This window comes from Dendrobates tinctorius, unplaced genomic scaffold (genome assembly GCF_039654945.1).
Source record: "Dendrobates tinctorius isolate UK_male_01 unplaced genomic scaffold, ASM3965494v1 ptg000301l, whole genome shotgun sequence".
Taxonomy (NCBI): Eukaryota; Metazoa; Chordata; class Amphibia; order Anura; family Dendrobatidae; genus Dendrobates; species Dendrobates tinctorius.
In genome coordinates this window covers 1,214,000-1,286,088 of record NW_027361968.1, presented here as the reverse complement: position 1 = coordinate 1,286,088, position 72,089 = coordinate 1,214,000, and the positions used below count along the sequence as shown (strand labels likewise).

At 46.7% G+C, this 72,089-nt stretch overlaps 2 protein-coding genes and 1 long non-coding RNA gene across 3 annotated transcripts; 1 reads left to right on the top strand and 2 right to left on the bottom strand.

Moving 5' to 3' along the window:
• The first annotated feature begins 19,299 nt into the window (after positions 1 to 19,299).
• LOC141073464 (uncharacterized) lies at positions 19,300 to 50,294 on the top strand. Its single transcript, XR_012226964.1, has 2 exons — positions 19,300 to 19,603; positions 49,244 to 50,294. It is a non-coding gene; the product is annotated as an uncharacterized lncRNA (long non-coding RNA).
• Positions 45,087 to 46,096, bottom strand: LOC141073463 (taste receptor type 2 member 40-like). Its single transcript, XM_073560695.1, has one exon. It carries the CDS (start codon positions 46,034 to 46,036, stop codon positions 45,110 to 45,112), a length of 927 nt encoding a protein of 308 aa, XP_073416796.1. The 5' UTR covers positions 46,037 to 46,096; the 3' UTR covers positions 45,087 to 45,109.
• A 2,244-nt stretch (positions 50,295 to 52,538) lies between the features above and the next one.
• Positions 52,539 to 54,052, bottom strand: LOC141073462 (taste receptor type 2 member 40-like). The gene has a single exon (XM_073560694.1). The coding sequence runs from the start codon at positions 53,568 to 53,570 to the stop codon at positions 52,650 to 52,652; it is 921 nt and encodes a 306-aa protein (XP_073416795.1). The 5' UTR covers positions 53,571 to 54,052; the 3' UTR covers positions 52,539 to 52,649.
• Between the last annotated feature and the right edge of the window lie 18,037 nt (positions 54,053 to 72,089).

Sequence of the window (72,089 nt, the reverse complement as noted above, 5' to 3'; positions counted from 1 at the left end):
CCCTCAGTAGATTCTCCTCTCTCCTCAGTGATGTTACCCCACTCCCCTCTCATCATGGCTGACATATCTCTCTCTTCAGTAGATTCTCCTCTCTCCTCAGTGATGTTACCCCACTCCCCTCTCATCATGGCTGACATATCTCTCTCTTCAGTAGATTCTCCTCTCTCCTCAGTGATGTTACCCCACTCCCCTCTCATCATGGCTGACATATCTCTTCCTCAGTAGATTCTCCTCTCTCCTCAGTAATGTTACCCCACTCCCCTCTCATCATGGCTGACATATCTCTTCCTCAGTAGATTCTCCCCTCTCCTCAGTAATGTTACCCCACTCCCCTCTCATCATGGCTGACATATCTCTTCCTCAGTAGATTCTCCTCTCTCCTCAGTGATGTTACCCCACTCCCCTCTCATCATGGCTGACATATTTCTTTCTTCAGTAGATTCTCCCCTCTCCTCAGTGATGTTACCCCACTCCCCTCTCATCATGGCTGACATATCTCTCTCTTCAGTAGATTCTCCCCTCTCCTCAGTGATGTTACCCCACTCCCCTCTCATCATGGCTGACATATCTCACTCCTCAGTAGATTCTCCCCTCTCCTCAGTAATGTTACCCCACTCCCCTCTCATCATGGCTGACATATCTCTCTCTTCAGTAGATTCTCCTCTCTCCTCAGTGATGTTACCCCACTCCCCTCTCATCATGGCTGACATATCTCTCTCTTCAGTAGATTCTCCCCTCTCCTCAGTGATGTTACCCCACTCCCCTCTCATCATGGCTGACATATCTCTCCCCTCAGTAGATTCTCCTCTCTCCTCAGTGATGTTACCCCACTCCCCTCTCATCTTGGCTGACATATCTCACTCCTCAGTAGATTCTCCTCTCTCCTCAGTGATGTTACCCCACTCCCCTCTCATCATGGCTGACATATCTCTCTCTTCAGTAGATTCTCCTCTCTCCTCAGTGATGTTACCCCACTCCCCTCTCATCATGGCTGACATATCTCTCTCTTCAGTAGATTCTCCTCTCTCCTCAGTGATGTTACCCCACTCCCCTCTCATCATGGCTGACATATCTCTTCCTCAGTAGATTCTCCTCTCTCCTCAGTAATGTTACCCCACTCCCCTCTCATCATGGCTGACATATCTCTTCCTCAGTAGATTCTCCCCTCTCCTCAGTAATGTTACCCCACTCCCCTCTCATCATGGCTGACATATCTCTTCCTCAGTAGATTCTCCTCTCTCCTCAGTGATGTTACCCCACTCCCCTCTCATCATGGCTGACATATTTCTTTCTTCAGTAGATTCTCCCCTCTCCTCAGTGATGTTACCCCACTCCCCTCTCATCATGGCTGACATATCTCTCTCTTCAGTAGATTCTCCCCTCTCCTCAGTGATGTTACCCCACTCCCCTCTCATCATGGCTGACATATCTCACTCCTCAGTAGATTCTCCCCTCTCCTCAGTAATGTTACCCCACTCCCCTCTCATCATGGCTGACATATCTCTTCCTCAGTAGATTCTCCTCTCTCCTCAGTGATGTTACCCCACTCCCCTCTCATCATGGCTGACATATTTCTTTCTTCAGTAGATTCTCCCCTCTCCTCAGTGATGTTACCCCACTCCCCTCTCATCATGGCTGACATATCTCTCTCTTCAGTAGATTCTCCCCTCTCCTCAGTAATGTTACCCCACTCCCCTCTCATCATGGCTGACATATCTCTTCCTCAGTAGATTCTCCCCTCTCCTCAGTGATGTTACCCCACTCCCCTCTCATCATGGCTGACATATTTCTTTCTTCAGTAGATTCTCCCCTCTCCTCAGTGATGTTACCCCACTCCCCTCTCATCATGGCTGACATATCTCTCCCCTCAGTAGATTCTCCCCTCTCCTCAGTGATGTTACCCCACTCCCCTCTCTTCATGGCTGACATATCTCTCTCTTCAGTAGATTCTCCTCTCTCCTCAGTAATGTTACCCCACTCCCCTCTCATCATGGCTGACATATCTCTCCCCTCAGTAGATTCTCCTCTCTCCTCAGTGATGTTACCCCACTCCCCTCTCATCATGGCTGACATATCTCTCCCCTCAGTAGATTCTCCCCTCTCCTCAGTAATGTTCACCCACTCCCCTCTCATCATGGCTGACATATCTCTCCCCTCAGTAGATTCTCCCCTCTCCTCAGTAATGTTACCCCACTCCCCTCTCATCATGGCTGACATATCTCTTTCCTCAGTAGATTCTCCTCTCTCCTCAGTGATGTTACCCCACTCCCCTCTCTTCATGGCTGACATATCTCTCTCTTCAGTAGATTCTCCTCTCTCCTCAGTGATGTTACCCCACTCCCCTCTCATCATGGCTGACATATCTCTCTCTTCAGTAGATTCTCCCCTCTCCTCAGTGATGTTACCCCACTCCCCTCTCATCATGGCTGACATATCTCTTTCCTCAGTAGATTCTCCTCTCTCCTCAGTGATGTTACCCCACTCCCCTCTCTTCATGGCTGACATATCTCTCTCTTCAGTAGATTCTCCTCTCTCCTCAGTGATGTTACCCCACTCCCCTCTCATCATGGCTGACATATCTCTCTCTTCAGTAGATTCTCCCCTCTCCTCAGTGATGTTACCCCACTCCCCTCTCTTCATGGCTGACATATCTCTCTCTTCAGTAGATTCTCCTCTCTCCTCAGTGATGTTACCCCACTCCCCTCTCTTCATGGCTGACATATCTCTCCCCTCAGTAGATTCTCCTCTCTCCTCAGTGATGTTACCCCACTCCCCTCTCATCATGGCTGACATATCTCTCTCTTCAGTAGATTCTCCTCTCTCCTCAGTGATGTTACCCCACTCCCCTCTCTTCATGGCTGACATATCTCTCACCTCAGTAGATTCTCCTCTCTCCTCAGTGATGTTACCCCACTCCCCTCTCATCATGGCTGACATATCTCTCTCTTCAGTAGATTCTCCTCTCTCCTCAGTGATGTTACCCCACTCCCCTCTCATCATGGCTGACATATCTCTCTCTTCAGTAGATTCTCCTCTCTCCTCAGTAATGTTACCCCACTCCCCTCTCATCATGGCTGACATATCTCTCCCCTCAGTAGATTCTCCTCTCTCCTCAATGATGTTACCCCACTCCCCTCTCATCATGGCTGACATATCTCTCCCCTCAGTAGATTCTCCCCTCTCCTCAGTAATGTTCACCCACTCCCCTCTCATCATGGCTGACATATCTCTCCCCTCAGTAGATTCTCCCCTCTCCTCAGTAATGTTACCCCACTCCCCTCTCATCATGGCTGACATATCTCTCTCTTCAGTAGATTCTCCTCTCTCCTCAGTGATGTTACCCCACTCCCCTCTCATCATGGCTGACATATCTCTCTCTTCAGTAGATTCTCCTCTCTCCTCAGTGATGTTACCCCACTCCCCTCTCATCATGGCTGACATATCTCTCTCTTCAGTAGATTCTCCCCTCTCCTCAGTGATGTTACCCCACTCCCCTCTCATCATGGCTGACATATCTCTCTCTTCAGTAGATTCTCCCCTCTCCTCAGTGATGTTACCCCACTCCCCTCTCTTCATGGCTGACATATCTCTCTCTTCAGTAGATTCTCCTCTCTCCTCAGTGATGTTACCCCACTCCCCTCTCTTCATGGCTGACATATCTCTCTCTTCAGTAGATTCTCCTCTCTCCTCAGTGATGTTACCCCACTCCCCTCTCATCATGGCTGACATATCTCTCCCCTCAGTAGATTCTCCCCTCTCCTCAGTGATGCTACCCCACTTCTCTCTCATCATATGGAAAAGGAGAAAAAGGAGCACATATGTAAAATGCAAAATTGTATTAATGTCATATCAAAAAAAGGGTCATAACAATCTTAATAGAGTGCATATAAAGATAGTACAAGATACAAAAAAGGACAGACTGAAGGAAAAGGCCGCAATGTCCCCTGCCAGCTAAACATTGAAATGCCCAGACAGAGAGCTGCTACCATAAGGTGTCAAAGTGCACATCACAGTGATGAATCAGCATAAAAAACATATAGGTAAAGTGGGGCAGCACTTACCAGTAAGGGGAACAGGCACGGGACACCGGGTTTGGATCCGACAGAGACCCCCTCTCATCATGGCTGACATATTTCTCTCTTCAGTAGTTTGTTCCCCCTTCTTGGCCCTGGCTCTCGTTCTCCCTCCATTCTTGGCCTCACCCACCTTTTTCCTTTCTTGTTGACTTGGACGCTGTGTAGTGACCCGGCACATGGATGGAAACTGGCGCCGATGAGGAGGACCAGAGAGCGAAGAAGAGGAGGATGATGGAGAGAAGATGAGGAGGATGATGGAGTGAAGATGAGGAGGACCAGGGAGTGAAGAAGAGGATGATGATGAAGCGAAGAAGAGGAGGACCAGGGAGTGAAGAAGTGGAGGATGATGGAGCGAAGAAGAGGAGGACCAGGGAGCGAAGAAGAGGAGGATGATGGATCGAAGATGAGGAGGATGATGAAGCGACTTAGATGAGGAGCTTCACAGGTATGTAGGGTTGTAAAGCTTAGGTGACCTTCAGGCAGCACCCAGGCCCGGGATCTTAATTCCCAGCGAGGTCCCTGGTGAGAGCGGTAAATACTGTGAGCACATTGTGAGCCAAAGTTTTATAGTCATGGAGATTATAACCCACCATTGAAAACAGTCTGTATATCATAGAAAATTACAGCGGGTGTATGTAGGGTTATACACATGTGGATCATTGTACATAGGTAGCACTATATGTCCATTGTATGTTACGTGTAAAGAACATATTAAGTCCATATACACAAAAAAGGTTCTCAAAGATAAATAGAACATGTTCACACCTGTCATGAAGCTAACACTAAAGTTGTATGGTTTACAGAATTAGATCAAGCACCTTCATCAGCAGAGGATAGACATCACTTGTTACAACAGAAGGCCAAATAGCTCATTCCCATACATGCCATGGCAGCCTTAGGGTTAAATCTAAAACAAAAATTTGTCAGGAGAGAACAAAACACCTTGTGCCTCAGTTGTTCGCTAGGACTCGGAAAATGTTGAAGATCTGAATATGAGTCTGTTCTTGCACCCCATAACTTTTTTATTTTTCCACCTACAGAGCCTTATGAGGACTTGTTTTTTGAGGGACCAGCTGTAATTTTGAGGGACACCATTGGTTTAACACATAGTGGTGATTGGATTCTCTGGGTCAGTCCGAGTGCGCAGATACCAAACATGTATAGCTTATTTTTTTTCAGTGGTGAAACAAATTTGGAAATTTGCCTACTCCCAAAATATTTATCTTTTGCCACCATTTTCCAAGAGTCATTTTGTATTCATTTTTCAGGATCTGGGGCTGGGTGAGGACTTATGACGTGACAAAATGGGCAGTGCTTTGACCCAGTGTTTAGCACTATTGCTGTGCAGCGCTGAGGTCCTGGGTTTGAAATCACACAAGGAATTTGTTCTCTCCGTGTTTGGGCGGGTTCCTTCAAGTGCATGTGTTTTCTCCCACACTCCAAAGACATATTGATAGGGAACAGTGATGATAGTGGCTGTAAAACCCTGCAGAATATGATGGCGCTATATAAGCTATGTATAAAAAATATTTACAGGAGTGAAGTCTCAAGCAGTGAGAACCTTAGGCCCGATGAGTGTAATCCATATCATCTCAGTCATGCAGAGCTCGTTTAATTACGTAACCTAGATATGTAAATGGGTAAGTGAAGCTCACTAAATTAGAATATCATAAAAAAATGAATTAATTTCAGTTCTTCAATTGAAAAAGTGTCTCTCCTGTATTCTATAGAGTCATTACACACAGAGTGATCTATCTCATGGGTTTATTTCTGGTAATGTTGATGATTATGGCTTACAGCCAATGAAAACCCAAAAGTCGTTATCTCAGTAAATTAGAATAATTAACAATAAACACCTGTAAAGGCTCCTAAGCATTTATAAAGGTCTCTTAGTCTTTTTCAGTAGCCCCACAATCATGGGGAAGACTGCTGACATGACAGATGTCCAGAAGGCCGTCAATGACACACTCCACAAGGAGGGGAAGCCACAGAAGGTCATTGCTAAAGAAGCCGGCTGTTCACAGAGTGCTATATCCAAGCAGATTAGTGGAAAGTGGAGTGGAAGGAAAAAGTGTGGTAGTAAAAGGTGCACAAGTCACCGGAATAGCCACAGCCTTTAAAGGATTGTTAAGAAAAGGCCATTCAAAAATTTGGGGGAGATTCACAAGGAGTGGACTGCTGCTGGAGCCATTGCTTCACACCACACACAGACGTCTCCAGGACATGGGCTACAAGTGTCACATTCCTTGTGTCAGCCACTCATGACCAATAGACAACGCCAGAAGTGTCTTACCTGGGCCAAGGAGAAAAAGAACTGGACTGTTGTCAGTGGTCCCAGAGTCTGGAGGAAGAGTGGAGAGGCCACAATCCAAGCTGCTGGAGGTCTAGTGTGAAGTCTCCACAATCAGTGATGGTTTGGGGAGCCATGTCATCTGCTGGTGTAGGTCCACTGTGTTTTATCAAGACCAAAGTCAGCGCAGCCATCTACCATGACATGTTAGAGCTCTTCATGCTTCTCTCTGCCGACAAGCTTTATGGAGATGTGATGTGAGTTCATTTTCCCCTTTTCCACTGAGGCCCGATGAACTCCCTCTTCTAGTAAAGAAAGATAGTGAGCCTGATTATCAGGCATCTGGGTCTAATGATGATGATTGGCTGAGTGGAGTTTCTGACTGGATATAAGGCTGTCCACGCCCGTCTGCTCTGCGGGTGATTTCTCTGTGGATCCTTGGATACCAGTCTGAATTCCTGCTCTCCAAAAAGCTAAGTTTTCTGCTCTGCCGTTTGCATTTGTACGTTGTTTTTGTTTTGCTGGATTTCTGTCATTCCCTGCTGGGGTGATCTGAATTCCTTTAGCTCTGTCTTCAGGAAATACCTGAGTGCTGATATAGTTTATGAAGCCTAGTTGCTTCAGGGACTTTTTCCATATCAGCCTGTTGGCTTTTGTCTTTTCAGGGTTTTTGCAGATTGCAGACAGCAGCTGTCCTATCCTGTCCTATTTTAGTGAGTTTGGGCCCCATTGTTTGCTCAGCCTATAGTGTGTGTGTTTTTTCATCTTGCTTCACCGTCATTATTTGTTGGGGGCTGCCTTTTACTTTGGGGTCTGCTCTGGGGCAGTTTAGTCTTCCTTTTCTGTCTTTAGGCTATTTAGTTTCTCCGGCTGTGATCGAGGGGTCTAGGGCACTGTAGGAACCCCCCACGGCTACTGCTAGTTGTGTTGTTAGGTTCAGGGGTCTGCAATCTGATAGTTGCCAACTTCTCCGGTTTTCTGGACTTAGCTGCTATTTTTGTGTCTGCATCCTACGGTGACTCATTCATAACAGAATCACCCGCCGAACCGCAGATCCTAGGGTACTCAATAGCAGGAAAGAATTGTAAAAAAAAAAAAAAAGTGTGTATATTTTTTCCTCTATATCTCTGAGGTCGTAGGGGGATTTTTTTTTCTCTCAATGGAGATAAAGCAATTGTCTGATCGTGTGGAGCAGCTCGCTGCGGAAGTGCGGGGAATTTCCGCCTACCTTGCTCATTCTCATACTGCTGAACCAAAGATTCCCACACCTGATGTATTTTTTGGGGATCGGTCTAAATTTTTGAATTTCAAAAATAATTGTAAATTATTTTTTGCCTTGAAGCCTAACTCGTCAGGGAGCTCCGCGCAGCAGGTTAAAATTGTCATCTCTTTGCTGCGTGGCGATCCCCAGGATTGGGCGTTTTCTATGAAACCTGATGATCCTATTCTGACTAATGTGAATGCATTTTTTCAAGCCTTGGGGTTGTTGTATGACGAACCTAATGCCATTGATCAGGCTGAAAAGACCCTGCTGGCATTGAACCAGGGTCAAGATTCTGCAGAATCGTACTGTCAATAATTCTGAAAGTGGGCGGTACTTACTACTTGGAATGATAATGCCTTGGCTGCTCTCTTTCGGAAGGGTATGTCAGAAGCCGTAAAAGATACTATGGTGGGATTTCCTGTTCCCTCTGGTCTTGACGATTCTATGTCATTAGCCATTCACATTGATCGGCGTTTGCGCGAACGCAAAACTGCACGAGTAGTGTTGCCACTTGTTGAACAAATGTCTGAACCTATGCAATGTGATAGAGTTTTGTCCAGAGAGCAGCGTCAGGAGTTCAGAAGGTGCAATAAGTTGTGTTTTTTCTGTGGAGATGCCTCGCATATTATTTCTGTCTGTCCTAAACGAGAGAAACGCTTTGCACACACGTTTTCTGTTGGTGGTGTTCAACCTAAGTTTCTTCTGGCTATTACTCTGATCTGCTCCCTGTCCACATTTTACACCAAGGCTTTTGTGGATTCGGGAGCAGCTCTAAACCTAATGGACTTGGATTTTGCTAAACGTTGTGGATTTCCGATGACACCTCTGCAGATGCCTATTCCTTTGAGGGGGATTGATGCTACTCCTTTGGCAAAAAATAAACCTCAGTTTTGGACCCAGGTGGTAATGCGGGTCGCCCCAGACCATCAAGAAAATTGCAGATTTTTGGTGTTGCATAATCTGCATGATACCATTGTTCTGGGGTTTCCCTGGTTGCAAATTCATAATCCAGTTTTGGATTGGAAATCTGTGTCTGTGGTGAGTTGGGGTTGTAGGTGTGCCTTTAGTAAAGCTCCGGTGTTTTCCACCTCTCCTCAGTCACATGATGTTCCTGATTATTTGGCGGACTTTTATGATGTATTTAGTGAGAATGAGTCTGCGTCTCTGCCTCCTCATAGAAGTTATGACTGTGCAATTGAACTGAGCCCGGGGTGTAAATTCCCCAAGGGTCGGCTCTTCAATTTATCTGTACCCGAGCACGAGGCTATGCGATCCTATATTAAGGAGGCGTTGGAGAAGGGTCATATTAGACCATCCTCGTCACCCTTAGGTGCCGGGTTTTTTTTTGTAGCCAAAAAAGATGGATCATTCAGACATTGTATTGATTATCGTGCCCTCAACAAAATTACTGTTAAATATCAGTATCCGTTACCCCTGATTTCGGATCTATTCTCTAGAGTTAAAGGTGCTTGTTGGTTTACCAAGCTTGACCTCAGGGGGCGTATAATCTTATTCGCATTAAGCATGGGGATGAATGGAAGACGGCGTTTAATACTCCGGAGGGACATTTTGAGTACCTGGTGATGCCTTTCGGGCTCACTAATGCCCCTTCTGTCTTCCAGTGCTTCATGAACGATATTTTCCGAGATTTTGTCGATAAATTTTTGATTATCTATCTGGATGATATTTTGATCTTCTCCAAGGATTGGGATTCTCATGTGGAACATATTCGGACTGTGTTCCGGATCTTGAGGGAGAATTCCCTGTATGTCAAAGGATCTAAATGCCTTTTTGGAGTACAGAGGATTTCTTTTTTGGGATTTATTTTGTCTCCGTCAACTATTGAAATGGACCCGGCCAAGGTACAGGCCATTCACGATTGGGTTCAGCCCACTTCTTTGAAGGCCCTTCAGAAGTTTTTGGGTTTGCTAACTTTTATCGGAAATTTATAGCAAAATTTTCTAGTATTGCCAAGCCATTGACTGATTTGACTAAGAAGGGTGCTGATGTGTTAAATTGGTCTCCAGAGGCTGTTTCTTCCTTTCAGGAGCTGAAGCGAAGATTCACCTCTGCCCCGGTTTTGCGGCAACCTGATGTCTCACTTCCGTTCCAGGTAGAGGTGGATGCTTCTAAGATTGGTGCAGGAGCTGTTTTGTCCCAAAAGGATCCTGTAACATCTAAAATGAATCCCTGTGCTTTCTTTTCCCGAAAGTTTTCTCCATCTGAACGTAACTATGATGTGGGGAATCGGGAACTGTTGGCCATGAAATGGGCATTTGAGGAGTGGAGACATTGGTTGGAGGGAGCTAAGCATCAAGTCGTGGTCCTCACTGACCACAAGAATTTGATTTACCTAGAGTCGGCTAAGCGCTTGAACCCTAGACAGGCTAGGTGGGCCTTGTTTTTTACACGTTTTGATTTTGTGGTTTCTTTTCTTCCTGGAACTAAGAATGTCAAGGCAGACGCCCTCTCTAGGAGCTTCTTTGCTGATTCTCCTGTGGTGACCAAACCTGCTACCATCTTAGGCGAAGGGGTAGTTCTTTCTGCCATCTCGCCCGATTTGAGACATGCTCTGGAAGAGTTCCAGGAGGACAAACCTGAGCGTTGTCCCAGTGGAAAGTTGTATGTTCCTGACCAGTGGAAGAGGAGAGTGATGTCTGAAGTTCATTGCTCTGCTTTGGCTGGTCATCCAGGTATTCTTGGTACTAGAGATTTGGTGAGTCAGTCTTTTTGGTGGCCCTCCTTGTCTCGTGATGTCAGGAATTTTGTGCAGTCCTGTGGGACTTGCTCCCGGTCTAAATCGTGTTCTCGCTCTAGTGGGTTGTTGATGCCTTTGCCTGTCCCCAAGAGGCCATGGACCCATATTTCAATGGATTTTATCTCTGATATGCCTGTCTCTCAGAGAATGACTGTTATTTGGGTGATTTGTGATAGATTCTCTAAGATGGTCCATCTTGTACCACTCCCTAAGTTGCCGTCTTCATCTGAGTTGGTACCCCTGTTTTTGCAACAGGTGGTTCGCTTGCACGGGATTCCTCAGAACATTGTATCTGACAGAGGAGTTCAGTTTGTGTCTAGATTTTGGAGAACTTTCTGTTCCAAGCTGGGAATTCAGTTGTCCTTCTCCTCTGCTTTTCACCCTCAAACCAATGGGCAGACAGAGAGAACAAACCAGACCTTGGAGTCATATTTGAGATAATTTTTTTCCGCTGATCAGGATGATTGGGTTTCATTTTTGCCCTTGGCCGAATTTGCTTTAAATAATAGAGCTAGTTCTGCCACTTTGATGTCACCTTTTTTTTGTAACTTTGGGTTTCATCCTCGATTTTCTTCAGGGCAGGTGGAGCCCTCTGCCTGCCCAGGTGTTGACACCGTGGTGGAGAGAATGCACCAGATCTGGGACCAAGTGGTGGATAAGTTATCTCTCTCCCAGGAAAAGGCCCAGCGGTTTTCCAACCGACATAGGACCATTGGTCCCCAGTTTAAGGTTGGTGATATGGTGTGGTTATGATCAAAAAATATTGCTATGAAGGTGGCTTCTCCTAAGTTTAAGCCTAGATTTATTGGACCTTACAAGATTTTGGAGATTATTAATCCGGTCTCTTTTCGTTTGGCTCTTCCTGTCACATTTAAAATCCATAATGTGTTCCATAAGTCTTTGTTGAAGAGGTTTGTTGAACCTGTTGTTCCTGGGGTGGCACCTCCAGACCCTGTATTGTTTGAAGGTAACATGGAATATGAGGTAGAGAAGGTACTGGATTCCCGTCTGGCTAGACGGAGACTCCAGTATTTGGTTAAGTGGAAGGGTTATGGTCAGGAGGATAATTCCTGGGTCTCTGCCTCTGATATTCATGCCAAAAGATTGGTGCGTGCCTTTCATCGGGCTCACCCTGATCGCCCTGGTTGCGTGGTTGAGGGTTCGGTGACCCCTCCTCAAGGGGGAGGTACTGTTGTGAGTTCATTTTCCCCTTTTCCACTGAGGCCCGATGAACTCCCTCTTCTAGTAAAGAAAGATAGTGAGCCTGATTATCAGGCATCTGGGTCTAATGATGATGATTGGCTGAGTGGAGTTTCTGACTGGATATAAGGCTGTCCACGCCCGTCTGCTCTGCGGGTGATTTCTCTGTGGATCCTTGGATACCAGTCTGAATTCCTGCTCTCCAAAAGCTAAGTTTTCTGCTCTGCCGTTTGCATTTGTATGTTGTCTTTGTTTTTCTGGATTTCTGTCATTCCCTGCTGGGGTGATCTGAATTCCTTTAGCTCTGTCTTCAGGAAATACCTGAGTGCTGATATAGTTTTTGAAGCCTAGCTGCTTCAGGGCCTTTTTCCATATCAGCCTGTTGGCTTATGTCTTTTTAGGGTTTTTTGCAGATTGCAGACAGCAGCTGTTCTATCCTGTCCTATTTTTAGTTAGCTTGGGCCCCATTGTTTGCTCAGCCTATCTTTCTATCTGTGTGTGTGTTTTTTCATCTTGCTTCACCGTCATTATATGTTGGGGGCTGCCTTTTACTTTGGGGTCTGCTCTGGGGCAGTTTAGTTTTCCTTTTCTGTCTTTAGGCTATTTAGTTTCTCCGGCTGTGATCGAGGGGTCTAGGGCACCGTAGGAACCCCCCACGGCTACTGCTAGTTGTGTTGTTAGGTTCAGGGGTCTGCAATCTGATAGTTGCCAACTTCTCCGGTTTTCTGGACTTAGCTGCTATTTTTGTGTCTGCCTCCTACGGTGACTCATTCATAACAGAGATGGAAATGTCATTCTCCAGCAGGACTTGGCCCATGTCCACACTGCCAAAAGTACCAATACCTGTTGTACACACAACAGTATCACTGTGCTTGATTGGCAGAAAAACTCGCCTGACCTTAACCCCATAGAGAATCTATGGAGTATTGTCAAGAGGAAGATGAGAGACACCAGACCCAACAATGCAGACGAGCTGAAGGCTGCTATCAAAGCAACCTGGGCTTCCATAACCCCTCAGCAGTGCCACAGGCTGATCACCTCCATGCCACGCCGCATTGATGCAGTAATTGATGCAGAGGAGCCTGACCAAGTATTGAGGGCATTTACTGAAGATACATTTCAGGAGGACAACATTTCAGATTTTACAATCATTTTTCAAGCTGGTGTTATAAAGTATTCTAATTTCCTGAGATAATGACTTTTGAGTTTTCATTGGCTGTAAGCCATAATCATCAACATTACCAGAAATAAACCCGTGACATAGATCACTCTGTGTGTAATGACTCTATAGAATAGAGGAGAGGCACTGTCTGTATTGAAGAACTGAAATAAATTCACTTTTTGATGATATTCTGATTTTGTGAGAAGCTCCTGTATACTAACGTTAGATAAAATTGAAAATCCCATATTTGATGTATGAATTATACAAAATGTGTGGTGTGTGTTTGTTTTTATTCAACTTTTCAAATCAGAAATAACAGAAACTAAATCATGTAGCAGAGTGTAATGTATGCTACTAAAACAATGTTTAATCGTGTCTTGAAATATTCCAGTTTTTACACTGATCATCACTAGAGTAGACACTAGACTGACTCTTCCTTCTATTTAATTTCTTACATCTTATTCTTCACCTTTCAGAAAAATAAATCATGTAGAAGAGTTTAATGTACGGCACTAGAGTACTAGAACAAGATTAAAACAATTGAAATATTCCAGTTTTTACGCTAATAATCACTAGAGTAGACACTAGACTGAATCTTCCTAATGTTTAATTTCTTACATCTTCACCTTTCGGTAAAACCACAGGATCTTCACCATGATTTGCCTCTTTAGCTTCGGTTTGGCAAAAATAATAACAAGAGACTCTGCTGTTGGAAAAGACATAAATATCAACCAGTTGACAATTGTAACAGGATTCTCAGGGTTGGGGATTAGTAAAAAAAAAAAAAATTCATTTATGCAGAATATGATGGAAATTGTAAGGAACAACCACATGGTTCTTAGGGCATTAATGTGAGCCTGGTATTTGGTTTGGGACAATCCAGATTCCTTTTGCCTCATCTTCCATAGATGTCTTATAAGTGAAGAATTGATTACCATGATAGAAACCAAGATAAGTAGAAATGGCGCATAGCATCCTATAGGTAAAGCAGTTTGTATGTAAATGGGCTGAAGATGGCAAGTTCCATTAATAAATATGGGGTCAATGGTGCTATTCTCAGGGTTTTGTAGAGTGACTTGCAGATTGATAGCCCAGGTGCTGGGAAGACTAATGAAGAAACAGCCGGCTGCTGACAGAAGAAGAAGACGTGGTAGATACATTGAGATGTTCCTCTTGGACCAGAGAAAGAATGGATGACTGAAGTTAGAGATGGTGACGCAGTAATAGATACAGAGCCAGGCAGTGAGCCAGTAGGTGAAGAATGTAAGAGTCAGCGTGCCCACAATGATCGGGACAATGATCTCCCTAACAAACGCTAAAGACATGAAGAACTTGAAGAATAGACCCTGGATGCTGAACAGACATGGGAGAGCGATGTTCACCACTCCGAAGACAAGGTGGATAAGATCTGGAGGATTCAGCTTCTGTCCAGTCTTCAGGCTCTTGGAACTAACCACCAAGATGCACACGTTCAAAATATACCCAACCCCACTCTCCAAGATGCCAAAGATTATCACAAGGATCCCTCCTATAAACTGCATCTTTAGCCTCCTGGGGATGTCTATGTTTCAACAAGTAATGTTTTGGGTGAACTTAATAAAATACCTTATGTTTGATGTACGAGTTATGCAAAGTGTCTAGCCTGAGGTTGTTTTTATCGGTTTTGCAAATCAGTTGTTTATACTTCGGTTACAACCAAATGATGTTGCAGAGTGTAACCGGGAGGCGCAGTGGGAGGGTGACGTCTCGTTCCATACAATGTTACTTGCTTGCTTGTTTAATAGACCAGATATTATAATAAATAATAATAAATAATACATTTTATTTCTCTAGCGCCGACATATTCCGCAGCACTTTACATTTCAGAGGGGACTTGTACAGACAATAGACATTACAGCATAACAATAATCACATAGATCATAACAGATACCAAGAGGAATGAGGGCCCTGCTCGCAAGCTTACAGTCTATGAGGGAAAAAGGGAGACACGAAAGGTGGGTGGTAACAGTTGCCCTGGTTGTATGGACCAGCCATAATGTTAAGTGTGTAACAGTACAGACACAGAGGGCTAATGGATGCATAAAGCATGTGGGAACATGATACGGGGAACCTGGTTATGGTAAAAACTTTAGACTGTGCCACACAGGGATAGATTAGGTTAATGTGTTGAGGCAATAGGCCAGTCTGAATAAATGCGTTTTCAGGGCACGCTTAAAATTGTGGGGATTGGGGACTAATTGTATTGACCTAGGAAGTGCATTCCAAAGAATTGGCGCAGCACGTTTATAGTCTTGGAGACAGGAGTGGGAGGTTCTTATTATTGTGGATGCTAACCTCAGGTCATCAGCAGAATGGAGGGCGCGGGTAGGGTGGTATACTGAAACAAGGGAGGAGATGTAGGGTGGTGCTGAGCCATGAAGAGCTTTGTGGATGAGGGTAATAAGTTTGTACTGGATTCTGGAGTGGATGGGTAGCCAGTGTAATGACTGGCATAAGGTAGAGGCATCGGTGTAACGATTGGCGAGGAATATGATCCTGGCAGCAGTATTCAAGACAGATTGGAGTGGGGAGAGTTTGGTAAGAGGGAGACCGATTAGAAGAGAGTTACAATAGTTGAGGCGAGAATGAATAAGAGAAGCAGTAAGAGTTTTTGCGGAGTCAAAAGTAAGAAAAGGTCAAATTCTAGAAATGTTTTTGAGGTGCAGATAACAAGAGCGAGCCAGTGATCGTATGTGGGGGACAAAGGAAAGATCGGAGTCAAGTATGACCCCAAGACAGCGGGCATGTTGCTGGGGAGTAATCGTGGAACCACACACGGAAATGGCAATGTCGGGTATAGGTACATTAGTAGCGGGAGAAAACACCAGGAGTTCAGTCTTTGACAGGTTCAGTTTCAGATATAGTGAGGACATGATATTAGACATGATATTAGACACAGCATTTAGACAATCGCTGGTGTTTTCTAGAAAGGCTGGCGTGATGTCAGGAGAAGAAGCGTATAATTGGGTGTCATCAGCATAGAGATGGTACTGGAAACAAAATCTGCTGATTGTTTTGTGGGAGAGAGGGTCCCTGTCGAGTGTCCGGGTCAGAACCAAGGGGACCGTCACCTGGGTTCCGGGGAAACCTGTTTCTGGGGGACAGAGTTCGGGGACGGACCGTTGTGACAGACAGATGGGCTGGGGGAGGGACCAGTATAAAGGAGGAGGGGAATTCCCGGGACAATGAGTCAACAGAACGACACAGAAGGAGCAGGAGATCATGGGAGCGACTGAGAGCCAGAGCGACTCACCAGAGCCACAAAGGAGGCCAGAGACAGAAGGGATACTTCCCCTGGACATTAGTGGGATGGCGCCAAGACGACCGTCTGAGAACCACTGCCCCGCGTCAACCAGCGGTCGCCGCCTTCTTCCAGCCCGCGGCTGCGGCCTGCCTGCGGTCGTTCGCGGCCTTTGCCGCCCCGCTCCAGCCCGCAGCTGCGGCCTGCCTGCGGTCATTCGCGGCCATTTCCGCCCCACTCCAGCCCGCGGCCACTGTGGCCCCAATTCAACCCGCTGCCGCCTCCCTTCAGTCCGCGGCTGCGGCCTACCCATGGTCACCCGCGGCTGCTGCGGTCTCGCTCCAGCTCGCGGCTGCGGCCTGTTCCCCGCCACCTGCAGCCGCCCTGTTCTCACCAGTGGCCGCGGCAAGTACAGTACCACCGGCGGCCACCACTGTCTCGCTCCGGTCCGCAGCAGGTGGCCTGTCATTTAGAATCATAGAATCGTAGAGTTGGAAGGGACCTCCTGGGCCATCTGGTCCGACCCCCTGCTCAAAGCAGGATTTTGCCACCATACATCGCTGCCGCTTGCCCCAGGCCAGGGGCTGCGGCCCAACAGTCCAAGGACTACGCCGGAGCCTGTGGGGCTCAAGTGTCATCAGCGCGCCAGAGTGCGCAAAGTCTTCATCATCGCCTCAGCAACTGGGCCCAGCAACTACTACGCCGAAAGACCACCAACCCGAACAGCGAGGGACATCTGGACGGCTAAGTTGACTTTATAATTAAGGACCCGTAGTCGGCCATACCGCGGCCCTATAGTGACCGGCTGTTGCCGGAAGTAGTCGTGTTCTACCCGTTTGTGTGTGCTTGTATAGAACCCCCTGCGAGGGCAACCCGTGTTACCCCTTTTGGTGATCAGGCCGGGACTGAGGAGAGTTCCCTCTGGTCTTATAAACGTTCATATAGAAAGCATCTAACTGTCTCGCGACTCGTCGCTGCATCCTGCGTACCTGCAATCACCACATTTTGACCAATAGGGGCAGTGTACAAAGAGAAGAGGAGGGGGCCTAGGACTGATCCTTGAGGAATCCCAACAGTACGGGGAAGATGAGAGGAGGAGGAGCCAGCAAAAGATACAGTAAAGGAGAGGTCAGAGAGATAGGAGAACCAGGAGAGAACGGTGTCCTTGAGGCCAATGGAACAGAGCATAGTGAGGAGGAGCTGATGATCCACAGTGTCGAATGCTGCAGAGAGATCCAAGAGAATTAGCATGGAGTAATGACCATTTGATTTAGCTGTTAGTAGATCATTAGAGACTTTAGTGAGGGCAGTTTCAGTAGAGTGTAAAGAGCGGAAACCGGATTGGAGAGGGTCGAGAAGAGAGTTATCAAAGAGATAAGCGGATAAGATGGGAGTGGACCAGGTGTTCCAGGAGTTTAGAGCTGAAGGGAAGACTAGAGACAGGTCTATAGTTAGCGGACCATGTTTTGGTCGAGGGATGGTTTTTTAAGTAGTGGATGTATGATGACATGCTTAAATGAGGAGGGAAAGACACCAGAAGAGAGAGAGGTTAAATATTTTAGTTAGGTGAGGAGTGACAGAAGGGGAAAGGGACTGGAGGAGATGTGACGGAAATGGGTCACTGGTGCAAGTGGTTGGGCGAGAAGATGCAAGGAGCCTGCTTACTTCTTCTGTGACTGGTTCAAAATCAGAGAGTGAGCAAGATGCAGTGGGGGAGGGAGGACAGTGCATGGTATGAGGTGATTGGGAGATAATTTCCTGTCGGATCTGGTCAATTTTTTCTTTGAAGTAATTGGCCAGATCGTCAGCTCGGAGCTCCGTGGTTGGGACCTGTGCTCTTGGGTTGAGTAGAGAATGAAAAGTGTCAAAGAGACGTTTCGGGTTATTGGACAGTGAGGTGATGAGGGTGTTGAAATAGGTTTGTTTGGAGAGGTGAAGGGCAGTGTTGTATGTTTGAAGCATAAACTTATAATGGATGAAATCTTCGTGTAGGTTGGATTTTCTCCACAGACGTTCGGCGCACCTGGAGCACCGCTGCAGGAAACGTGTTTGCAGGGTGTGCCAGGGTTGTCGCCGTCTGTGTTGTGGTGTTCTATGTATAGGAGGAGCAATTTCATCCAGGGCACTTTGAAGTGTTTCATTGTAATGCTTCGATGCAGAATCAGGACATGAGAGGGAGGAGATAGGGGCCAATGAAGACTGCAAGTTCTTCATAAGTTTCTGGGTGTTAATGGCCAGTATGTTTCTATAAATATGGACAGTGGGGGTGACCTGAGCGGCCTGGCAGTTCTTGATAGAGAATGAAAGAAGATTGTGGTCAGAGAGCGGGAGAGGGGAGTTTGCAAAATCATCCACTGCACAAAGCCGAGAGAAGACCAAGTCGAGGGAGTTTCCGTCTTCATGCGTTGGAGAATTAGTAAGCTGCGAAAGGCCAAACGAGGAGGTTAGAGATAAAAGGTGAGTAACAGATGGGGAGAGGGGAAGAGCAATTCTGTGTTCTCAAGTTTCTTCTTTTTCTACATTCTGGAGTGTATAAATGTATACCATCCTGGAAGTACGTACAGTCACGCAGAACAGGTTTTTATTATTCAAGGACATGCAGACATCTTCAAATTTACCAAATGCAAATCTTGCACTTTATAGTGAGTGATCCCAATGTGTGCAGCATGGGTTCCATTGTGTTTTGGAAATCACGGTGGCTAAGGGTGAGCGGATTTTTCAAGTTTCGAATTTGGCAAATCATACAAATTTTTCAGTGAAATTAAAGTTGCATCCAATTAATTTGAGGATTATTGACTGTTCCTTATTCCGTAGCATAATAAACATAGCATTTAAAAAAAAAATAATACTGTCCTCATCACTCACCTATGACTCTGTCCCTGCAGACTGTAATCTGGACGCATCTTTTTTTTCACCTGCTTTGCTTTGGACTGTGGCTACCAGCATACCAGGCCTGATGACCCTGTGTCACCACCGAACCATGAGTAAGACCCTCTAGGTCGAAACGCGTTGGTTGGAGACCACCAGAGACCCCATCTGCCTGTATGTCCTTATCCATACTTTTTTCTGTTCGATTTTAAGAATTTACAATAAATGATGTATTTTTAACTGAAGTCCAGCGCTGGAGATTCCATCCTTTATTTTGTGTCACATGATGTTACGGTACACGTTGTGACTTCACACCTTTATGATAAGCATTACCATAGGATTAGTCAGCGCCGTAATGACGCTATATGATGTCACAATATACGTCTTGATAGTACCCAGGGTGTCAGGATTCAAACCCAGGACCTCCTGTCCACGACCCAGCAGCTCTACCTCCTGAACTATTCAAGTCAGCTGGACATCTCCTTTCTAAAACCCAGATACCAGTGACTGTTGTTCCTGATTGGCTCCACCCTGTGTTCTCTAATTGGCCCTCTGATTGCAATTTACACGCCCTATATAAACCTGGCCTTGTGATTGCTGCCGTGCGAGATTATTGTGCTTCCAGCCTCTAGTCAAGCGCTTCCTTCTGCTGATCCTCTGCTACCGAACTGCCTCTCCAGTGTACCGACCCCCGGATGTCATCTGGTACGTTATCTGCCTCTGTGCCCCCTAGTGGTTGCAATAATATAGACTCCAATTCAGTACAGACCGTGACACAGGGATTTTAGAGGCCTATTGGGCAGAGTCCATAACTGATCAGTTGGAAGCAAGTGGAAGATGTGCAAAATGTAGACAGAAGGGTGGCAGTCAGGGTTGGCTGCGGGAGTAGCATGTTAGTATTTTTTCAACCTTTTGCCAGCCCTTTGAAGTTCAGCCAACATGTGGCCAGCTGGATGCTATTTTGCTGAATTCATGAAGGGTCAAATGCAAAAAAAAATAATTCCAAACAATACAAGGCATGAGAATTCAGTTTCACTTAAAGAAATTTGCTCATCTCTAATGGTGACTCTGGTGACAGAGAGGTTCCCTGCTCTTTACTTCACTCATAGGACAGCAACAAGTTTTATAATTATAGGATATATCATAGAAAAATGTGTGTGGTGGCTACAGAAACTCACCGGATTCAAAACCATGATATCAACATCGTGGAGATGAAAGCTATAGAGAAGGGTTAGATAGAGCCTTGGATGTAAGTTATTACTCCGTATATTGTATGTAGCAAGAACGTTCCTTGGACATCCGAGCATCGTTCCTGGAAGGTTCAGGGCTCCAAAGCCAAATTATCAGAAAATGTATGACTAGTGAGCCAAGTCCTGATACAAGAAAGATGTAGAGCAGGTTAGATGAGAGGGTCCTCTTCAGCCATGAAGAACCTGGTTGGTCATAATGGCGCAGTAGTAGACACAGAACAAGGCCCTCAGCCAAGAACTATACATAACTATCAACAAGTCTTTACACATAATAAAAGGAGAAAACCTTAATTTCTTAAAAATAAAAGGGGTCAAAATGTATAATGTTCTTAAAAATCATCAGATCTTAAAAATAACTAGGACAGGCCAATTTTCAGGTTTCTCATATAAACAAGCAGTATGCGCATGTATAAGGCGATTCTGACCATATGTTCATGGCCCACAGTTTTGAGACTGACATAAATATTGATTTGATGAACTCTCTATTAGGACCCTTTTTATCCAGAGTATGCAGGTTGTGGATCCATAACGGCTCTCTCCTTTTGTACAGCCCCACTTAGGCTGTGTGCACACGCTGCGGATTAGGTGCGGATTCATCCGCGCGGATTTTGTAAAATCCGCAGGTGAAACCGCAGGTCAAAAGACCTGCGGTTTTACCTGCGGATTGCTCTGTGGTTTTGCCCTGCGGTTTTTCATCTCCTCAATGGAGGAGATGGCAAACCGCAGCAGAATCCGCAGAAAGAATTGACATGTCAATTCTTTCTGCGGATTGAAAACCGCAGATAATCCGCGCGGAAAATTCCGCACCGTCTGCACTGCGGTTTTTGATTCCCATAGGGAATCATGGTACTGTACACCGCAGCAGAAACTGCTGCGGGTCCGCAGCGGCCAAAACCGCTGAGGAACCGCAGCAAAATCCGCAGCGTGTGCACACAGCCTTAATATTCTTGTCTTTGGATGGGGACTTGCTTAAGAACCGGGATCATAGTTGTGTGATGGTAAGATTCATATTGTGAAAATAATAGCGAATAGGCAAATGTAGTCTATTGCATCTGACATTGGACTTGTGTTGTGAAATTCTATCACAAATCGATTGTGTTGTTTCTCCAGCATACACCAGGCGTAGACCACGTAGGTGGAATCACGCGTAAAGTAACCTCAAATTGTGATTTCTGTGTGTATGTGATGACTATTATTGTCTGAAACATGGAAGAAGGGTTTTTCTCACTCTCTAAGATCGACCACTGCCGACTGATGACTTTGTGGAATTTATATGAAAACGGATGAATGTATGTAAAAATGGGATTTTGTCTTGTGAATTGTTAGTTCTTCTATGTGGTGATCCACTCTTAAGGCCCTTTTACATTTAGCGATGCACCCAGGGGTGGATTAAGGGTAGCCAGGGCCCGGGGCAGTTCAGACTCTGTGGGCCCCCCTCGTCACGTGACGGGGGTCACGAATCGTAGAGCCGCACTCTACATAGAGAATAATGGGGCCTCCAGCACCGACCTCCACCCGCAGAGCCGCACTCCACATAGAGAATAATGGGGCCTCCAGCACCTACCTCCACCCGCAGAGCCGCACTCCTCATAGAGAATAATGGAGCCTCCAGCACCGACCTCCACCCGCAGAGCCGCACTCCACATAGAGAATAATGGAGCCTCCAGCACCGACCTCCACCCGCAGAGCCGCACTCCACATAGAGAATAATGGAGCCTCCAGCACCGACCTCCACCCGCAGAGCCGCACTCCACATAGAGAATAATGGAGCCTCCAGCACCGACCTCCACCCGCAGAGCCGCACTCCACATAGAGAATAATGGAGCCTCCAGCACCGACCTCCACCCGCAGAGCCGCACTCCACATAGAGAATAATGGAGCCTCCAGCACTGACCTCCACCCGCAGAGCCGCACTCCACATAGAGAATAATGGAGCCTCCAGCACCGACCTCCACCCGCAGAGCCGCACTCCACATAGAGAATAATGGAGCCTCCAGCACCGACCTCCACCCGCAGAGCCGCACTCCACATAGAGAATAATGGGGCCTCCAGCACCGACCTCCACCCGCAGAGTCACACTCCACATAGAGAATAATGGAGCCTCCAGCACCGACCTCCACCCGCAGAGCCACACTCCACATAGAGAATAATGGAGCCTCCAGCACCGACCTCCACCCGCAGAGCCGCACTCCACATAGAGAATAATGGAGCCTCCAGCACCGACCTCCACCCGCAGAGCCGCACTCCACATAGAGAATAATGGAGCCTCCAGCACCGACCTCCACCCGCAGAACCGCACTCCACATTGAGAATAATGGAGCCTCCAGCACCGACCTCCACCCGCAGAGCCACACTCCACATAGAGAATAATGGAGCCTCCAGCACTGACCTCCACCCGCAGAGCCGCACTCCACATAGAGAATAAAGGAGCCTCCAGCACAGACCTCCACCCGCAGAGTCACACTCCACATAGAGAATAATGGAGCCTCCAGCACCGACCTCCACCCGCAGAGCCCCACTCCACATAGAGAATAATGGAGCCTCCAGCACTGACCTCCACCCGCAGAGCCGCACTCCACATAGAGAATAATGGGGCCTCCAGCACTGACCTCCACCCGCAGAGCCTCACTCCACATAGAGAATAATGGAGCCTCCAGCACTGACCTCCACCCGCAGAGCCGCACTCCACATAGAGAATAATGGAGCCTCCAGCACCGACCTCCACCCGCAGAGCCGCACTCCACATAGAGAATAATGGAGCCTCCAGCACTGACCTCCACCCGCAGAGCCGCACTCCACATAGAGAATAATGGAGCCTCCAGCACTGACCTCCACCCGCAGAGCCGCACTCCACATAGAGAATAATGGAGCCTCCGGCACCGACCTCCACCCGCAGAGCCGCACTCCACATAGAGAATAATGGGGCCTCCGGCACCGACCTCCACCCGCAGAGCCGCACTCCACATAGAGAATAATGGAGCCCCCAGCACCGACCTCCACCCGCAGAGCCGCACTCCACATAGAGAATAATGGAGCCTCCAGCACCGACCTCCACCCGCAGAGCCCCACTCCACATAGAGAATAATGGAGCCTCCAGCACTGACCTCCACCCGCAGAGCCCCACTCCACATAGAGAATAATGGAGCCTCCAGCACCGACCTCCACCCGCAGAGCCGCACTCCACATAGAGAATAATGGAGCCTCCAGCACCGACCTCCACCCGCAGAGCCGCACTCCACATAGAGAATAATGGAGCCTCCAGCACCGACCTCCACCCGCAGAGCCGCACTCCACATAAAGAATAATGGAGCCTCCGGCACCGACCTCCACCCGCAGAGCCGCACTCCACATAGAGAATAATGGGGCCTCCAGCACCGACCTCCACCCGCAGAGCCGCACTCTACATAGAGAATAATGGAGCCTCCAGCACCTACCTCCACCCGCAGAGCCGCACTCTACATAGAGAATAATGGAGCCTCCAGCACCTACCTCCACCCGCAGAGCCGCACTCCACATAGAGAATAATGGAGCCTCCAGCACGGACCTCCACCCGCAGAGCCGCACTCCTCATAGAGAATAATGGAGCCTCCGGCACCGACCTCCACCCGCAGAGCCGCACTCCACATAAAGAATAATGGAGCCTCCGGCACCGACCTCCACCCGCAGAGCCGCACTCCACATAGAGAATAATGGGGCCTCCAGCACCGACCTCCACCCGCAGAGCCGCACTCTACATAGAGAATAATGGAGCCTCCAGCACCTACCTCCACCCGCAGAGCCGCACTCCACATAGAGAATAATGGAGCCTCCAGCACGGACCTCCACCCGCAGAGCCGCACTCCTCATAGAGAATAATGGAGCCTCCAGCACCGACCTCCACCCGCAGAGCCGCACTCCACATATAGAATAATGGGGCCTCCAGCACCGACCTCCACCCGCAGAGCCGCACTCTACATAGAGAATAATGGGGCCTCCAGCACCGACCCCCACCCGCAGAGCCGCACTCCACATAGAGAATAATGGAGCCTCCAGCACCGACCTCCACCCGCACTCCACACTACACATACAGAATAATGGGGCCTCCAGCACCGACCTCCACCCGCAGAGCCGCACTCCACATAGAGAATAATGGGGCCTCCAGCACCGACCTCCACCCGCAGAGCCGCACTCCACATAGAGAATAATGGAGCCTCCAGCACCGACCTCCACCCGCAGAGCCACACTCCACATAGAGAATAATGGGGCCTCCAGCACCGACCTCCACCCGCAGAGCCGCACTCCACATAGAGAATAATGGAGCCTCCAGCACCGACCTCCACCCGCAGAGCCACACTCCACATAGAGAATAATGGAGCCTCCAGCACCGACCTCCACCCGCAGAGCCACACTCCACATAGAGAATAATGGGGCCTCCAGCACCGACCTCCACCCGCAGAGCCGCACTCCACATAGAGAATAATGGAGCCTCCAGCACCGACCTCCACCCGCAGAGCCACACTCCACATAGAGAATAATGGGGCCTCCAGCACCGACCTCCACCCGCAGAGCCACACTCCACATAGAGAATAATGGAGCCTCCAGCACCGACCTCCACCCGCAGAGCCACACTCCACATAGAGAATAATGGAGCCTCCAGCACCGACCTCCACCCGCAGAGCCGCACTCCACATAGAGAATAATGGAGCCTCCAGCACTGACCTCCACCCGCAGAGCCACACTCCACATACATGGCTGCTCTCAGTGCTGTGTGCTGTGCGCACAGGACCTGTGATGAGGTCACAGGAGGGGAGGAGACAGGGGTCACATGATCGGGGGTCCTGACACCTTCCCTCCTGTGATCTCATCACAAGCCTTTGCTCGCTACCAGCAGCACCAGCGTTCACGCTACTTGTAGATGCTGCTGGTAGCAGAGCACATAATGCCGCCCCCACGGTCACTCACTTTTAGGTGGGGAGAAGATGGAGTGCCATTGCAGCAGCCAGCAGGAATGTGGTGGGGGCCCCCTTAGAAGCTCTTGTGGTGGGGGCCCCCTTAGAAGCTCTTGTGGTGGGGGCCCCGGGGCTGAAGCCCCGCCTGCCCTGCCTATAATCCGGCCCTGCGCGGTGGCGGATTATAATGGGGCAATTTACTGGCCTGGGCTGTGGGCCCCTTAACCCCACTGGGCCCGGGGCAACTGCCCAAATTGACCTCATTATAATCCGCCACTGGATGCACCAGCGATCCGACGAGCGATCCGACCCGGTCAGGATCACTGGTGCATCGCTAAATGATCGCTAGTGAGCTTTCATACAGAAAGATCTCACAGCGATGCAGCAGAGACGCAGCGCACGATACTTACCATTCACACACAGCGATCCTGACGTCATCCCGCCCGCCTCCACGCGTCGCTCGTCGTCACAGCAGGAAACTGACGACGAGAAATGGAGCGGGGGAGCCGGTCGTTGGTAAGTATCACACATAGCGATATCGCTTAGTGTAAAACCCCCTTTAGGAAACTTTTCTATCATCGATTATAAATGCGTTTTTCTAGTTTGATCATCTGATACAATTCCATTGACTCAAGTGTGAGATCAGGATAGATTATTTAGTTGCTGTTAGGTGGCGGCTTGTGAAGCGTAATACATTTTTGTGGCATGAAAATCAATGGAAAGGCCCTCTCCCCGGTCTGAAATGATTACTGTATCTGAGAAACTAAATATTGAAGATACAAATGGTGATAGATCTAAGAGAATGGTAATTGTATGGTTAACTAAACACATAAAAGTATGAAAATGGTTCATGTATATGCACCTCTGTAATAGAGAACATAAACTGATAAATGCATACATAAATGAATGATAGAAATGACTAGCTGAAGAGCCCGGCGCTGCCCGGGCATAGTAACTAACTACGGTTAGTTATAGCAAATTATAATTATCCTCCATCCCATAGTCCCGTGCCCATATACCCATCACACATCCTCCATCCCATAGTCTCATGCCCATATACCCATCATACATCCTTCATCTCATAGTCCCAAGCCCATATACCCATCATACAAATCCGGCATCCCATAGTCCCGTGTCTATATACCCATCATACATATCCTCCATTCCATAGTCCAGTGCCCATATACCCATCATACATATTCTCCATCCCATAGTCCCGTACCCATATGCTCATCATACATCCTCCATCCCATAGTCCCGTGCCCATATGCCCATCATGCATATCCGCCTTCCCATAGTCCCGTGCCCATATACCCATCATACATATCCTCCATCCCATAGTCCAGTGCCCATATGCCCATCATACATATCCGCCATCCCATAGTCCCGTGCCCATATACCCATCACACATATCCTCCATCCCATAGTCCAGTGCCCATATGCCCATCATACATATCCGCCATCCCATAGTCCCGTGCCCATATACATATCCTTCATCCCATAGTCCCGTGCCCATATGCCAATCATACATATCCTCCATCCCATAGTCCAGTGCCTATATACCCATCACACACCCTCCATCCCATAGTCCCGTGCCCATATGCCCATCATACATAAACGCCATCCCATAGTCCCGTGCCCATATGCCCATCACACATCCTCCATCCCATAGTCCCGTGCCCATATACCCATCATACATATTCTCCATCCAATAGTCCCGTGCCCATATGCTCATCATACATCCTCCATCCCATAGTCCCGTGCCCATATGCCCATCATGCATATCCGCCTTCCCATAGTCCCGTGCCCATATACCCATCATACATATCCTCCATCCCATAGTCCCGTGCCCATATACATATCCGCCATCCCATAGGCCCGTGCCCATATACCCATCATACATGTCCTTCATCTCAAAGTCCCGTGCCCATATACCCATCATACATATCCGCCATCCCATAGTCCAGTGCCCATATACCCATCATACATGTCCTCCATCTCATAGTCCCGTGCCCATATACCCATCATACATATCCGCCATCCTATAGTCCAGTGCCCATATACCCATCACACATCCTCCATCCCATAGTCCCGTGCCCATATACCCATCATACATATCCTCCATCCCATAGTCCCGTGCCCATATACCCATCATACATATCCTCCATCCCATAGTCCCGTGCCCATATACCCATCATACATATCCTCCATCCCATAGTCCCGTGCCCATATACATATCCACCATCCCATAGGCCCGTGCCCATATACCCATCATACATCCTCCATCCCATAGTCCCGTGCCCATATACATATCCGCCATCCCATAGGCCCGTGCCCATATACCCATCATACATATCCTTCATCCCATAGTCCCATGCCCATATACCCATCATACATATCCTCCATCCCATAGTCCCGTGCCCATATACCCATCATACATATCTTCCATCCCATAGTCCAGTGCCCATATACCCATCATACATATCCTAAATCCCATAGGCCCGTGCCCATATACATATCCGCCATCCCATAGGCCCGTGCCCATATACACATCATACATATCCTTCATCCCATAGTCCAGTGCCCATATACCCATCATACATATCCTTCATCCCATAGTCCAGTGCCCATATACCCATCATACATATCTGCCATCCCATAGTCCAGTGCCTATATACCCATCATACATATCCTCCATCCCATAGTCCCGTGCCCATATACCCATCATAGATATCTGCCATCCCATAGTCCCATGCCCATATACCCATCATACATATCTTCCATCCCATAGTCCCGTGCCCATATACCCATCATACATATCTTCCATCCCATAGTCCCGTGCCCATATACCCATCATACATATCCGCCATCCCATAGTCCCGTGTCCATATACATATCCGCCATCCCATAGTCCAGAGCCCATATACCCATCACACATCCCTCATCTCATAGTCCCGTGCCCATATACCCATCATACATATCCGCCATCCCATAGTCCAGTGCCTATATACCCATCATACATATCCTCCATTCCATAGTCCCGTGCCCATATACCCATCATACATATCTGCCATCCCATAGTCCCATGCCCATATACCCATCATACATATCTTCCATCCCATAGTCCCGTGCCCATATACCCATCATACATCCTCCATCCCATAGTCCCGTGCCCATATACATATCCACCATCCCATAGGCCCGTGCCCATATACCCATCATACATCCTCCATCCCATAGTCCCGTGCCCATATACATATCCGCCATCCCATAGGCCCGTGCCCATATACCCATCATACATATCCTTCATCCCATAGTCCCATGCCCATATACCCATCATACATATCCTCCATCCCATAGTCCCGTGCCCATATACCCATCATACATATCTTCCATCCCATAGTCCAGTGCCCATATGCCCATATACATATCCGCCATCCCATAGGCCCGTGCCCATATACCCATCATACATATCCTTCATCCCATAGTCCAGTGCCCATATACCCATCATACATATCCTCCATTCCATAGTCCCTTGCCCATATACCCATCATACATATCTGCCATCCCATAGTCCCATGCCCATATACCCATCATACATATCTTCCATCCCATAGTCCCGTGCCCATATACCCATCATACATATCCGCCATCCCATAGTCCCGTGCCCATATACATATCCGCCATCCCATAGTCCCGTGCCCATATACCCATCATACATATCCGCCATCCCATAGTCCAGTGCCTATATACCCATCATACATATCCTCCATTCCATAGTCCCGTGCCCATATACCCATCATACATATCTGCCATCCCATAGTCCCGTGCCCATATACCCATCATACATATCTTCCATCCCATAGTCCCGTGCCCATATACCCATCATACATATCTTCCATCCCATAGTCCCGTGCCCATATACCCATCATACATATCCGCCATCCCATAGTCCCGTGCCCATATACATATCCGCCATCCCATAGTCCAGTGCCCATATACCCATCACACATCCCTCATCTCATAGTCCCGTGCCCATATACCCATCATACATATCCTCCATCCCATAGTCCCGTGCCCATATACCCATCATACATATCCTCCATCCCATAGTCCAGTGCCCATATACCCATCATACATCCTCCATCCCATAGTCCCGTGCCCATATACATATCCGCCATCCCATAGGCCCGTGCCCATATACCCATCATACATATCCTTCATCCCATAGTCCCATGCCCATATACCCATCATACATATCCTCCATCCCATAGTCCCATGCCCATATACCCATCATACATATCTTCCATCCCATAGTCCAGTGCCCATATACCCATCATACATATCCTTAATCCCATAGGCCCGTGCCCATATACATATCCTTCATCCCATAGTCCTGTGCCCATATACCCATCATACATATCCTCCATCCCATAGGCCCGTGCCCATATACATATCCGCCATCCCATAGGCCCGTGCCCATATACCCATCATACATATCCTTCATCCCATAGTCCAGTGCCCATATACCCATCATACATATCTGCCATCCCATAGTCCCATGCCCATATACCCATCATACATATCTTCCATCCCATAGTCCTGTGCCCATATACCCATCATACATATCCTCCATCCCATAGTCCCATGCCCATATACCCATCATACATATCTTCCATCCCATAGTCCCGTGCCCATATACCCATCATACATATCCTCCATCCCATAGTCCCGTGCCCATATACCCATCATACATATCTGCCATCCCATAGTCCAGTGCCCATATACCCATCATACATATCTTCCATCCCATAGTCCCGTGCCCATATACCCATCATACATATCTGCCATCCCATAGTCCCGTGCCCATATACCCATCATACATATCCTCCATTCCATAGTCCAGTGTCTATATACCCATCATACATAACCTCCATCCCATAGTCCAGTGCCCATATACCCATCACACATCCTCCATCCCATAGTCCCGTGCCCATATACATATCCTTCATCCCATAGTCCCGTGCCCATATGCCCATCATACATATCCTCCATCCCATAGTCCAGTGCCCATATGCCCATCACACATCCTCCATCCCATAGTCCCGTGCCCATATACCCATCATACATATTCTCCATCCCATAGTCCCGTGCCCATATGCTCATCATACATCCTCCATCCCATAGTCCCGTGCCCATATGCCCATCATGCATATCCGCCTTCCCATAGTCCCGTGCCCATATACCCATCATACATATCCTCCATCCCATAGTCCAGTGCCCATATGCCCATCATACATATCCACCATCCCATAGTCCCGTGCCCATATACCCATCACACATCCTCCATCCCATAGTCCCGTGCCCATATACATATCCGCCATCCCATAGGCCCGTGCCCATATACCCATCATACATGTCCTTCATCTCATAGTCCCGTGCCCATATACCCATCATACATATCCGCCATCCCATAGTCCAGTGCCCATATACCCATCATACATGTCCTCCATCTCATAGTCCCGTGCCCATATACCCATCATACATATCCGCCATCCCATAGTCCAGTGCCCATATACCCATCACACATCCCTCATCTCATAGTCCCGTGCCCATATACCCATCATACATATCCTCCATCCCATAGTCCCGTGCCCATATACCCATCATACATCCTCCATCCCATAGTCCCGTGCCCATATACATATCCGCCATCCCATAGGCCCGTGCCCATATACCCATCATACATCCTCCATCCCATAGTCCCGTGCCCATATACATATCCGCCATCCCATAGGCCCGTGCCCATATACCCATCATACATATCCTTCATCCCATAGTCCCATGCCCATATACCCATCATACATATCCTCCATCCCATAGTCCAGTGCCCATATACCCATCATACATATCCTAAATCCCATAGGCCCGTGCCCATATACATATCCGCCATCCCATAGGCCCGTGCCCATATACCCATAATACATATCCTTCATCCCATAGTCCCGTGCCCATATACCCATCATACATATCTTCCATCCCATAGTCCCGTGCCCATATATCCATCATACATATCCGCCATCCCATAGTCCAGTGCCCATATACATATCCGCCATCCCATAGTCCAGTGCCCATATACCCATCACACATCCCTCATCTCATAGTCCCGTGCCCATATACCCATCATACATATCCTCCATCCCATAGTCCCGTGCCCATATATCCATCATACATATCATCCATCCCATAGTCCAGTGCCCATATACCCATCATACATCCTCCATCCCATAGTCCCGTGCCCATATACATATCCGCCATCCCATAGGCCCGTGCCCATATACCATCATACATATCCTTCATCCCATAGTCCCATGCCCATATACCCATCATACATATCCTCCATCCCATAGTCCCGTGCCCATATACCCATCATACATATCTTCCATCCCATAGTCCAGTGCCCATATACCCATCATACATATCCTTAATCCCATAGGCACGTGCCCATATACATATCCGCCATCCCATAGGCCCGTGCCCATATACCCATCATACATATCCTTCATCCCATAGTCCTGTGCCCATATACCCATCATACATATCCTCCATCCCATAGGCCCGTGCCCATATACATATCCGCCATCCCATAGGCCCGTGCCCATATACCCATCATACATATCCTTCATCCCATAGTCCAGTGCCCATATACCCATCATACATATCTGCCATCCCATAGTCCTATGCCCATATACCCATCACACATATCTTCCATCCCATAGTCCCGTGCCCATATACCCATCATACATATCCTCCATTCCATAGTCCCGTGCCCATATACCCATCATACATATCTGCCATCCCATAGTCCCATGCACATATACCCATCATTCATATCTTCCATCCCATAGTCCCGTGCCCATATACCCATCATACATATCCTCCATCCCATAGTCCCGTGCCCATATACCCATCATACATATCTGCCATCCCATAGTCCAGTGTCTATATACCCATCATACATAACCTCCATCCCATAGTCCAGTGCCCATATACCCATCACACATCCTCCATCCCATAGTCCCGTGCCCATATACATATCCTTCATCCCATAGTCCCGTGCCCATATGCCCATCATACATATCCTCCATCCCATAGTCCAGTGCCCATATACCCATCACACATCCTCCATCCCATAGTCCCGTGCCCATATGCCCATCATACATAAACGCCATCCCATAGTCCCGTGCCCATATGCCCATCACACATCCTCCATCCCATAGTCCCGTGCCCATATACCCATCATACATATTCTCCATCCCATAGTCCCGTGCCCATATGCTCATCATACATCCTCCATCCCATAGTCCCGTGCCCATATGCCCATCATGCATATCCGCCTTCCCATAGTCCCGTGCCCATATACCCATCATACATATCCTCCATCCCATAGTCCAGTGCCCATATACCCATCATACATATCCTCCATCCCATAGTCCCGTGCCCATATACATATCCGCCATCCCATAGGCCCGTGCCCATATACCCATCATACATGTCCTTCATCTCATAGTCCCGTGCCCATATACCCATCATACATATCCGCCATCCCATAGTCCAGTGCCCATATACCCATCATACATCCTCCATCCCATAGTCCCGTGCCCATATACATATCCGCCATCCCATAGGCCCGTGCCCATATACCCATCATACATCCTCCATCCCATAGTCCCGTGCCCATATACATATCCGCCATCCCATAGGCCCGTGCCCATATACCCATCATACATATCCTTCATCCCATAGTCCCATGCCCATATACCCATCATACATATCCTCCATCCCATAGTCCCGTGCCCATATACCCATCATACATATCTTCCATCCCATAGTCCAGTGCCCATATACCCATCATACATATCCTAAATCCCATAGGCCCGTGCCCATATACATATCCTCCATCCCATAGGCCCGTGCCCATATACCCATCATACATATCCTTCATCCCATAGTCCAGTGCCCATATACCCATCATACATATCCTTCATCCCATAGTCCAGTGCCCATATACCCATCATACATATCTGCCATCCCATAGTCCAGTGCCTATATACCCATCATACATATCCTCCATTCCATAGTCCCGTGCCCATATACCCATCATACATATCTGCCATCCCATAGTCCCATGCCCATATACCCATCATACATATCTTCCATCCCATAGTCCCGTGCCCATATACCCATCATACATATCCGCCATCCCATAGTCCCGTGCCCATATACATATCCGCCATCCCATAGTCCAGTGCCCATATACCCATCACACATCCCTCATCTCATAGTCCCGTGCCCATATACCCATCATACATATCCGCCATCCCATAGTCCAGTGCCTATATACCCATCATACATATCTGCCATCCCATAGTCCCGTGCCCATATACCCATCATACATATCTTCCATCCCATAGTCCCGTGCCCATATACCCATCATACATATCCGCCATCCCATAGTCCCGTGCCCATATACATATCGGCCATCCCATAGTCCAGTGCCCATATACCCATCACACATCCCTCATCTCATAGTCCCGTGCCCATATACCCATCATACATATCCTCCATCCCATAGTCCCGTGCCCATATACCCATCATACATATCCTCCATCCCATAGTCCAGTGCCCATATACCCATCATACATCCTCCATCCCATAGTCCCGTGCCCATATACATATCCGCCATCCCATAGGCCCGTGCCCATATACCCATCATACATATCCTTCATCCCATAGTCCCATGCCCATATACCCATCATACATATCCTCCATCCCATAGTCCCGTGCCCATATACCCATCATACATATCTTCCATCCCATAGTCCAGTGCCCATATATCCATCATGCATATCCTAAATCCCATAGGCCCGTGCCCATATACATATCCGCCATCCCATAGGCCCGTGCCCATATACCCATCATACATATCCTTCATCCCATAGTCCTGTGCCCATATACCCATCATACATATCCTCCATCCCATAAGCCCGTGCCCATATACATATCCGCCATCCCATAGGCCCGTGCCCATATACCCATCATACATATCCTTCATCGCATAGTCCAGTGCCCATATACCCATCATACATATCTGCCATCCCATAGTCCAGTGCCCATATACCCATCATACATATCCTCCATTCCATAGTCCCGTGCCCATATACCCATCATACATATCTGCCATCCCATAGTCCCATGCCCATATACCCATCATACATATCTTCCATCCCATAGTCCCGTGCCCATATACCCATCATACATATCCTCCATCCCATAGTCCCGTGCCCATATGCCCATCATACATATCTGCCATCCCATAGTCCAGTGCCCATATACCCATCATACATATCCTCCATTCCATAGTCCCATGCCCATATACCCATCATACATATCTGCCATCCCATAGTCCCGTGCCCATATACCCATCATACATATCCTCCATTCCATAGTCCCGTGCCCATATACCCATCATACATATCCTCCATTCCATAGTCCCGTGCCCATATACCCATCATACATATCGTCCATCCCATAGTCCCATGCCCATATACCCTTCATACATATCGTCCATCCCATAGTCCCGTGCCCATATACCCATCATACATATCCTCCATTCCATGGTCCAGTGCCCATATACCCATCATACATATCTGCCATCCCATAGTCCCATGCCCATATACCCATCATACATATCTTCCATCCCATTGTCCCGTGCCCATATACCCATCATACATATCCTCCATTCCATAGTCCCGTGCCCATATACCCATCATACATATCTGCCATCCCATAGTCCCATGCCCATATACCCATCATACATATCTTCCATCCCATAGTCCCGTGCCCATATACCCATCATAAATATCCTCCATTCCATAGTCCCGTGCCCATATACCCATCATACATATCTGCCATCCCATAGTCCCATGCCCATATACCCATCATACATATCTTCCATCCCATAGTCCCGTGCCCATATACCCATCATACATATCCTCCATCCCATAGTCCCGTGCCCATATACCCATCATACATATCTGCCATCCCATAGTCCAGTGCCCATATACCCATCATACATATCCTCCATTCCATAGTCCCATGCCCATATACCCATCATACATATCTTCCATCCCATAGTCCCGTGCCCATATACCCATCATACATATCTGCCATCCCATAGTCCCGTGCCCATATACCCATCATACCTATCCTCCATTCCATAGTCCCGTGTCTATATACCCTTCATACATAACCTCCATCCCATAGTCCAGTGCCCATATACCCATCACACATCCTCCATCCCATAGTCCCGTGCCCATGTACATATCCTTCATCCCATAGTCCCGTGCCCATATGCCCATCATACATATCCTCCATCCCATAGTCCAGTGCCCATATACCCATCACACATCCTCCATCCCATAGTCCCGTGCCCATATGCCCATCATACATAAACGCCATCCCATAGTCCCGTGCCCATATGCCCATCACACATCCTCCATCCCATAGTCCCGTGCCCATATACCCATCATACATATTCTCCATCCCATAGTCCCGTGCCCATATGCTCATCATACATCCTCCATCCCATAGTCCCGTGCCCATATGCCCATCATGCATATCCGCCTTCCCATAGTCCCGTGCCCATATTCCCATCATACATATCCTCCATCCCATAGTCCAGTGCCCATATGCCCATCATACATATCCGCCATCCCATTGTCCCGTGCCCATATACCCATCACACATCTTCCATCCCATAGTCCCGTGCCCATATACATATCCGCCATCCCATAGGCCCGTGCCCATATACCCATCATACATGTCCTTCATCTCATAGTCCCGTGCCCATATACCCATCATACATATCCGCCATCCCATAGTCCAGTGCCCATATACCCATCATACATGTCCTCCATCTCATAGTCCCGTGCCCATATACCCATCATACATATCCGCCATCCCATAGTCCAGTGCCCATATACCCATCACACATCCCTCATCTCATAGTCCCGTGCCCATATACCCATCATACATATCCTACATCCCATAGTCCCGTGCCCATATACCCATCATACATCCTCCATCCCATAGTCCCGTGCCCATATACATATCCGCCATCCCATAGGCCCGTGCCCATATACCCATCATACATCCTCCATCCCATAGTCCCGTGCCCATATACATATCCGCCATCCCATAGGCCCGTGCCCATATACCCATCATACATATCCTTCATCCCATAGTCCCATGCCCATATACCCATCATACATATCCTCCATCCCATAGTCCCGTGCCCATATACCCATCATACATATCTTCCATCCCATAGTCCAGTGCCCATATACCCATCATACATATCCTAAATCCCATAGGCCCGTGCCCATATACATATCCGCCATCCCATAGGCCCGTGCCCATATACCCATCATACATATCCTTCATCCCATAGTCCAGTGCCCATATACCCATCATACATATCTGCCATCCCATAGTCCAGTGCCTATATACCCATCATACATATCTGCCATCCCATAGTCCCATGCCCATATACCCATCATACATATCTTCCATCCCATAGTCCCGTGCCCATATACCCATCATACATATCTTCCATCCCATAGTCCCGTGCCCATATACCCATCATACATATCCGCCATCCCATAGTCCCGTGCCCATATACATATCCGCCATCCCATAGTCCAGTGCCCATATACCCATCACACATCCCTCATCTCATAGTCCCGTGCCCATATACCCATCATACATATCCGCCATCCCATAGTCCAGTGCCTATATACCCATCATACATATCTGCCATCCCATAGTCCCATGCCCATATACCCATCATACATATCTTCCATCCCATAGTCCCGTGCCCATATACCCATCATACATATCTTCCATCCCATAGTCCCGTGCCCATATACCCATCATACATATCCGCCATCCCATAGTCCCGTGCCCATATACATATCCGCCATCCCATAGTCCAGTGCCCATATACCCATCACACATCCCTCATCTCATAGTCCCGTGCCCATATACCCATCATACATATCCTCCATCCCATAGTCCCGTGCCCATATACCCATCATACATATCCGCCATCCCATAGTCCCGTGCCCATATACCCATCATACATCCTCCATCCCATAGTCCCGTGCCCATATACATATCCGCCATCCCATAGGCCCGTGCCCATATATCCATCATACATATCCTTCATCCCATAGTCCCATGCCCATATACCCATCATACATATCCTCCATCCCATAGTCCCGTGCCCATATACCCATCATACATATCTTCCATCCCATAGTCCAGTGCCCATATACCCATCATACATATCCTAAATCCCATAGGCCCGTGCCCATATACATATCCGCCATCCCATAGGCCCGTGCCCATATACCCATCATACATATCCTTCATCCCATAGTCCTGTGCCCATATACCCATCATACATATCCGCCATCCCATAGGCCCGTGCCCGTATACATATCCGCCATCCCATAGGCCCGTGCCCATATACCCATCATACATATCCTTCATCCCATTGTCCAGTGCCCATATACCCATCATACATATCTGCCATCCCATAGTCCAGTGCCCATATACCCATCATACATATCCTCCATTCCATAGTCCCGTGCCCATATACCCATCATACATATCTGCCATCCCATAGTCCCATGCCCATATACCCATCATACATATCTTCCATCCCATAGTCCCGTGCCCATATACCCATCATACATATCCTCCATCCCATAGTCCCGTGCCCATATACCCATCATACATATCTGCCATCCCATAGTCCAGTGCCCATATACCCATCATACATATCCTCCATTCCATAGTCCCATGCCCATATACCCATCATACATATATTCCATCCCATAGTCCCATGCCCATATACCCATCATACATATCTGCCATCCCATAGTCCCGTGCCCATATACCCATCATACATATCCTCCATTCCATAGTCCCGTGCCCATATACCCATCATACATATCCTCCATTCCATAGTCCCGTGCCCATATACCCATCATACATATCGTCCATCCCATAGTCCCATGCCCATATACCCTTCATACATATCGTCCATCCCATAGTCCCGTGCCCATATACCCATCATACATATCCTCCATTCCATAGTCCCGTGCCCATATACCCATCATACATATATTCCATCCCATAGTCCCATGCCCATATACCCATCATACATATCTGCCATCCCATAGTCCCATGCCCATATACCCATCATACATATCCTCCATTCCATAGTCTCATGCCCATATACCCATCATACATATATTCCATCCCATAGTCCCATGCCCATATACCCATCATACATATCTGCCATCCCATAGTCCCGTGCCCATATACCCATCATACATATATTCCATCCCTTAGTCCCATGCCCATATACCCATCATACATATCTGCCATCCCATAGTCCCGTGCCCATATACCCATCATACATATCCTCCATTCCATAGTCCCATGCCCATATACCCATCATACATATATTCCATCCCATAGTCCCATGCCCATATACCCATCATACATATCTGCCATCCCATAGTCCCGTGCCCATATACCCATCATACATATCCTCCATTCCATAGTCCCGTGCCCATATACCCATCATACATATCGTCCATCCCATAGTCCCATGCCCATATACCCATCACACATATCCTCCATCCCATAGTCCCGTGCCCATATACCCATCATACATATCCTCCATTCCATAGTCCCGTGCCCATATACCCATCATACATATCCTCCATTCCATAGTCCCGTGCCCATATACCCATCATACATATCGTCCATCCCATAGTCCCGTGCCCATATACCCTTCATACATATCGTCCATCCCATAGTCCCGTGCCCATATACCCATCATACATATCCTCCATCCCATAGTCCCATGCCCATATACCCATCATACATATATTCCATCCCATAGTCCCATGCCCATATACCCATCATACATATCTGCCATCCCATAGTCCCGTGCCCATATACCCATCATACATATCCTCCATTCCATAGTCCCGTGCCCATATACCCATCATACATATCCTCCATTCCATAGTCCCGTGCCCATATACCCATCATACATATCGTCCATCCCATAGTCCCGTGCCCATATACCCTTCATACATATCGTCCATCCCATAGTCCCGTGCCCATATACCCATCATACATATCCTCCATCCCATAGTCCCGTGCCCATATACCCATCATACATATCTGCCATCCCATAGTCCCATGCCCATATACCCATCATACATATCCGCCATCCCATAGTCCCGTGCCCATATACCCATCATACATATCCTCCATTCCATAGTCCCATGCCCAGATACCCATCACACATCCCTCATCCCATAGTCAACCATTATGACATCATAATGAGCGGCGGGGCTTGCAACCTATGATGACATCAGCGTCGCCATTGCAACCATTATGACATCATAATGAGGGGCGGGGCTTGATATGCATACACTGCTTCCCCATTATGCAAATAGGGGCATTATGACATCATAATGAGGGGCGGGGCTTGACGCGCATACACTTTTTCCCCAGTATGTAGATAGGGGCAAAATTGTTGGGTGAATTGGAACACGCGGGGTTAAAATTTCACCTCACAACATAGCTTAGGACGCTCTCGGGGTCCAGACGTGTGACTGTGCCAAATTTTATGGCTGTAGCTGCGATGGTGCGGATGCCTATCCCGGACATACACACACACACACTTTGAGCTTTATATATTAGATATATAAAGCTGAGTGTATAGCCCCGCCCACTCCGCATAGCCACATTCACTATAATATCCCACATCATCCCGTCAGCCAGAGCCACCGGACTACTACCACTAATATCCCACATCATCCCATCAGCCAGAGCCACCGGACTACTACCACTAATATCCCACATCATCCCATCAGCCAGAGCCACCGGACTACTACCTCTAATATCCCACATCATCCCATCAGCCAGAACCACCGGACTACTACCACTAATATCCCACATCATCCCGTCAGCCAGAGCCACCGGACTACTACCACTAATATCCCACATCATCCCGTCAGCCAGAGCCACCGGACTGCTACCCCTAATATCCCACATCATCCCATCAGCCAGAGCCACTGGACTACTACCCCTAATATCCCACATCATCCCGTCAGCCAGAGCCACCGGACTACTACCACTAATATCCCACATCATCCCGTCAGCTAGAGCCACTGGACTACTACCCCTAATATCCCACATCATCCCGTCAGCCAGAGCCACCGGACTACTACCACTAATATCCCACATCATCCCATCAGCCAGAGCCACCGGACTACTACCCCTAATATCCCACATCATCCCGTCAGCCAGAGCCACCGGACTACTACCCCTAATATCCCACATCTTCCCGTCAGCCAGAGCCACCGGACTACTACCCCTAATATCTCACATCATCCCATCAGCCAGAGCCACCGGACTACTACCCCTAATATCCCACATCATCCCGTCAGCCAGAGCCACCGGACTGCTACCCCTAATATCCCACATCATCCCGTCAGCCAGAGCCACCGGACTGCTACCCCTAATATCCCACATCATCCCATCAGCCAGAGCCACCGGACTGCTACCCCTAATATCCCACATCATCCCGTCAGCCAGAGCCACCGGACTGCTACCCCTAATATCCCACATCATCCCGTCAGCCAGAGCCACCGGACTGCTACCCCTAATATCCCACATCATCCCGTCAGCCAGAGCCACCGGACTACTACCCCTAATATCCCACATCATCCCGTCAGCCAGAGCCACCGGACTACTACCCCTAATATCCCACATCATCCCGTCAGCCAGAGCCACCGGACTACTACCCCTAATATCCCACATCATCCCGTCAGCCAGAGCCACCGGACTACTACCCCTAATATCCCACATCATCCCGTCAGCCAGAGCCACCGGACTACTACCCCTAATATCCCACATCATCCCATCAGCCAGAGTCACTGGACAACTACCACTAATATCCCACATCATCCCGTCAGCCAGAGCCACCGGACTACTACCCCTAATATCCCACATCATCCCGTCAGCCAGAGCTACCGGACTACTACCCCTAATATCCCACATCATCCCATCAGCCAGAGCCACCGGACTACTACCCCTAATATCCCACATCATCCCATCAGCCAGAGTCACTGGACAACTACCCCTAATATCCCACATCATCCCATCAGCCAGAGTCACTGGACAACTACCACTAATATCCCACATCATCCCGTCAGCCAGAGCCACCGGACTACTACCCCTAATATCCCACATCATCCCGTCAGCCAGAGCTACCGGACTACTACCCCTAATATCCCACATCATCCCATCAGCCAGAGTCACTGGACAACTACCCCTAATATCCCACATCATCCCATCAGCCAGAGTCACTGGACAACTACCACTAATATCCCACATCATCCCGTCAGCCAGAGCCACCGGACTACTACCCCTAATATCCCACATCATCCCGTCAGCCAGAGCTACCGGACTACTACCCCTAATATCCCACATCATCCCATCAGCCAGAGTCACTGGACAACTACCACTAATATCCCACATCATCCCGTCAGCCAGAGCCACCGGACTACTACCCCTAATATCCCACATCATCCCGTCAGCCAGAGCTACCGGACTACTACCCCTAATATCCCACATCATCCCGTCAGCCAGAGCCACCGGACTACTACCCCTAATATCCCACATCATCCCGTCAGCCAGAGCTACCGGACTACTACCCCTAATATCCCACATCATCCCGTCAGCCAGAGCTACCGGACTACTACCCCTAATATCCCACATCATCCCGTCAGCCAGAGCTACCGGACTACTACCCCTAATCCCCTAATATCCCACATCATCCCGTCAGCCTGGTGTCAGAACCAGAGCGCTGAGTGGAACGGTCCTAACTTCCATACCGGGGATTCCTTTAAAAGAACCCTGGGGTCAGAATCAGAGCGCTGAGGGATTTGCCCTAACTTCCGTACAGGAGATCCCTTTAAGAGAGCCTGGCGTCAGTACCAGAGCATTTGAAGGCAATTGTCCTGACTTCCATACCGGGGATCCCTTTAAGAGAGGCATGGGATCAGAACCAAAGCACTGGATGGATTTGCCCTGCCTTACATACTGGAGATCCCTTTAAGAAAGGCCTGAGGTCAGTACCAAAGCGCAGAGTGGATTTGCCCTAACTTGCATACCTATGATCGCTTTAAGAGACCCTAGAGTCAGAACCACAGAGCTGAGTGGAACGGTCTTAACTTCCTTACCGGGGATCCCTTTAAGAGAGGCCTGGGGTCAAACCCAAAGCACTGGATGGATTTGCCCTGACTTCCATACTGGGGATCCCTTTAAGACTGAAGATGTGCCTATGGGATGGAGGATGTGTGATGGGTATATGGGCACCGCAGGGGGTGATTCATTTCTGTCATGTGCTCTCTGCTCCTTTCTGAGGGGCAGACAATGGCTAGGAGCTTATGTTTCCGGGGATGCTAGATTTCTCCCACCATATCAGTGTCTGCTGAGGTGGGAAAACTTGCTCATAGCAACCAATCACAGCTCAGCTTCTTTTGAACAGCTCTGGTGAAATGAGAGATGCTTAGTGATTGGTTGGTTACAAAGAAATCTGTTGCTCATAGCTACCAATCACAGCTCAGCTTCTTTTGAACAGCTCTGGTGAAATGAAAGATGTTTCGTGATTGGTTGGTGATACACACACACACACACACACACACACACACACACACACATAGATTCAGTTTTATATATAGAGATATGAGTCATATATGTTGTTGGTGGACTTGCATATAATAGCATGAATAGTGAAGGAAACTGTAGATTAATAATAGACAAACTTAGTTTTGTAGAACTTTAAATTATCACTTATTTGATAAACTTCATGCTTCAGATGATGATGGCTTCTGGTATTGGCTAGGATGTAATATCTAATCAGAAGGATATTAGTGCGCATTAAGGTGGGATTGTAAAGAAAACAATCGTGCTACATTGTAGGTAACAAAAGTGAGAACAAAGAAGAAGCCATGTTTCTGGTGGCATTATTCTGGATTTGGAATTTAGTATGAGTGAATCCCCAACTGGTCTGAGACATTCTACACATAAGGTTTATAAGAGACCATGAGGTCAACGTGGTGGAAATGAAAACTCTAGAGAAGGTAGGAAGAAAGAACCCAGGATGGCAGACATTATTCTGTATGCTACATCTTGAATGGATGTCTACCACATAATTATAAGCTGATGTGTGCTTTTTCCGGAAGACTTCACAATTCAAAACCAAAATATCAGAGAACAGAACGCAATTGAACCAAGTCCTGATGTAAGAATGATGTGGAGCAGGTAAGACGAGAGACTCCTCTTCAGCCAAGCTAAGCCGCCGTGACCCCACGTGGTGACATCTGTGCATTAATAGATACTGAGCAAAGCCGTCAGCCAAAAACTGTAATGATTAAGGACATGACCATCGCTATAATGCAGAGAGGAATGATTCATACTTTAACAACAATTGAAACCAAAAAAATATAGTGTGCGCCTTGGTGAAGACGACTTTATCAGATAGGCCCAGAGAGAGGACATTTGTCACATTTTTCCGATATACAGAATTAGTATTTACATGTTTAAGGCGATGCCCACCACTAGAGATGAGCGACTCTGCCTTTTTTAGGGTCGAGTCGGATTTCATGAAACCCGACTTTCTCAAAAGTCGAGTCGAACGAAATCGGCCGACTATCGGGAAAAGTCGGGAAACACGAAACCCAATGCAAGTCAATGGGGAGAAAAGTCGGCAGTGAGTGGAGGACTGTAAACACACCTGGCATGAATTTTAACCCCAGAGGCGGCAAAATCCCTCTCTCTCTCCCTCTCTCTCCCTCTCTCTCCCGGAAAGTTCTGATGAAGGAAGGTGCATAAATTGTTTATTCTAGAGCAACGCATTTCGAGAATGGTATGTTCTCTTAACATGTCAAAGAGACCGGCCGCTATTCCCGCCCAGACAGCTATAACCATAGAAATGGATAAGACTTAGAAAAAAGCCGCTCGGCACCGCTAGTGCCGCTGCCAGGTTATGCTCTGGGACTCATGCTGCGTTTTTAGGCTTTACACCATGATCTCGGGTGCTCGTGTCCAGAAGTTACAGTGAATTAGATCCGGTATCAAGAAAGAAAGACTGTAGCACTCACCGATCTAAATGAAAGGTCCACTTTATTTGAAAACAATTAAAACTTCTTGGCCGGGAGGCTGAAAGGGAGAGTGAGCACGCACCGACGATGGCCGTTTCACGCCAAATAGCACTTCCACCGGAACTGACAAGGAAAGAGCTCGGCCAACTATGGAGGCAGTCCCTACATAGCAATGTATATATGCTATTTTTGTCACTTCTAAGATGAAGAGAAATTATTGTTCTGCACTGACCTGAAGCCAACATTGTATGTGTCATTCTCCACCTGGACGTTCCTGACTCTACTGGCAGCGCACTGTACTCCGGTTCTTCACTTACACTTCATGTTGGGCTCTTTTGGTGGACTTTGTCTATAGAGTAATGGAGGTTTGTGTCAGCCCTACCATACACCTACACTAAGTACGGACAAGGACAGTTACACATATTCCTGTACACTAGAAACACAAAACACGTCCTAGCGCTCTATCCAATTATGTGTCCAATCTATGGCTGACGTGAGTGAAGGTAGAACATGCAGATTTCATGTAGGAGGTATACAAAATGTGTTTAGTTAGTTCTTACTCAACTTTGCAAACCAGGAAAATTAGAAACTAAATGAAACATCAGACTATAATGTACAGCACTATTGTACTAAACGAATGTATAAAAATTCAGGTATTCCATTTTTTTTCTCTAGTCACTAGTGGAAACCCGAGACTGACTCTTCCTATTGTTACATCTGTAACTTTTGGTAAAAGCACAGGATCTTCACCATGATTTGCCTTCTTAGCTTCGGGTTGGAAAAGATAATGACGAGAGACTCTGCTGCTGGAAATGACTTAAATACCAACCAGCTGACCACTATGCGATAATCTTCAGGATTGGGGTTTAGTGAAAAAAGCAAAATTTCACTTATACAGAATATGATGGAGATTGTAAGGAACAACCACATGGTTCTTATGGCATTAACATGAGCCTGTACTTTGGTTTGGGACAATCCAGATTCCTTCTGCCTCATCTTCCACAGATGTCTCATAAGTGAAGAGTTGGTAACTATAATAGAGGCCAAGATAAGTAGAAATGGAGCATAACATCCCACAAATGACACACTTTGTATGTATAAAGGCTGAACATGGACAGTGCAATTGATAGATTTGGAATCAAGGCTGCTGTTCACAGAAGATTGTGGACTGACTTGCACAGTTGCCATCCAAATGGAGGGAAGACTAGTCAGGAAACATCCGGTTGCCGACAGGAGAAGAAGATGCGGTAGATACATTGAGATGTTCCTCTTTGTCCAGGCGAAGAATGGTTGTTTGAAGGTAGAGATGGTGATGCAGTAATAGATACAGAGCCAGGCGGTGAGCCAGAAGGTGAAGTATGTAAGAGTCAGTGTGCCCACCGTGATTGGGCCATAGAACTCCCTAATACACAGTAAATAGAAATAGAGCTTAGATAATAGACCTTGTAATGTGAGCAAACACTGGAACACAACGTTCACAACCCCTATGACGAGGTGGATTACATCAGAAGGATTTAACTTCTGTCCAGTCCTCAGACTGTTGACACCAGCCACCAAGATGAATAAACTCAGAATGTATGCCAAGACAGTTTCTAAGGTGACAAAGATTATCATGAAGATCCATCCTGCACTCAGCATTGTGAACCTCCCGTGGACGAGGCTTTGTTTGAACCAGTAATGTGTTGAGTGAAGTTAATATTTGATGTACGAGTTATGCAAAAAGTGTTTAGAATGAGGTTATTTTTACCCAGTGTTTTGCAAATCAGGAGTTTGCATCTTGTTTTCATCCAAATGATGTTGCAGAGTGTAACGCAGTGTAATGGTTACATTTAAATCAGTCTGAACGCAACGTCTCTTTTCTTGCTTTTGTATAATAGGCCTTTCAGCTAGTATTCACTTTCTGGTTGTGCACGGCCCTCTGAGGAAGCCCATGCGAGACGCGCGTTGGGGCTGTCAGTCTTGTGTCTTATTAAGATCCACATGGGTAAGACTCAAGTTTACATTTTAGGCTGCTCAGCTGTCATTTTGAGGCTCAGTTTAGCCTTTTACTACATATCAATAGCTATACTGAGTCTGACACTTGTCCTGGTATAGTGACTCTTTGACCTTTTAATGGTACTCGTGCACATCCGTAACTATAGACACAAATGTTATGTTTCTTGTTCAGGGACATCTTGTTTTTTATGTCATTATGGCTTTTACTGATTTTTGTCAAAAACATCATAATAACAAGACTTTTGTACAGTACTTAGACACTTCTGCCTCCGTATTTCTCAGTATTCATGTGGGGTAAACCAGGTCTTGATGTTTCAAACAAATCCAGGCAATTTAAAATGCATTCGATGCAATGAGTGAACACTAATGAGTGATTCCAGTGTATGTAAAGTGGTTCTGTCACCTGGTGGAAAGCATGGTGACTCCTTTTTAAAAAGATGTTGTAACTTCTTTTCTAAGAGTGCAGTCACAACAGACTCCGGTGACACAGAGGTCCTCACTCTTTACTTTTTAGTCACTGGATGGCAATGTGCTTGTTGGTTACAGAATCTCACAGTAGGCAACAATCTTGACTAGAAATAGTTGGCTGGTATGACAATAACTATCAAGAAATCATGACCCTTTACTTGTTCTTGAAACCTTTGGCTGGCGCTCTCTTTAGCAGGACTCTTCACTCTGACACTATCATTGTCTCACAATGAGGTGCAGCTCGCACAGTCGGTACAGGTCACAGATCCTTCTCATGGTCACCTCTCATGGCAACAGTGAACTATGATAATTATGGGTAATAAAAGGTGTAAGAATCATCAAAGACATTGTGGATACTCCTATCATTACCCAGTTCAACTCTAAGTCCCAAATCCTTAAAATAAAAATTGTAAAACGTCATTGGGACATATTAAAGGATGATAAAACTATAGGTGATAAACTACCGTTATACCCAAAGTTCATATATAAAAAAGCATGTAACTTGGGGAATCTCATTGTTCCATCCCTTCAGGAAAACCACGTAAAAAGAGACCTTACCTCACCCTTCAGTCTGTCTAAATAACTTAGAGGGCTTTTTTACATGTAAAAAATGCAAAATGTGTCTAATCTTACACACGAAAACACACATCACTATTAATAAAGGGGACAGAAAATATAAAATCCATGATTTCATTACCTGTACCACCACAGGAGTAATATATGCTATTAATGCCCGACAGCAAACTATATGTTGGTCGCATGAAAAGACATATGAATGAACATCTCCATTGTCATGGTCCTGTCAGCGCCAGCGTGCAGCCACCGCTGAGCAAGGACTCACACTGCAGAGGGGCTCGAGGTCAGACACGGCCGGATAGTTCAAGCAAACAGGACCTGGAGAAGCTAAAGTCAGTGAGCAGTGAAGGACCTACGGTCATGTGACCACAAGGGAGCGGGGCTTAGCGTCCTGCTGTCAGATAGGCAGAACACTAATACAGGAATTCTCAAAGTCAAACAAACCGAGTCATACACAGAGATAACAATAAAGTACCTGGGATGAGACAGAACGGATAGTCGGGGACAGGCAGTGGTCAAAGCCAAACAGACATAGAAGGTACCAAGCAGAATCCAACAAGCAGTATCCAGAAAACAGACCGAGTCATACACAAAGTATCAGATAACCAAGAACACAGCACAAACACACTCAGGGGTCACCACACTATGCCAAGGGCGAAAGTATAACGGACGGGGGAGGGGAGCGTCCAGAGGCTATAAGAAGCCTCTCCCAGAACCAGGGAGAGGCCACAATCAAAGCCCCAGCTGTGCAGGTAAGCCTGCACCGGGATCACAACCTTTAACCCCAGAAATGCCAGTCATCAGCACTGGTTCCAGACATTAACCCCACGTGTGCGAGTAAAACCCGCACTGAGATCATGACATCCATAATATAAAGAAAAAATATGAAGGTCCCCTTTGTCAAAACATACAATATCATGGGGGTTCCACACAAGGCTCAAAGGTAATGGGCATACAAATTGTCCATAAACTCACGTGACCACCCATGTCATGAAGGTCCTGCATCATGTGACCACCCACGTCATGAAGGTCCTGCGTTAAGTGACAGCCTGCGTCACAAAGGTCCTGTGTCATGTGATGGCCCACATCATGAAGGTCCTGCATCAAGTTACTGCCCGCGTCACAAAGGTCCTGGATCAAATGACCACCCATGTCATGTAGGTCCTGCATCAAGTGACCACCCACGTCATGAAGGTCTGCATCATTTGACCACTAGCATCACGAAGGTCCTACATCAAGTGACCACCCACGTCATGAAGATCCTGCATCATGTGACCGCCTTTGTCATGAAGGTAATTCTACAGCGCAGACGCCATTGTACGCAGGCAGGATCTACGGTGCTCCCATGCACACGTCTACCCGTCCCTGCTTCTAAAGAATCGAGGAGGGAGAGGGAAAAGCAAATTTTATTTTAGTCTTAGTGACCAAATTTCTTTATTTCTTTTCAGTTTTTCATTATCACATTCTGTGAGCTTAAAATTAGAATTTGACAATGAAAAATTGAAAAGAAGTAAAGAAGTTTCTTCATTAAGACCAAAATATGCCAGATCGTCAAGAGGTTAATTGAAGCAGCAGGGTGCAAGTATTAACTTTAGTGACCACCACTAAATATGGACATTTTCTGGAGCCAGACATCATGCTTTTGATCAGTGGTCGGCCCTCAGTTATCATATATTAATCACCTATCCTGAGGATTTATGATCATTTTTGTAATGAAGTCCTGACAGCAGGTCAGAAATTATCAGAATTTGCTCTTATTTTATTTCAGCGGCTCTTCTGAGTAATTATTTTGGTTCTGTTTTACAGGGTAATTATGCAAAGACACACCCCAGAGGATCACGTGAGCTACGCCCACTTGATAAAGACTATAAAAAAGACCAAAAAAAGTCAATTTCTCTGGAAGTGTATGGTGAATTATACAACATAGATTAATCAGCGGAAAGGTGCAATAAAATAAGGACAAAATCTGGACACTTTTGACCTAATGAAAGAGGTAATTACCAACAAGGCTTTAATTTAAAAAGAGCAAGGGTCAATGATGGCAAATAACAGTGCCAAAAGGAATATGAAGTTTTCCTATTTAAGACCTTTAAGGCGTAATCTCAAGGAAATCCACAAATTAGGTGCAGAGATGAGACCGGTGGAGATGGCAGCATTCAAGACAAGATTACAAAGAGGCCGGTGGAGCAGCTGAGTGACTATTTGCTTTCAACTGGGCCTTCGTAAACTGTGTATGACCCATAAATGTCTCAGATGAGAAACTCCATGTAAGGTAGGAGACTTCTTCAGAACAACCTGCGATATCAGGAATGAGGAAGCGTCATCATGATCTGAGCGGCTTCTGTTGGGCGTGAATGCTCTAATTTTGGGCTGAGGGAACATTGCGTAAAAAGATGAATATATTTTCTCAGCGTATTATTCATGATAAGTTGAATCCATTGTACGGTAACGTGTTTAGATTGATATTAATTGTAAGAATTGGGTGAGGTCTGTAGAAGTCAATGCAAAGAACTGGAACAAAGTCAAAAAGATAAGAACAAAAAAGTGTCTCAGAAATGAACAGTCAAGGATAACTCGAGGTGATCACTTCTGAGCACGTCAATCGTCTAGGAACAAGCGTGGATTAAAGGACAAAACAATCCATCACATCAATGGGCCCATTCATACACTCTGTATTTCAACCCCTAAAACTGAGCCATCCATCACAGCTTTCAGGTCACTTTGTTTAGGCTTCAGCCATAACAGACTTATTATCGCCATGATACAGTGGCAATCAAAATTATTTACCCTCGATTTAAGATTGTTTTTTAACAAACTTTACACTTTTTCTGCTAGTATGATAAAAGGTTCATCTCTGGTCCGGTGTCAAATGCTGATATGTATATTAGAGACTCTGACGTTATACCTAAGGCACCTGTTCAGGATTATGGAAGGAAAAGTCCTGCGCCATTATAGAATGGGATCATTATACAAGTTATAGGGTGGTAGCAATAGGTGAAAAGTGGCTAGAAGCCAATAAATGGGGCACCACAGGATGGCAGTGTACAGGCAATTCATAAAATATACATAAGTAATACTTAATTTATTTGCATTGATCTATGGTAGGAACATCTACTTAACGCAAATACTGGCCTTAATTACATAATAAAGTGTCACATGCAAAATGTATAAAGACCAAGGTATCAGCAGTCATCAGACAACATGGTTCAGGTATAAACAGTACAATTATAGGAAACAAAGCTAAACTAGACATTGTACCCGAGCCAAGCGATGGTGCCACTTCCTCTACGCGCGTTTCAGCAGGCATACCTTCTTCCTGGGGAGTCTCCGCAGGCATGCCCACCGATTGTACACCAAAAACATGCGTAGAGGAAGTGGCACCATCGCTTGGCTCAGGTACAGTGTCTAGTTTAGCTTTGTCTCCTATATTTGTACTGTTTATAGCTGAACCATGTTGTCTAATGACTGCTGATACCTTGGTCTTTATATGTTTTGCACGTAGCACTTTATTACGCAGTTAAGACCAGTACTTGCTTTAAATGGATATTTTTACCAGGTTTCAATGCGAATAAACTAAGTAGTATTTATGTATATTTTATGGTTTACCTGCCTACGCGTGGTGCCCCATTTATTGGTTTCTAGCCACTATTCACCTATTGCTACCTCCCACCCTATAACTTATATTTTGAATGTTCATAAAGATTACTATTACTACATGTGATTTGTCTCCAGACATTAGGTTCTGGCAGCGTTCCTATTAGCCTATAACTTATGGGTAATTGCCTACAGGTCACTGATATTTTGAGCTTTGGGTGCTGCACTGTTATTCTTGACAGCCCAACAACGATTTTCTAAGGGGTTCAAGTCAGATCATTCCAGAAATCTTTCCAGGATTTTTTTCTGAAAACGAGCTTTGGTGGACTTTGGGGTATACTTGTAAGCAGAACCTGAGTCATGCCCATCTGTTGGACATGCTGTAGGGAAGAGGTCATAATCCTACTCATCTACCATTATCTGATCAGCCTGCTTAATTTTTCTTCCACCTCTCTCAGATTAGATATGACAGACATAGAAGATCTGCGTGGAGCAGATCAGAGGGAGGTGTTGGTTACAGAGTGGAGAAGTAGCAGATGTGTGAGATTAGGGTGACAATGGAAGATTGAACCCTGGTTCCCACTCATTGTATCAGAGATCTCCAACAATATGTGCAAGAATTCTATAAAAAGTGCATCCATATCATCAGTGCCCACAATATCTACTCTTATTCATCTGAAGATAGGACAAGTCACAACATGGTAGAGCTTGCAACATGATATTGATGCCGGACAAAAAAATCCAATCAAGCAGACTTAGGTAGAAACCTTTTCACTAGTCTTTTATGTTAACATGAACAATCCATAAATTTAGGACACATCCCAGCAATCCGGCAGTCATACTTACTGATAGCTTTACTTCTAAGAGAAAAAGAGGATCCATGATGTCCATTCTCCAGGGAGGTCCACCTGCTGTGGCAAAGGTATCGGGCAAAGTCATCACTTGTGCATCGTGCATGTAGATGCAAATACAGTAGTTTGATTTGGTTTCCCATGGAAACATCTGCTTTGCATCAACTCTTACTAGAAGGAGGAATAACTTGTAGCTTGTCCATGATGAATTATTTCATCTACCATGAGATCCCCTCAATCAATAACTAATCTTTCCTGAAGATGTGTGAGGAATATTATCAAAAATCTGTCTGGTGACCACACGGGGTGATCTAGTGAGCAGGACAATATATCAGCCAGGTCATTTTCATGAAGAGCTTTTAACAAGCAGCATCAGAAAAACATTCCACATTTACCAGGTAACAAGGCAACTGATCGAGAGACCATTCAATGTTAAGGGTTTCCAAGGTTTTGCCCTCATATTCTGATATTTGCTTCTCATTTTTTTTCTAATTGGTTGATGTTCTTTTCAATTTTTCTCTTGTCTCTCCGTAGTCAGAACTCTAAGCCTTGCAGAGAATGTCCAGTCGATAACTTTTGAAGATAGTTACTGCTGTATCAACAGCCAGAATACACAGTAAATGCTCAATTTAATGATCCGAAGAGAGAAGGAACCTGTAACCTAAAAATATCGAAAAAAAATTTATTTTAATTTTACATTTCTAATATAAATTCTGTTTTGAAAACTTCCACTTATCCCTTAATCAGTCATTACGTCCCCTTTACATTTAGGTCTCATCCTCCTTGTTCCCTCTTTTCTTATCAAAGAGCCTAGAAAGAAGAGTCCTCCTAAACTTGACGCTGCTTTGGATGATGATGATGGCTTCTGGTACCGGGTAGGATATGACAATAAACCATAAGATCAGTGCTATGTAGTCAGGAACACTCGATGGGATGCTAAAGAAAAAAATTTGTACTACACTGGAAATAACCAAAATGAGGAGGAAGAGGACCATGGTTCTGGTAGCATTAATCTGGGTTTGGAATTTAGAACGAGTGAATCCCCAATTGTTCTGATACATTCTCCGCATGTGATTAATAAGAGACCATGAGGTCAACATGGTGGAGACAAGAGCTATAAGCAAGGGTAAGAACAAGCCCAGGATGGCAGACATTATTCTGTATGCTACATTGTGAATGAATGTCCACCGCATGACTGAGATTTGATGTGTGCTGTTCCCGGAAGACTCTACGAAGCAAAACCAAAATACCGGACAGCTTATGGCAACTGAGCCAAGTGCAGACACAAGAAGGACGTGGAGCAGGTAAGACAAGAGGCTCCTCTTTAGCAAAGCTAAAACACGGTGACTCCACGTGGTGATGTTGGAGAAGTAGTAGACACAGAGCAAAGCCGTCAGCCAAAAACTGTAGATGATTAAAGACATGAAGATCATAATAATGGAAAGAAGAAACTCTTGCTTGAAAAACAAATGAGGCCAAAAAAAACCTATTATATTTTGTCCATTCATTGACACATGCAGAGAAACGTGAACCAGAGCCTTGGTGAAGAGGATTTTATCCGATGGACCCATAGAGAGGCCATTGTTCAGGTTTCCTATATAAACAAGCAGGATGTACAGGTTTAAGGCTATGCCCACCACATATTCAATGGTTAGAGCTGTCAGGCCGACCAGTTCTGCAGAAGCCATAACACCAAGAGGTCTCTGTCTCACACAAGTGAGGAGTCAATTATTAGACTGGACAGATGCAAATATCCATCGACCTTCAGTTACACATTTACATGACTACATCATACACTCAAACAAAGCGAGTGAGACGACAACGACCCATGCAGCCATTCACGGGTCAATATTGTAATTCCGCTAAATCACTAGGACGTGCAGAAAGTTATTGATAAAAACTGAACCTTTTTGCACCAGAGATCATTAATGTTAACCCATTTACCCCGAGGGTGGTTGGCCCGTTAATGACCAGCCCAATTTTTACAAATCTGACCACTGTCCCTTTATGAAGTAATAACTCTGGAACGCTTCAACGGATCCCACTGACTCTGAGAATGTTTTTTCGTAACATATTGTGCTTCATGTTAGTGATACAATTTCTTTGATATGACTTACATTTATTTGTGAAAAAAATAGGAATTTGGTGAAAATTTAGTAAATTTTTGAATTCTTATGCCCTTAAATCTGAGTGTTATGTCAGACAAACTAGTTAATAAATAACATTTCCCACATGTCTACTTTACACCAGCACAATTGTGGAACCAATTGTTTTTTCATTAGGAAGTTATAAAGGTTAAAAGTTGACCAGCCATTTTTTTTCTTTAAAATTTACAAAACCATTTTTTTAGGGACCACTTCAAATGTGAAATCACTTTGAGGGGCCTAAATGACAGAAATACCCAAAAGTGACACCATTCTAAAAACTGCACCCCTCAAGGTACTCAAAATCACATTCAAGAAGTTTATTAACCCTTCAGGTGCTTCACAGGAACTTTTGGAATGTGGGGGAAAAAATGAACATTTAGCTTTTTCTCACAAATTTTTTTTCTTCAGATCCATTTTTTATCTTTTGACAAAGGTAACAGGAAAACATTGACCTCAAAATTTCTTTTGTTATTTCTACTGAGCATGCCAATACCCCATATGAGAGAGAAAATCACTGTCTGAATGCAAAATTTGCTGGAACTATTGGCGAAAGCCGTGTCGCATTTGGAGAGCCTCTGATGTGCCTAAACAGTTAAAATCCCCCACAAGTGACCCCATTTTGGAAACTAAAGCCCTCAGGGAACTGATCTGGATGTGTGGGGAGCACATTGAACCCTCAGGTGATTCATAGAAGTTTATAACATTGAGCCATGAAAATAAAAAAAAAATCACATTTTCCCCACAAATGTTTTTAGCCCCAAATGTTGCATTTTCATAAGGGTAACAGGAGAAATTCCTCCATACAATTTGTGCAATTTCTCCTGAGTATGCCGGTACCCCATATGAGAGAGAATACTACTGTTTGGGTGCACGGCAGGGCTCGGAAGGGAAGGGGCTTCATTTGACTTTTTGAAGGTAAAATTTCCTGGAATCATTAGCAGACCTCAAGTCCCATTTGGAGAGTCCCTTATGTGCCCAAACAGTGGAATCCCCATTTTGGAAACTAGACCCTAAGAGAAGTGAATGTTCACCATATTCCACGCCCATGGGAAGCTTCTGATGGTTTTTTTGTAACATCTGAGCTAATTAAAGAAACACCTGTGGATGTATTTTAATGCACACCTGAAACACACTGCTTCTTTGTGTAGCATCATAGAAAAAGTCTCAAGAAATCAGCCAAGATATCAGGAAGAGAATTGTGGACGTGCACAAGTCTGGCTCATCCTTGGGTACAATTTTAAGATATGTGAAGCTGCCTCGTTCATCTGTACAAACAATTATACACAAGTACAAACAAGATGGGAATGTCCAGCCATCATACTGCTCAGGAAGGAGATGGGTTCTGTGTCCCAGAGATGAACATGCTCTGGTCCGATATGTGCATATTAACCCAAGGGTCAAATCAAAAGACCTTGTGAAGATGATGGTGGAAGCTGGTAAGATTATGTCAATATCCACAGTGAAATGAGCACAGAAACAATATGGGCTGAAAGGCCACTCTGCCAGGGAGAAGCCATTACACCAAAAGAAACATAAAATAGCCAGATTAATGTTTTCAAATGCACACAGGAACAAAGACTTTAATTTTTGGAGACATGTCCTGTGGTCTGATGACCCTAAAATACAACTTTTTAGGTATAATGACCAATGTTACGTTTGGAGGAGAAGGGAGAAGCTTGGAAGCCTAAGAACATCATCCCCACTGTGAAACACGGGGGTAGCAGCATCGTGTTGTGGGGTTGTTTTTCTGCAAAAGGGACTGGTGCACTTCACAATATAGATGGCATCATGAGAAAAGAAGATTATGTGGCAATACTGAAGCAATCTCTCAAGGCATCAGCAAGGAAGTTAAAGCTTGGGCGGAAATGGGTCATCCAAATGGACAATGACCTGAAGCATACTGCCAAAATGGTAACAAAGTGGCTTCAGGATAACAAAATCAATGTTTTGGAGTGGCCATCACAAAGCCCTGATCTCAATCCTATTGAAAATTTATGGACAAAGATAAAAATCCCGGTGCGAGCAAGGCGACCTACAAACTTGGATCAGTTACACCAGTTTTGTCAGGAGTAATGGGCCCAAATTCCATCCAACTATTGTGAGAACCTTGTGGAAGGAGATCCCAAACGTTTCACCCAAGTCATTCAGTTTAAGGGCAATGGTACCAAATACTAATGAAATGGAGGGAAACTTCTGACTTTGCAATAAGTAATAAAAATGCCTTAAAGCATTCTCTCTCTCTCATTATTCTGGCATTTGGCAAATATTAATAATTATGGTAATCCTAATTGACCTAAAACGGGAAAGTTTTAGTCTGATCTCATGTCAGATATTGAGAAAAACATGAAATGTGTCTTTTTATATATATATAGTGGATGGAAACTTTTGGTTTCAACTGTATAAGTTTAGTAATAATAACATAGTAACATAGTTAATAAGGTTGAAGGGAGACTTTAAGTCCATCTAGTTCAACCCATATCCTATACTAATTTGCCCTAACATGTTGTTATGCGAGGCTTAGGTCGAAGGAGGCTGACAAAACCTGGGCCCCTGCGGAGTCCCTCAAACTAGGGAAAACCCTGTCTGACCCTCAACCCAGGGTTTTTGCTAAAGGTGCAAATGCCTGAGCCTCCAGCCTCTCCTTATCTCCTGCTCAGCCCTAAGCTGAACCCTCCACCCTCCACCCAGTGAGTTGTCAAACCACCAAAACCCACACAGTAATGACAGACAGGGAGAACTCAAACCACACCGCGCCGCAACCACACAGGACAATACTATAATGTGAACAGGGCAAAACAAAGCACAAATATAGGAAGACGAAAAGGTAACAACGGATCATACGACACCAGCTATGAATTTCTCTCTCCAACACCTCCACTCCAGACCGGAACCACTTGGCACAAAACACAAGCTCCACAGAGCCTACCACCTTTTTCAATAAAGACCTGTTAAACACGTTGTGTATCTTGTATACCGCAGGAAGCTCCAACCGAAAAGCAACCGGGTTTATGATGGCAGCAATCTTAAAAGGGCCAATAAACCTTGGACCCAATTTCAATGATGGAATTTTGAGTTTTATGTTTTTAGTAGCTAACCACACCCAATCACCCACACACAGGTCCAGACCTGGCACGCGTCTAGAGTCAGCCACACGTTTGTATCTTGCACTCATGCTCAGCAATCGCTGTTTCACACTCCTCCAGACCGATGATAGTTGAACTCCTAACCGGTCCTCCTCTGGGACGCCCCCAGAGCCCCCCTGATGCAAGGTACAAAATTGAGGATGGTGCCCATAAACACAAAAGAACGGAGACTCTCCCGATGATTCTTGGCGGTGATTATTTAATGCGAACTCGGCCAAGGGAAGGAACGTCGACCACTCCTCTTGGTTGTCAGACACAAAACATCGCAAATACTGCTCCAGATTTTGGTTCATGCGCTCAGTTTGACCATTTGACTGCGGATGAAACGCCGACGAATGAGACAACTTGATCCCCAATCGTGAGCAAAAAGCTTTCCAAAACTTCGCCACAAACTGGGTACCCCTATCAGACACTATGTCCGACGGAACTCCGTGCAGTCTGACCACCTCCTGCACAAAGACCTGAGCCAACGTCTTCGCGTTGGGCAAGGAAGGGAACGACACAAAATGCGCCATCTTCGAAAATCGATCAACCACCACCAGGATGACCGTGTTCCCCGCCGAGGCAGGCAAGTCTGTGATAAAGTCCATGGAGATTTCTGTCCATGGCCTACTAGGTATCCCCAGAGGCTGTAGAGTGCCAGCAGGACGGGTTCTGGGCGACTTGGCCCTGGCGCACGTGATGCAAGCTGTCACGTAGGAAACCACATCCTGCCGGATTTTTGGCCACCAGAAGCGGCGCGATACCAGTTCCAAGGTGCCCCTAACCCCTGGATGACCGGCCAGGACCGAGTCGTGGTGTTCCCCCAACACTTTAAGACGAAGATGAAGGGGGTACGAACGACTTATTAGCGGGAAGTCCTGGTGGTACCTCCTCCTGGGCCTCTGCAATCTCCGCCTCTACCTCAGTCGTGAGAGCCGAAACCACTACACCTTCCTGGAGGATGGGTACCGGCTCTTCCCGAGGTTCTCCCCCCGGAAAACACCTGGACAAGGCATTCGCCTTGGTGTTTTTCGCCCCAGGACGGTAAGTCACCAGAAAGTTAAAACGTGTAAAAAACAATGCCGAGCAAGCCTGCCTGGGAGACAGACGCTTGGCCGACTCCAGATAGAGCAGGTTTTTATGGTCGGTGATGACTGTGACCTGGTGGGCCGCCCCCTCCAAGAAGTGTCGCCATTCCTCAAAAGCCAATTTGATGGCCAACAACTCCCTGTTGCCGATGTCGTAATTCCGTTCGGCCGGCGACAGCTTCTTGGAGAAGTAGGCGCATGGACGCAAATTGCTCAAGGACGAGCCCTGTGACAGTACTGCCCCCACTCCCACCTCAGACGCATCGACCTCCACCGTAAAAGGTTTAGATACGTCCGGTTGCACCAGAATGGGGGCTGAAGCAAAACGGTTCTTCAGAAGCTCAAATGCACGCACCGCATCCTCAGACCAGATAGCGAGATTGGTACCTTTTTTCGTCATGTCCGTGAGCGGTTTGGCTATAGTAGAGAAATTCTTAATAAACTTCCTATAATAGTTGGCAAAGCCAAGGAACCGCTGGAGCGCCTTTAGATTACCAGGCCGTTCCCATCGCAGCACCGCTTGCACCTTCGCGGCGTCCATTTTAAACCCTGCGGCGGACACAATATATCCCAAAAAAGGCAACTCTTGAACAAAAAACACGCATTTTTCAAGCTTAGCATAGAGCTTATTCTCACGGAGCAGCTGTAACACCTGCCTGACATGCTCTAAATGAGTGTCCTGGTCGCTCGAATAAATAAGGATATCATCCAGGTACACAATCACAAATTTCCCCAGCACATGAGCAAATACATCATTTATGAAATGTTGGAACACAGCAGGCGCGGTTGTCAACCCAAATGGCATAACTAGGCTTTCAAAATGACCCTCAGGGGTATTAAATGCCGTCTTCCACTCATCCCCCTGACGGACCCTTATGAGGTTATATGCCCCCCTGAGGTCAAGTTTGGAAAACCACTTCGCACCAGCCACCTGGTTGAACAAATCAGGGATCAGAGGCATCGGGTAGGGATCACGGACCGTAATCTGGTTTAACTCCTGGAAATCCAGACACGGGCGTAACCCCCCATCTTTCTTCTTAATAAAGAAAAATCCCGCTGCTACAGGTGAGGATGAAGGCCGGATGTGCCCTTTACTTAAACTCTCCGCAATGTAGTCCTTAAGAGCTTGTCTCTCCGGACCAGAAATACTAAACATCCTCGCCTTTGGCAATTTAGCCCTGGGTTTTAACCTAATTTGACAGTCATAGGCTCGATGTGGAGGTAGTTCTGAGCAACCCCTCTCAGAGAATATGTCCGCAAAATCCAGCAATGCCTCCGGAAGGCTGGACTTCACGGCGGACACACATGTGGCCAAGCAATTTTCCTGCAGAAACTGCTCCACTGGACTATGTCCTGGGTTCTCCAGTCAATCACCGGGTTGTGCTTAGACAACCATGGGAAACCCAGGACTATTTGTGCTGGGAGATTATTGAGTACCTTACATGTAACCCACTCAGAATGTAGGACCCCAATGTGGAGTTTAACCTCAGCTACAAACTCAGTAATCTCCCCCTGTGAGAGGGGAGCGGCATTAATGGTAACCACGCGAATAGGATGAGGGAGTTTTTCGATCTTGAAACCTGCCATGCGTGCAAACTCCTCATCCATGAGATTGGTGGCTGAACCGCTATCCACAAACACTGATATGGGTAGCTCTCTGCCCGCAATAATAACCCTGGCAGGGAGCATACATTGAGATACCATCATGGAGGATATGCATACGCTCAGTTGGGCCTCCTCCATACCCTCTGAGCTTACCAGTTTTCCGCCGGTGCGACTTTCTTTGGTAGCACAGGACAAGCATTTACATAATGATCTCTTTTACCACAGTAAAAACATGCTCCATGCTTCCTAAACCCAGGAACGCGACGCTGCACATGTGATACCCCAGCGATTTGCATAGGTTCCGTGGGCTCACCTGCAGCAACCACACTGGCACCCCTGCTTTCCCCCAAAGGCAGCGTCTCCTGCACCCCTTGACGCAAACGGCGATCAATACGGATAACCAAACTCATGGCAGATTCTAACGAAGCAGGAGTCTCATACATCAGGAGGGCCTGTTTAACTCTTTCTGAGACCCCATGAATAAACTGACTCCGCAGCGCTGGGTCGTTCCACTGTGTGTCTACTGCCCAACGGCGAAATTCTGAACAATAGTCTTCCGCCATACGTTCCCCCTGATGGAGGGCGCGGATCTTAGATTCTGCTAAAGCCAATCTGTCGGGGTCATCATAAATGAGCCCGAGTGCTGAAAAAACATTCTCAACCGAATGAAATGTAGCAGAGTCGGCTGGTAAGGAAAACGCCCATGCTTGGGGGTCCCCACTCAGTAATGATAACACCAGACCCACCCGCTGAGCCTCATTACCTGAGGAGACCGGGCGCATGCGGAAGTATAACTTGCAGGCCTCCCGAAAGATGACAAATTTGCTGCGTTCCCCAGAAAATCGTTCAGGCAGCGGAATCTTAGGCTCTGCACCTGCACCTGCAGAAGCCGCTTGCACATTAGCTACAACCAGGCCCTGCTGCTGAACTGCCCCCTTCAACTCGGTGACCTGTACGGACAGCGCCGCCAACTGGCGGTTTATGGAAGTCATGGAATCCATGGAAAAATGTTGGGCCGATTATAATGTTATGCGAGGCTTAGGTCGAAGGAGGCTGACAAAACCCGGGCCCCTGCGGAGTCCCTCAAACTAGGGAAAACCCTGTCTGACCCTCAACCCAGGGTTTTTGCTAAAGGTGCAAATGCCTGAGCCTCCAGCCTCTCCTTATCTCCTGCTCAGCCCTAAGCTGAACCCTCCACCCTCCACCCAGTGAGGAGACACACCACCAAAACCCACACAGTAATGACAGACAGGGAGAACTCAAACCACACCGCGCCGCATACACACAGGACAATACCGTAATGTGAACAGGGCAAAACAAAGCACAAATATAGGAAGGCGAAAAGGTAACAACGGATCATACAACACCAGCTATGAATTTCTCTCTCCAACACCTCCACTCCAGACCGGAACCACTTGGCACAAAACACAAGCTATAATCGGCGACGCCCACAGGCCAGCATGACTATTTAAAGACCGTGGGTGTGACCAAACATCCCACCTGATTTCCAGCTAGATTAACCCCAGATAACCTGAGTAAAATCAAGCCGGCGCCACTGAGGCTATAGTGGACGGAGATGGAACTACCGCTGCCTGCCGGACGCTGTGGTGTGAACAGCGTCCGACATGACAGTATGTGGCTGAGTTTTGAAAGGGCTATGGCTGCCACAAAATTACGGCCGTTATCACTAACTACCTTGCCTGCCTCAAGATGTACACTGCCCAGCCATGACTCAGTTTGTCGCTTCAAGTACTCGGCCAGCACCTCGGCGGTGTGCCTGTCGCCCAAACACATCATCTGCAACACAGCCTGCTGACGCTTTCCACTAGCTGCTCGATAGTGGGACACATCGTGTGCAACAGTGGCAGCTGCAGATGGAGTGCTCGTACGACTGCGCTCTGTGGACGAGCTTTCGCTTCTGGAGGAGGAGGAGGGTGGAACGCCTACAGCCAACTGTTTCCTATACCGTGGGCTAGGCAGCACTGTCCCACCACCGCTGTCCCCTGTGGACCCTGCATCCACCACATTAACCCAGTGCGCAGTGATGGACATGTAACGGCCCTGGCCATGCCGACTGGACCATGCATCAGTTGTGAGGTGCACCTTTCCGCTCACTGACTGCTTGAGTGCATGGACAATGCGGTCTTTCACATGATGGTGGAGGGCTGGGATGGCTTTGCGAGAGAAGAAGTGGCGACTGGGTAGGTCATAGCGTGGTACTGCATAGGCCATGAGTTCACGGAAAGCTGTGCTTTCCACCAACCGAAAGGGCATCATCTCAAACGAGATTAGTTTGGCAATGTGGGCGTTCAAACCCAGTGTACGCGGATGAGAGACTGAGTACTTTCTTGACCTACTCATAGTGTCTGGGAGGGTGAGCTGGGCTTGAGAGCTGCATATGGTGGAAGTAGCGGTGGACAGGGCGGACTGAGAGAGGGTTGATGATGGTGATGGAGTTGGTGTTCTTTCTGATGGCCTAGAATCAGTCTTTCGTTGATATAACAGTGGGATTCCCCGACTGCTGTGGCCTTGCAACGACACCTCAACATTTGCTGCTGTGCTAACCGGTGGGCTTACAGTGGGGGAAACAATGTAGCGTTGCTGACTACCTTCGTTGTGATCAGTTGCACATGTGGCCCTTGAGGTTTGGTGTTGTGTCCACGCTTGCAAGTGCATGCTGGTTAAATGTCTAAGCATGCAACTGGTATTCAAATTTTTCAGATTTTTCCCTCGGCTAAAGGTCTTTGCGCACTTCTTACAGATAACCTTGGCCTGATCATGAGGATTTTGTTCAAAAAAGTGCCACACTGCACTCTTCCTACTTTGGCAGACATTTTGCGGCCTAGCACGCTGTGATCTTTTGACCCTCTGGACAAGCTGTCCAGCAACTCTTTTGATGTTTGGAACCTGTCTTTGGAGTGCTCCGGGCCTGCCAGATAACAGCTGTTGCAATGTCGATGTCTGCTGTGGATGCTCCTCATCTGAGCTATTGGAAGCAGCACCCTCTTCCCCCAATGGATGCCAATCTGGGTCAACAACTGGGTCATCCATCACCTCCTCTTCTATGTCATGTGCACCTTCCTCTGTGTCACCGTGTATGGTGGTATAGTGTGCGGGAAGGGGCACCTGAGTCTCATCAGGGTCAGAATCTGGCTCTGAACACTGTGAGGACAATGTAGTTCTCTGAGTGAATGTACCAGCAGAATCATCCATCAGCGGCTGTGCATCAGTGCACTCCATGTCAGATTCATCTTGGCCTGGGTAATTCACCATTTCACTTGATAATCCAGGCATGGTATGTGAAAACAGCTCCATGGAGTAATCAGTAGTATGGCCTGCGTCATCCTTCAATCTTGGTTGGGGTGAAGGACACAAGGAAAGGTGTGGTTCATGAACATGAGCCTCCAATGACGACTCAGTGCTTTTACTTTTTACAACTGAAGAAGAGGAGGCGATAGAGCTGGAGGCTGAGTCAGCAATGTAAGACAAAACTTTTTCCTGATGCTCTGGCTTTAAAAGCGGTTTGCCAACTCCTAGAAAACTAAGCGTTCGAGGCCTTATGTAGCCAGACGATGACGCAGGCTCAACACCTCCTGCATTCGGTCCTATTTTGCTCTTGCCACTACCATCAGATCCACCACCAACACCATCATTACCAGCTGCCAACCCCCGCCCAATTCCACGGCCTCTTCCACCAGCCTTCCTCATTTTTGGTAGAAATGTAGACAAAATCCAACAAACTATATAGTATGTAAAACAAGGTACAAGGTGTCTATAGGACAGGGGAGATTTTGAATTTCTGCACACACTTTTGGACACTGGACACTTTTGGATTGTGTGAGGCCCACTGATATCTGAGCGCTATGTGACAGGCTCGATGGCACAGCTGTGACCTAAGTGACTAGAGAATAAGTGAGATTTTGAATCTCTGCACACACTTTTGGACACTGGACACTTTTGGATTGTGTGAGGCCCACTGATATCTGAGCGCTATGTGACAGGCTCGATGGCACAGCTGTGACCTAAGTGACTAGAGGATAAGTGAGAGTTTGAATCTCTGCACACACTTTTGGACACTGGACACTTTTGGATTGTGTGAGGCCCAATGAATATCTGAGCGCTATGTGACAGGCTCGATGGCACAGCTGTGACCTAAGTGACTAGAGGATAAGTGAGAGTTTGAATCTTTGCACACACTTTTGGACACTGGACACTTTTGGATTGTGTGAGGCCCAATGAATATCTGAGCGCTATGTGACAGGCTCGATGGCACAGCTGTGACCTAAGTGACTAGAGGATAAGTGAGAGTTTGAATCTCTGCACACACTTTTGGACACTGGACACTTTTGGATTGTGTGAGGCCCAATGAATATCTGAGCGCTATGTGACAGGCTCGATGGCACAGCTGTGACCTAAGTGACTAGAGGATAAGTGAGAGTTTGAATCTCTGCACACACTTTTGGACACTGGACACTTTTGGATTGTGTGAGGCCCAATGAATATCTGAGCACTATGTGACAGGCTCGATGGCACAGCTGTGACCTAAGTGACTAGAGGATATGTGAGAGTTTGAATCTCTGCACACACTTTTGGACACTGGACACTTTTGGATTGTGTGAGGCCCAATGAATATCTGAGCGCTATGTGACAGGCTCGATGGCACAGCTGTGACCTAAGTGACTAGAGGATAAGTGAGAGTTTGAATCTCTGCACACACTTTTGGACACTGGACACTTTTGGATTGTGTGAGGCCCAATGAATATCTGAACGCTATGTGACAGGCTCGATGGCACAGCTGTGACCTAAGTGACTAGAGGATAAGTGAGCGTTTGAATCTCTGCACACACTTTTGGACACTGGACACTTTTGGATTGTGTGAGGCCCAATGAATATCTGAGCGCTATGTGACAGGCTCGATGGCACAGCTGTGACCTAAGTGACTAGAGTATAAGTGAGAGTTTGAATCTCTGCACACACTTTTGGACACTGGACACTTTTGGATTGTGTGAGGCCCAATGAATATCTGAGCACTATGTGACAGGCTCGATGGCACAGCTGTGACCAAAGTGACTAGAGGATAAGTGAGATTGGATTGCTTTTAAAAAAGCAGTTTGCGGAGCAGTGGGTAAACAGCAATGCCAGCCTGTCAGGAAGCCTTAGAAGGCAGCCCAACAACCAACACCACTGATACACCACTATATAGCCTCCCCTTGCACTGCACACACAGTGACTGGTGTGTTGTGCAGGCCAAATCGCTAGCAGCAGAAGCAGTTTTTTGGTCTTATTCCCTGCCTAACGCTCTCCCTACAGAATCAGCAGCAACCTCTCCCTATGCTAAGATCGGCAGAAGTAAGATGGCGGTCGGCGTGCACGCCCTTTTATACCCCCTGTGACGCCCACCAAAGAAAGCCAATCACTTGCATGCCCTTCTGAAAGATGGTGGTGACCCGTGCCTATGTCATCACGTTGCCCACAGTGTCCGTGGATCCTGATTGGCTGAAAAAGAGCGCAAAACAAACTTTTGAAAAGCGACTTTGGCACGTAAGTCGCCGACCTCGTGGCCGACCTCATCCTAGGGTCGGGTTTCGTTTCATGAAACCCGACTTTGCCAAAAGTCGGCGACTTTTGAATTTTTTTGACCCGTTTCGCTCAACTCTACTCACAACAGCTTACTGAACCTATCCACCACCACCCAGACACACGTCTTCCCTTCTGAGAGCGGTAGGTCAGTGATAAAGTCCATGGAGATGTGGGTCCATGGACCTTCAGGGGTAGGCAAGGACTGGAGCCAGCCGGCAGGGCGATTATGGGGAGACTTTGTGCGAGCACAGATTTCACAAGCCTGTACATAGTCCTTACAATCCTTTACTATAGTTGGCCATCAAAAATTCCTGGTCTCCAATCTGATGGTATTATTGATGCCTGAGTGCCCTGCAAGGACAGAATCATGCGATTCCTTTAGAACTTGCAGGCGGAATGTGGCCGGAACAAACAATTTTTGGGGAGGAGTAGTGTCAAGGGCTTGTTCTGGGGATCTACGGATCTCTTCCAGAAGATCCAAAGACACAGCCGAAACCACAATCCCATTGGCCAATATTGGAGTTGGCTTAGAGTCCTCGGCCTGTGAGGGGCAAAAACTTTGAGAGAGAGCATCAGCCCTTACGTTTTTAGTACCTGGTCGGAACGTGATCACAAAATCAAATCTTGAGAAAAACAAGGCCCATCTTGCCTGTCTAGAATTCAGTTTTTTGCTGACTCCAAGTAGGTCAGGTTTTTGTGATCTGTGATCACGGTGATCTTATGTTTCGCACCTTCGAGAAAGTGGCGCCATTCCTCGAAGGCCCATTTTATTGCCAACAATTCCCGGTTCCCTATATCATAATTCTTTTCAGTGGAAGAGAATTTTCGGGAAAAGAAGGCACATGGACGAAGTTGAGGGAGGGATGCTGTGCCTTGCGACAGCACTGCTCCTACTCCAACCTCAGAGGCATCAACCTCTACAACAAAGGGGCGGTCTAGATCAGGCTGAACCAATATCGGGTTAGAAGCGAAACATTCTTTTAAAACAGAAAATGCCTGAAGTGCCTCAGGCTTCCATTTAACCACATCCGCCCCTTTCCGGGTCAAATCCGGGAGTGGTTTGGCGATCTCCGAAAAACCTTTAATAAATTTGCGATAATAGTTAGTGAACCCTAAGAATCGCTGCAACGCTTTAAGAGACTTGGGTTGTACCCATTCCTTAATGGGTTGGATTTTGGCAGGATCCATGCGAAACCATTTAGCTGAGTCAATGTACCCTAGAAACTGTACCTCCTCAGCCATAAAAACACATTTCTCTAGTTTGGCGAATAGAGAACGTTCTCTAAGTCTCTGGAGAACAGAACAGACATGTTGGACGTGCATCATAAGGTCAGCAGAGTAGATCAGGATGTCATCCAAATAAACGACTACATATACCCCACAGATGTCTCTGAAGATATGGTTTACAAAATTCTGAAACACGGCAGGTGCGTTACTGAGCCCGAACGGCATTACGAGGTACTCAAAGTGGCCAAGGGTTGTGTTAAACGCGGCCTTCCACTCATCTCTCTTTCTTATACGGACAAGATTATATGCTCCACGGAGGTCAAGTTTAGTAAACCAATGGGCTGATTAAAAAGATCAGGGATGAGTGGAAGCGGATACTGGTTTTTTACAGTAATAGCGTTTAACTCACGGTAATCAATGCAGGGTCTGAGACCACCATCTTTCTTTTCCACAAAAAAGAACCCAGCTCCAACAGGTGAGGTGGATGGCCTAATAAAGCCCTTATGTAAACTGTCTGAGATGTAGTCTTTCATGGCCTGACGCTCTGGACCAGAGGGATTAAATATTCTCCCCTTTGGGAGACGAGAATCTGGTATCAAGTCTATAGGGCTATCGTACTCTCTGTGAGGGGGTAATTTCTCTGATTCCACTATAGAAAAGACATAATATTTAAATGCATAAGGGACAAAGGGAGGTTTGATTTTAACTTGGATCACTGATAGCGATATACAGCTGTCCTGACACTCTGGGCTGCAGCGCACAATATCACCAAGGTGCCAGTCTATGACCAGATAATAATAATAATAATAAATTTTATTTCTATAGCGCCGACATATTCCGCAGCACTTTACATTTCAGAGGGGATTTGTACAGACAATAGACATTACAGCATAACAATAGTCACATAGATCATAACAGATACCAAGAGGAGTGAGGGCCCTGCTCGCAAGCTTAGTCTATAAGGAAAGAGGGAGACACGAAAGGTGGGTGGTAACAGTTGCCCTGATTGTATGGACCAGCCATAGTGTTAAGTGTGTAACAGTACAGACACAGAGGGCTAATGGATGCATAAAGCATGTGGGAACATGATGCTGGGAAACCTGGTTATGGTAAAACTTTTGGCTGTGCCACACATAGATTAGGTTAATGTGTTAAGGCGATAGGCCAGTCTGAATAAATGAGTTTTCAGGGCACGCTTAAAATTGTGGGGATTGGGGACTAATCGTATTGACCTGGGAAGTGCATTCCAAAGAATTGGCGCAGCACGTGTAAAGTCTTGGAGACGGGAGTGGGAGGTTCTGATTATTGAGGATGTTAACCTCAGGTCATCAGCAGAGCGAAGGGCACGGGTAGGGTGGTATACTGAAACAAGAGAGGAGATTATGTTTACGCCACCATGGTATACCCAGAATAACTGCGGCTGATAAATTATCAATAACAAAAAATGACACATATTCCGTATGTAATGTCCCCACTGACATTGCAATTTTTGCAGCAACAAACTCTACTCCATCCTGGACAATAGATGTGCCATTAATTGCAGTGGTTTTAATAGGGGCATTAAGCCTTAGAATCTTGGTATACCAAGGCTTTGCCACCAGGAAATCCATGAAGTTTCCCTCAGAACCACTATCCCCATAAGCCTCCAAACACAGAGATTTCTTAAGATAAGACAAAGAGATAGGTAAAAAAAAACTTTAGCCTCATCAGCGGGCAGTACCTGGGCCTCCGAGCAGGCATGACCAGAACTGCCCAGGGGCTGACGTCCCGGGAGCGAAGACTTCTGACGTTCAGCATTTTCCCTGAGGTTTCCAGACTGTGGCTGGTGCTGCATGTTTGTATGGGAGAATAGGAGTGTTCCTCCAGGCTGTGTAATTAAGCAGGTAACAGGTGCTTTAGTCACAGGACATCTCAGGCAGCGAGGCAGGAAAGAAAAAAAAAAGTTCAGGGAAAAGGTAAGATAATGCCTTTATATATACGCTGGATATATAAAAACAATTTTTGGGCCGGATATAATGTGATGTCCGTCTGGTGCGAGTCTGGGCTGCAATAAGACAGCACCCCAAGGAACCCCGAGACCCTTTACCCCTATACAGGGATCTGGAATTACAGCAGAGCCCAGGAGGTAGCTGTCTGTATAAGAGCAGAGGACCAGAGCAGGACGGTCGCCAGAAAGGGATAAATTAACGGGACCGAAAGCATAGTCAGGAGTCCAAGTCTAAACCAGGAGGGCACTAGAGGTACAAAAACGATAGACAGTAGAAGAGTCACAATCCAGGCCAAGGTCAGAGTCATAAACCGGGAGGGGGGCAGAGGTACAAAATCGTCAGGCAGTCGCAGAGTCAAAATCCAGGCCAAGGTCAGAGTCATAAACCAGGAGGGTGGCAGAAGTACAAAACCGTCAGGCAATAGAATGGTCAGAAATTCAGGCTGAGGTCAGAGTCAAAGATAGCAAATACAACATTAGTACACTGGGGAAACCAAGACTACATCCGGCGGCCTGCAAGACAGGCCCCAAGGTATTTGAAGGATCAGGTTATCCCTCACAGGCTCATGGTCTGATGACCTCATTTGGACCGCCCCCAGGACCAGGCCAGACGGTGATGCACCAACCCCTTCATGACTGAAAGAGGAGCGGAGCTTGCACCCACCAGACGCCTGCGCAGGAGCCCCTTCTCTGCCACCAGCATCACCCATGGGCGAACCACGGCGCCTCCCAGTGGCCGAGACCGGAACAGCAGTTCTCGAGTCTGACGGTGACGTGACAGTCCTGCGCCTCCCAGTGGCCGAGGCAGGAACAGCAGTCCCTGAGTCTGACAGCGACGTGACAGTCCAGCGCCTCCCAGTGGCCGAGGCAGGAACAGCAGTCCCTGAGTCTGACGACGATGTGACAGTACCATTATTCACTAAAGTACCCCATCCCCCCCCCAGTATTACCCTGTTGATCAATCTCTGTTCTACTATAATCAATTTAAGATTAATATGATCTTTATTATGTTCAGCTAAGAAATGTCTGGAGAGACTTTGCTGGATGATACCAGTCCTTATGTTGTGTCTGTGTCCATTCGTTCTGTTGTGTGTGGCCTGAGTGGTCCGCCCAAAGTATTGCAACCGGCATTCGCATTCCAATAAATAGATTGTATAATTGGAGTTGGAATTGTGTTTGATAGGGAACGATTCCCCTGTTGAAACCGAAGAAAAGCTTTATTCTCCATGTCTGACCATCTTATGATATACATTTGATGTGATGTTCTTCATCTGACCTTTCCTGACCGTACTGTCAGCACATCTTACTTTTTTATTCTGTGTTTTCTTACCTTGTCTACTAAGAATTTGTGATTTGTGGATTCTCTTGGAAACAAGTGTAGTGCCAAGTACACACAACATGAACAGATCGTTACACTACTAACATTTCACCCTTCCTATGGTACAACCCTATGGAGAACCTTGTATTTAATACAGAGCTAACTAATGTACAGAAAAACATATCTGATGAATGACTTACAGATAATGGGCTTAGTTTGTGTCTGCTTTTTGCACAACTTTGCAAATTGGAAATAGAAAAATAAATCATGTCGAAGAGTTTAATGTATGACACCAGAGTACTAGAACATGATTTACAAAAAAAATTGAAATATTCCAGTTTTTACACTAATAATCACTAGAGTAGACACTAGACTGACTCTTCCTTATATTTCTTAAATCTATATACCTTTCTGTAAAACCACAGGATCTTCGCCATGATTTGTCTTTTTAACTTGGGGTTGGCAAAGGTAATGACGAGAGACTCTACTGTTGGAAAAGACATAAATATCAACCAGTTGACAATTGTAAAAGGATTTTCAATATTGAGGGTAATTGAAAAAAACAAAATTTCACTTATGCAGAATATGATGGAAATTGTAAGAAACATACACATGGTATTTATAGCATTAACGTGAGCCTGGTCTTTGGTTTGGGACAATCCAGAATCCTTCTGCTTCATCTTCCGTAGATGTCTTAAAAGTGAAGAGTTGGTCACTATGATAGAGACCAATATCAAGAGAAATGGCACGTAGCATCCTACAAAAGATGCAGTGTGTATGTAAAAGGGCTGAAGATGGAAAGTCCAACTAATAAATATGGGGTCAATGGTGCTATTCGCAGCAGATTGTAGAGTGACTTCCAAAGTTGCTGTGTAGATGGCGGGAAGACTAATGAAGAAACAGCCGGCTGCTGAGAGAAGGAGAAGATGCGGTAGATACATTGAGATGATCCTCTTTGACCAAACAATGAACCAATGACTGAAGGTAGAGATGGTGACACAGTAATAGACACAGAGCCAGGCAGTGAGCCAGTAGGTTAGATACAAGAGAGTCATCGTGCCCACAGTAATTGGGACATAGACATTCCATGTGAAGAGGAAAGAAAAGAAAAAAATGCATAACAGACCCTGGAAGCAGAACAAACTCTGGAGAGTGATGTTCACCAGTCCAATAACAAAATGGATTAAATCAGGAGGATTTAGTCTCTGTCCAGACCTCAGGTTTTGGGCACAGGCCACTAAGATGCACACATTCAGAATATATCCCACCCCACTGTCCAGAATGCCCAAAATTGTCACAAGGATCCATCCTGTAATCCGCATTATGAACCTTCTGTGGATGCGTCTGTGTTCAATTCAGTATTGTATTGAGTGAAGACAAGAAAAAAATGTGTGTGAGTTATGCAAAAAGTGTTTAGCATGAGTTGTGTTGTCTAGCTACCCTTGCAAATCAGATGTTTATTTCTTGGTTCCAACCAAATGATGAAGCAAAGTGTAACCAGGCACCACATGGATATTGGTTAAGTCTAGAGATCAGCAAACCTTTCAGGGTTCAGTTAGATTCGCTGAACGTTCAGACGTTCCTCAAAAACATTTGCCGAACAATTCGATGAATGTACCCGAACCCATTAGATTTAATGGGAGGCCGAACGAAAAGTATACACAACACCATAAGGGGTAACAAAAAGCTTCCCAAACAGCTGAAATTAGGGGAAGAAACCATGAAAACTGGCAGCAATTGATGCCACAGCAGTAGTCAGCCATGGACCATGTATGAAGTAATCCGGGTCTAGCCTAGCATTTAAAGCCTTGAATTGAAGTTTCAATGAGGACCTCGAGGTTAGGGGAGAAGTGTAAGCCTTCTTAGCTTGGAGCACTGATACCTCATGCAACACCTCCAGTTTTTTATTCCAGCAAATGGCAAAAACATCAGTTTCATGCAGTACTATTGGTAGAAAAATGTAAGGAAAGTAACACAGGTACTTGACTGAAAGTAAGTGGAGGCCTGCCTGTCTAGAAACCCTACATACACAGACAACCCACTAGATGGAGACCCAATTTGGAGTCTCCACATTTCAAAAAAAATTGTTTGTAACATCAGAAGCAGTAGCAACAGCAGGCACAGAAGCAA

Bases quoted from the DNA above. Each gene is read 5' to 3' on its own strand.
- LOC141073463 (XM_073560695.1), bottom strand. From the start codon at position 46,036: ATGCTGAGTGCAGGATGGATCTTCATGATAATCTTTGTCACCTTAGAA.
- LOC141073462 (XM_073560694.1), bottom strand. From the start codon at position 53,570: ATGGCTTCTGCAGAACTGGTCGGCCTGACAGCTCTAACCATTGAATAT.